Consider the following 60,948-nt stretch of genomic DNA (forward strand, 5'->3'; position numbering starts at 1 on the left):
TCTTTGTTGCATTTGGGCCCTTGGATAATTTAGCTGTTTGCTGCCTCTGAGGTGCTAGGAAATGGCCTAAATACATCACACCCAATGACACCGATTAATCACACACACAGAGCTAATGGATATTTCTTTTTTTCCTTAAGTATCAAGAGTGTTCCCTCCTCCCCAAAGATGAAAAGGTCAGTATGATCGTTTCAGACTCCAAACACACTTCAGCATTTCCTAGAGGGCTAAATATACCTGCTGTGGCCTTCAGGGACATTCAGAAATCTGACCACTGAAATGGAGACTGAATATATTTATTCAATAAAAGCAAATAAATAAAAAACAACAAGGTCCAAAGTGTTCTAAAAAAAAAAAATAAGTGGGTGCAGCACCCCAGTGGTTATTCACAGTGCCTGAAAAGAAAACAAAAGCAAACGATGCCGAATGTTTGTTTTGTTCTTACTTATAGCTACGCTTTAGCTTTAGCTTTAGCTAAAGCGTAGCTATAAGTAAGAACAATCACCTTAGCTGATTGGCAAAGGTTAAAATATCAATACTACTGTCTAAATATCAGGAGAGCAAATCAATATGCTTTCAGATGTGTGGCTACATGTTGGTGACCTTAGCTGTCTCAATCACATCACAGTAAACCCAGATGAAGTAAATGATACTGGTTTTCAAAAGTTGACAACAAGCCAGTACGCTTGAAAATGTAGAAAAAACAATAGCTGTCATTACTGAAAGTATCCATGACCCATGGCTAAGGGGCTGAAAAAGTAGACTGAATTCATAAAATGTTGTGGTATCAGGAAAAAGGAGCATATAAATAGACAAAGTGGTAATAACACAAGCATACTTTACTCATTACTCCCATTACTGCTATCTCTGAGACAACAGAAACAATATGAGGACTTGATTATGACACACCGCATCAGTCTGTCATGTTATCACCCACTTCCCTGAAAGCGCAACAAATCATTCTTTTTCCAAACTTTGGAATAATCTTCCACTTGATAGCCGCATGTCAGAATCCATTGAATCGTTTAAATCACACTTAAAAACTCACCTATTCAATCTAGCCTATGAAGCAAATTAGGTCGGACTTACCCCGGTCTGGATTTGTATTACATAACTGTAATTGTTACATTACTGTATCTTCTTTTCTTTGTCTATTGTTGTAAACCGCACTTGTGTGAAGCACTTTGATGTACTGTGGTCTTTTTTAAATGTGCTATAGAAATACATTTTGATTGATATTGATTTTGCCAAAATATTTGATTCAAACCATGTCATCGAGAGACTGTAAGACCAAACAAATAAGTGTTTGAATTAAAATCTTCCGCTCTGAAAGGAACGAGAATAGTTCCGGATTGTTACAAGCAAGCTCAAACTGTCAAACTGATACTTTAATGTGCCATGACTCCGAAGGTTTGAGGAATTCCTGTAAACTTAAGCAGCTCTCTACTTCTTTCCAACAGTGATATTATTTTTCTGTTAACATTTGTTTCAATATAATTTAAGATATTATTTATAGAGTGACTGTGCTGCTGCAAAGCTTATTGTTTGAGCAGAGAAACAACTTTCAGAATAAAATAAAAAACAAGACACAGAGATTCAAAAGATTAATGAGTTTAATGATTCATTTAGCACCTCCCCACCTTCCCCCCAATGATATCTCTCTGGGACTGGTTTTGCTGAAGGTCTCTTCCTGTTAAAAGGGAGTTCTTCCATCCCTCTGTCGCCCTGTGGTGCTCACAGGGGATCATCTGATCATCAGGGTCCTATGACATTATCTGCTCTTTAACTTGTAATATAAAGCACATTGAGGTAACTGTTGTGATTCTGAACTGATATACATAAAAATGAACTGATAAGATCATACTTTGGTCAGATTGCTCACCTGAATTTTATTTAAAATTTAGACTTGTGGCACAGGAAAAATAATCCTTTATGACCAGTGTAGCCTGCAGGTTAATCTTAATCTCAGTGAGCTACATACAACAGCATCATTAAGAAGCTCTCTGCTCTGGTTGACTCTGTTAGAAAGGGCTGGCCTGCAGAGAAAATATCCATGTCCTCCTGCTGAAGTGACCACAGCAGGAGGCTGCTCAGGAGGCAGAGAGCTCTGTGGCGATCGCAGATCTGTCGACAGCGATTATTTTAGCTTTCGTAGATAGCATGGCTTAAGTGGACCTTCAGTTAGAACTTACAAGCTGATCTAGGTCAGATCCACTATTCTGTTCTGAATGATTATTGGTTGTTCAGCTGCCATGACAACCAACAACCCCCCCACCCCTACCCCATCCAAACTAAGAGGCCTAGGAACAATGTTCCCGTTTTAGAGATGCAGACCAGCGCTCCTGCATCCGATCACAAGTTAATGGCTGTTTTACATGGTCACCGGCGCCCTCGTTTAAGGTGTTTCGGCCTCGCTGGGACACCTACTGCTCAGACTCCATCCTGAGCGGTCCACCTTAACAACACTGCCTGGCATTCAAACAAGCTTTGTTTACTGACAGGATTTGGCAGTCAGCCATTTTGTTTTAGCACATTTACATAAACACCAAATGGTGCCTGTTTCCTCTCTGTGTGTGTGTGTGTGTGTGTGTGTGTGTGTGTGTGTGTGTGTGTGTGTGTGTGTGTGTGTGTGTGTGTGTGTGTGTGTGTGTGTGTGTGTGTGCAGGGGCCCCGGATAATTCCCTCCCTCATCGCTGCAGATGAAAATCAGAGGCAGTTTGAGATTCATTAAACCACGGACGCCGTTTTCCTGCAAAAGCCGATGAACTTGACACAAATGCTCACGAGCTGCAAGTTCATCTCTCCGTACCTAATTTAGTTGATTACTAAATTATGCAATGACCCAGCCAAAGACATCGAGGGGGGAGGGATTTTTCGCTGCCAGTGATTTTTCTAGAATTACCCTGTTTTTTGGGGGGAGTTTCTTTTTCTTTTTTATTTAGAAATACTTCCTGCTTGCAGTCACCCCGGGCTAAACATGTGTGCCAGGCAGCACAGCAGAAAATAAATAGGGAAGTTTCTCCCTTCCCTGTCCTCCCCCCCAGTGGACTGTAATATAACCCTCATACATCAGGTGGATAGGGATACATACCATCAGTTTACTCGTTCAGCATTATTAATTTTACCACTTTACACACACATATGTGTAAAATGAATATGCTAAATATACATTTAATGTGTAACATTAAATAGGTTCAAACTGCTTTTAACTGGTGGGAGATGAACTATTTATTCTCACTAGTTCTCTATATTCTCCTGTTTTTTTCACTTTTCATTAATTTAGCATAAAAAAATAAGCAATAAACTCAGTATTCTTTTAATTTTTATTTACTCTTTTTATGACACATTTATCTAAGATTTTATATTTCAATCACATTTATTGACTTGTTGATAAAGATCTGTTTGTTTTAGTCTCCCATGAGACTGTTAATGTATTACTTAAAATCTTTAATAAGTGGCACTCTATTTTAGTTTTGTTGTGTTTCAGCTTTGATTCTTGTGGAGTAAAAGGTTCAATTAGTAAGAGATACTAGCATTTGTAGGAAAGGACATGGTGCACCTTACACACCTGAACTCAGTTCAGTTATTCAGTCCATCACTTTACTTGTTGTCACTTTGTTCAGCTGGTCATGCATCAGTAACATGATCACACGTAGAAACACTAAAAAGAAGACTAAAGAGAAACTTGATGCGGAATACACAGAACTAGTTAGTTCAAATATTTAAAAAAACAAGTTTTAAAAAGATGGAAAGAAACATGATTGAGAGGGAGATGACACTGGGTTTAGGTTTAAACCTTTTGGCTTTAGTACAACACTCAGAATCTGCACATGCTAAGGACAAAACATAAAAGTGACATCTGCCTTTGAAATCTGATCGCAGATGCTCGGGCTTCTGTAATTTTGGGTCCACAGAATATGCATTAGGATCCTTCCTCTATGTGAAGAGGAGAAATGAGATGAGTCATTAATGAAGGTCATTTAAAAGGATTTTTCAGATTGTTCCATGATATTATTATACTCAGTGTTTGAGGACAAGATACTGCCACCACTGCCCTTCTTATGTATATATTTTGATTGTACCTTTATTGTATGTTGGCGATAGCAGCTGCAAAAATGAAATTTACCTTCATTCTACAAAAGCAACATGATTCCAATAAAGTCCTAATAACATCTGTTTTATTGGAATAAAATAGTAATATGGCAATCCTTTGTGAGTTGTGGATGCACCTTTAGATGACTTCTTGCTGTTGTTTAAGCTCAGGGTAAAATTAAAAAAACTATGATGGATGTATTGTTGCTGGTAGCAATAAGTTTCTGACAGTAACCACAGAAGTTCGCAGGAGGAATACAAGACATCTAGAGAGCTTAGATTGTAGCCTTGATAAGAAAACCTTAAACTACTGGAAACCTTTGTAATTACTACAGATAAGTGGGTAGGAATTTCTCGCTTTAGTGTGCTGAACAGAATTTCATAAAAGGGTAAAGTGACATTAAGGTGACATAGGTGACTTTTACATTGCATCACTCTCTCCACCTTCCACTTGATAAGATAAGAAAAATACGATAAGAAAAGCTTACTTGATCTTTTTGGAGTATTTTGGTGACGACTCCATCTCTAACTCTATTTTTACTGGATCTTTATCAAAGAAAATAAGTGTTGTAACTGAAACTTATCTTTTTTTTAAAAAAAAAAAAGTCAAATTTGCCTTTCCCTTAAGCAGGGGTGGGGAACTCCAAGCCTCAACGGCTGGTATCCTGCAGGTTTTAGAGATCACCCTGAGTCAACACACCTGAATCAAATGACCAGTTCATTACCAGAAAACTTCAAGACATGTTGAGGAGGTCATTTAACCATTTAAATCTGCTGTGTTGGATCAAGGACACATCTTGAGGCCTGGAGTTCCCCACCCCTGCTCTAGAACATAGAATCAAGCAGGGTTAGGGTTATAACCTGATGTGTAAGATGTCCCTTAATTCCTATATTTGTTCAAGGTTTAACTATTTTGTGGAGAGCTGAGGAGGGTCAGGTCAGTTTGTTCTGCCTCTATCATGGGTCACAGAAACAGGCTATTTTAGCTGCTTGCTGGTCAAACAGAGACATACTGTGTTTTCTTATCAGGAGCACGTACCCTCTCCTAGTTCTGTTTTTAGCTACAGCCTAAGTTGTAACAGTGATGTTCCAGAATAACGGCATCTGTATTACATTATCTTGGAGGACAGAATAAGCATAAGGACAAACCTGATTGCAACTCCCATAATGCACTTCAGGTTTGTTAACTGTGAGTTGTTTTACAATATTTATGCTGCGTTTCTCGACTCATCGCTGTGGCCTCCATAAACTTTAGTACTTTTGTACATTTTTACCCACAGTCAGATGAGCTTTATCTCACAAGTTCATTCATATTTATTCATGGTTTTCTAACAAGCACCCTTTGACTTCTACTTCTTGCTGTCAGGTGTTAGATTTGATCATTTTTAGATCTTGTTTAATTCCACCTAAAAAACCAAAATACTGGTGTTACATAGATTTTTTTTTTTTTCTTTCAGTCCTGAGCAGGTTTTGTCTCTAGAGTTGTTTTGTGACACTTTTTAATACACCTTCTGGGTTGTTGAGTTTTACATGCTGTCATAACTCACCTTCTGCCCCTTGTTTCTATATTTTCTATATTTTTGTGTTTATGCACAGCTGTATCTTTGTGCATATTTGTGCGGGTTTTTCGTAACACAACAGGTAAATAATGTTCGTCTCTCTCTTTTTGGGGGGTATTTCACAGAAACATTAGCAGGAACATCTGTATAAAAAGGAGAGGAGGTTTCATTATGTATGAAGTGACTATACTATCCACTCATAAATCTTGGTATCCTTCCTTCCTTCTTTCCTTTCTAAGACTAGAGATCACTTCCTTTCTTCCCGTTTTCCTTTCTCACTCAGTTTCTGCTCTGATGAAGACTCCGGTCTCTTTAGGCTGTAATTAGGCAACTCTGCCTCTGTCTCTGTGCTCAGTCATGGGTGGCTCATTGTGCACATGGACTCCTTTGCAATGCTTAATTGGCTAAACATTGTTTAGCCCACTTAGTCACTTTTCTAGTTTAAAAAATATATATATTATAATCATCATCATCATTATTATTATTATTATTATTATTATTATTATTATTATTATTATTATTATTATTATTATTATATCCCCTCCCTTCACTTCCTCTCCTTTTCCTTTTTCTCTGTCATGCTGAGACTCTCTTTTATATACTTTTGCTTTCTGATATCTTTACACAATATTTTTATAATACCTTTTGACTATATCTTTGTTTCTTTGTTTATCTCTAGTCCCTTCTCTGCTCATGCTCCAGATCTAGCAGGACTTTAGCCTGTGGTCCTAATTGTCGGGACAATGGTGTTGAGATGGCCATATGGTACCATGCTACAGGCTTCAGGTCCTTAGGTATTTTACATACACTCATCTTGGGCATGAATGTAACAGTAATTTAGCCATTTTAATGATTTCTTTGAACTGTTCTTTTTCCAGGATGGAATGATTGTATTCATACATCTTTAATTCAAAGATCATCAGTTAAAACGAGTTGCTCAGATCTGTCCTCACTTTGCAAAAGTCTGGAAAAAGACCCAAACTGCCACCCTCAGATTAGAGTAAATTGGTGAGGATGTTCAGGAACAACACAGGAACCACCAAGGCTCACACCTGCTGTGAACAATAAACTGCTGAAACACTAGCATCACTGTCCAGAGTGAAGAGCGTTTTATATTGGCATGGACTCAGAGGATACCGACCACGAAAGAAACCCCTGCTCCAAAATAGACACCCTCAAACTTAACTAAAATTGGCAGCTACCCACATGGACAAGCCTTCTGGAGAAAAGTTTTATGGTCAGACGAGACAAAAATTGAGCTATTTGGCCACAATTACAAGAGGTATTTTGAAGAAATAAAGATGAGGTGTTCAAAACTAATAACACTGTATCTGCTGTCAAGAAAGGTGGTGGTAGCATCATGATCTGGGGCTGTTTTGCTATCAGTGGTATTGCAGCTACATGATTGACACAATAGGATGTTGCACAGGATAATGATCCCAAAACACATCAAAACTGGTTTGAAATAGCAGGCTAACATTTAGCTTCTGGAATGTCCTTTCCTGTTTCCATCCCTTTATTGCTGCACTCAGAAAATGTTACATCCCTCAGTCTAACCATCTTCTGATGGCTGCTTCCAGAACGATAATGCACATGGTTTCTTAAACTGGTTTATTGAACATGACAATGAATTCACAGTATTAAAATGGCCCCCAGAGTCACCTCATCTCAATCCAATGAGGTGGAACGAGAGGTTTGCACCATGGATGCAATCAAAATCTCTGAGGAATATTTCCAGCACCTTGTTGAATCTATTCCATGAAGAATGAAGGCAAAAAGAGTCCAGTCGTAGTAACAAGGTTTTCCTAATAAAGTAGTCAAATAATCAGTAAAAGCAGAAAATTATGTTTTAGGACAATATTACACTATATTTCATTTATTTCCACCATTCTATCAGAATTTTTAATTTAATTATAATGAAGGAGACTTTTTATAAATATATTGTATATTATTCTCAGCTGTACCATGACCAAAGTAACACGCTCACATGTTGATGTTAGCAGCTGGTGGCTGCAGTATACTTTTAGGGGGTTTTATGGCTGTTTTTTCTTGGGAGAAAAAAAGGAAAAGAAAGTTTTACAGGTTAAGTTTGTTCCACCCTGTGAACTCTGAACCAGGGAAACAACTTCCTAGGACTTGTTTCTAAAATAAAATCTGTGGATGTGTGTGTTACCTGTGCATACTGTATGCAGATAATCTGCTCCATATGTTAATGGTCAGCAGTTCAGCTCTGCTAATATCCACAGAAACGTACACATACACACCACTGCTTCACCTCCAGATCCATCAAGACGCACACATAAATACAAGCAAGCTGTCCCACATGACATCTGCCCATGTATGTGTGTGTGAGTGTGTCCACAGGTATGGCTAGTGGTTGACACTGTGTGTGTGTATGTGTGTGTCTGTTGTAGACACAAGTCCCACCGGGAACATAGGATCCAGCTGCTGATTTCAGAACAAATGGCATCTGTGACACACACACACACACAAGCACACCACTTCATCACTACCACCAAGAGTAAATACAAAACACTTGCATGGTAACTGGTGGTGCAACAGACATACACACACGTTGTGGTGTAACAGATGTAATGTGGGCTTGAGACACATGCTCGCTCTCCTCCAACTCAGGTGGTGGGAGAGCAGAGCATGTCACAGACAGGAAACTTGTCCTGGGAGTCTGAAAATGTCCAAAAGTCGTCCATCATTTCAGGAAGAAGCAAAAGCCTGCAATGAAATCTTACTCGAATAGAAGCATAACTCCACCAAAGGCTCCACAAAACCACAATATGAGACCACTGCAAATACAAGATAGGCACGAGTTTCATTCTCATTTTCAGTGAAGCCAGTGGTCTGTTTGCAGGACTATTTAACAGCATAATAAATTCGAGACAGAAATAATTTAGTGCAAGGAAAAAAAAAACAGCCAGCAAGTCTATGAACCTACATGAAGAGGATTTTACTGTGGATTTAAATTCTATAAAGCGATGCTGCATTTACGGTGAAATGATTTCATTCCTTTTAATATGAATTTTCCAGGTCTTCATATGTACGGGCTGATTTTCTTTGTTCTTTTCTTTCATTAACTTTCCAATTGGGGCAGAATAAACCTTTGCTTAGCTAGTTTCGGCTGTTCCCTTATTTCAAAAGGGGTCAGCACAGCAGCACATGTTTGATTTCACAGATTTCTTTCTGGCACAACTCCAAAGGGATTTGTGTCTCCTACCTGCATCGAACCAGGAATCTTCTGCTTGTTGGGCAAATGTGCGAGACTTTTAGCAATGAGAGACAAAATGACTGTTTCCTATTGTTTTTGTTGGCCACTGAGTTCAATTTATCTAAACTTAGAGGCGAGCGAGTGAAGTGACTCTAAATGAAACGGAAGAAAACTGTTTTCATGACTGCAAACTGTTTTCATGACTGCAAGGTCCACGTACACAACCCAATGTCCATTAAATAGTTAATTTACAAAGGGCACACATTCACCAAATACAAAGTCAGTTGATTTAAGACCCTGAGAGTTGCCCCCCTGCTGGCCACTAAAAACAATGAAGGTTTGAGGATCTACCACACTAGCTTCACTTTCCAGGCATGGAAGCTGCATCCATCTTATACTAACGTCTGTGCTGTGAGCTCCACTGGACCTGTTTTCTTTGTAGCTTCAAGGTTTACTGGTCTTTGTGGAGTTGAGCAAGTACATTCTATTACATATTAGATGTTCAATAATGGCTGTTTTTGCAACCACTAACTTTAATCCAAACTTATCACATCTACCCTTGAACAAACCTAACAGGAGCAGCTAGATACCCCAGTCTGCCTACTCCAGACTAAATTAGCAGTCAATTAGTTAGCTCCATTCATTATTATTGATTACAATGATTATCATTCAGTTTCATGTCAACATGTCAGCATTTCATATTCTTTTACTTATTGGATAACTTCACTTATCCTCATGCACATCTATATAAATGAAAACAAAAACTAACTAAAGAACTAAAAATAAGATTAAGAGTACTGCATATTTGCATTATTCACAGCTCTCTTATGTCTTTTTTCTCTTCACAGGGAGTGCACTGGTTGCAAATTATAAAATTTCGAGGTTGTGTGTGGTTAATGTTAGGAGTATAACATGTGAAAGTATGTTTCCCTCCTAAAAGGGAGTTTACAATAACCTGTTCATTTTGTATGAACGCATATTTGTATGTGCATCTAGTGGGGGATGGGGGGGTTGGAATGAGGGTGGGGGGTTAGTGTGAGAGTGGGGGGGTCACTGGATCAAAGTGGCAGGTGCAGGGATCGTGGCGACGCCCCCGGGCCAACCGGGGGGCTCGAACGCTCGCCGCGACGATTAATCACCCGGCAAAATGCTTCTGACGTGCCGAAGAGGGAAAGAGAGGAGCTTCATGTTTCTGCACACTTCAGTGAACATGTGTGTGTGTGAGTGAGAGAGAGAGAGAGGGAGAAGAAGGGGATTAGACACACACACTCACCACGGTGCCTGAGAAGATGGGAAGGAAGTGTTGGCTGTGTGTTTGTAGATGCAGTGAATACACAACGTATTTGTTTGTGAAGCTGGTTTTACTACAAGTCATCATGTCAAAGTGACAAAATCCAAATTGACACATTAGAGCATGCCCTGATCTGTAACCCTAAAGCCTGCCCACATTTACTTCAGCATGTGTGTTTAGTATTTCTTTGGTTTCATTGCTGTAGGTTTTTCTTCTCTGTTTTCTAACCATAATAACTGTAATGGTTTCAGTGGACGACATTAGAGTAAGGGACCGTTTTTACTTTCTATGTTTTGTGATTTTTCACTTCCTCTATCCTCGCTAATCCCACCTGTGACCTGGAAATCAATCTCAGTGCACCATGCTGAAGGTTATCTCAATTCCTAAAATACCTGGAGGAGAGATTTGGAATGCTGGAGGAAGTACAAGTGAGGATGCATGGGTGTATCATGTGCCAAAGATGCATTTTTGTTTTTTTCTGATGTATAAAAGAGGCATGACAGCTGTAATGTAGCTGCATAAAAGCATACAAAGAAGTGTTCCTTGTCCTTATAAGTTCTTGTAGTTATCATTTTTTATCATATGATTTTTAACTTTGTGTGTGAGATTAATGTAAAAGCAAAACTATGATATCTGTACATGTGAATTTCATTAAAAGTGGGCCTTAACATAGTCACCAGCCACTTTGTTAGGTATACCTATATGCTGCTGGACTGGACCCACTTTTACTTTGAAAACTGCCTGAATTCTTTGTGGTATTCAACAAAGTGCTGGAAACATTCCTCAGAGATTTTTCCCCATATTGACAGCTTCATGCAGTTGCTGCAGATTGGTCAGCTGAACATCCACGATGTGAATCTCCTGTTCCATCACATCCCAAAGTTCCTCTGTTAGACTGCCCTTACCTTCTGAATGAAACTGAATATATTTTTGGTTCAGAGATGTTCTTCTGTAAACCTTGGTTGTAACAACTGGTTACTTGAGTTCCTGTTTTTTTCCTATCAGCTTGAAGCAGTCTAGCTAGTTTCCTCTGACAATGCCTTGTTGATGTCGCTCACTGGATATTTCCTCTTTCTTTGCAGACGCCTCTATAAAACCTCGAGATGGTTGTAGCTTAAATTCCATAAGTTATTCAGCAGTTTCTTAAATACTCAGACATGCACATCTGCACATCTCTCACCAACTACCACGTTCAGTTTGACCTTTAGCAGCTTGTTTTGACAAAATGCCGAAATGCATTGAGTTACTGCCCTGTGATTGGCTGATTAGATGTTTGAGCAGGTGAATCGGTGTTGAATTAAATGGCCGGCGAGTTAACATAAGTAGTTACGAACTACTGTTGGGTTTATCTGATATCTATATGTGAGGTTATAAAATCCAGCAGCAGATTTAAACAAAGCAATGGACAGAACATGCAGCTGTGTCCCACGTCATACATAACTGATTTTTTTTTTTTGTCTCCTTAAATGTTTATTTGCAAAATACACATTTTTATGTGGCTAAAGGTTACAGGTGCACGGTGACAGCAAACAAGAGAAACATCATAGAAACAAAAAAATAAAATTAATACAAACATCTTCCTGGAAAATGTGACTAAGATTAATATTATATATGGTTAACCAGTTTAGGAAATAAAAGCACTTTTGTTATGTTTAAGCACAGATTGTGTTTTTAGTTCAGTGTTATTATAGCAAATCTAAAGTATTTCATGCTTCGAGACAATGTTAACAGCAGCATGCTCTAACTTTCTGGGTACATCTACTAGGTTTTCTTGTTTATGTTCATGTTTTCGATAAGGCCTTAAATTCTGAATTAACCTACATGCTGCTCTAAATTGTAAACATGTTAACTTAATGTCGAAGACAAAATCTGTTCTGCACTCACTCCCACAGGATGAGAGGAAACAAAAGACAGATGAAGACAAAACAGACGCTGCTAATGCAATATGTGTTGGTATTATTCTGCCAGCCTGGTATTTTCTGACATTTTTTCAATAAACAGAAATATTATTATTGATGAGAACCATAAATCTTACATATTATTTGCCCTTTATTAGATTACAGTAACACCCCCGCCACCGCACCACCTTTCTGTCACACTTCAAAAGCATCTAATGAAGCAGAAAAGCACAGCACAAAAAAAATACACACACAAAGGAAAAACAATAAATGATGTTCATATCTAAATACATCTAAACAGGCGGTTTTCAACAATATTTTTTGTAATGCAGGGGGCCAAAAGCAAAAATAATATTACACCGTTGATAGCAAAAGATCCCAATGTGTTACTTTTCTGAATCAATTTCCTTTTAAAAACTTTTTACTTCATAGTTTTCATTTGTTATCCTTCTTTCTATTAAAGATATATATATATATATATATATATATATATATATACACACACACACACACACATATAATTTTTTGATCCCCACACTGTTGTTACCCTCCCAGTTATCTGATCAAGTGAGACTATTAAAGTATATTCCATAAAAATAATTACATAGACTTCTAAATAATTATGTAATTAAATCCTGTCAGCCTGACCTTACAGCAAGATATGAAATGGTCATGGAAAAGTCTGTTTGTGTTTAAGGGCATGAAATGTCACTTTTTTTTTATAACACTCAGGACAACAGTGTAACCAACTTATTCAAAAAACAAACATGTTTCATGTCTGCAGCACATATTTTGTCCAGATCAAGTGGGGATGAGTCTCTTTGGCAAGACAAGAACCGACACTTTAAAAGAAGTGGAAAAGAACAGTTGCTTTTTTCTAAAGTAGGTTTAGGTTTTTAATGCCTAAACCAAACCAAATTATTTCATTTGTGAATGACGAACCACAAACAATCCCTTCACCACCAACCATCCAGCCTTCAAATGTGTTTTTTGGTCTTTAAAAGGGAAACTACAGGTTTTGTGAACATGAAAATGAATCAGTATGTGAAAAAACGGTGGGATATTCATGTTGCTTTTGCATCACCACAAACAGATTCTTGCTCTGTTCAGTACCTGTTTAGCTGACATATTCTGAGAGCAGTCATTGAAGTGGAGCAGCTGTGTGTCAGATTGGTTGTCAGTCGATTAAAACCTGTTGACTGGTGGTAACTCACAGCTACAAGATTAACAGATTTAATTTACACTACAGTTAATTTTAACCTTTTCTCCCACTATTATGTCCTTCAGTGCCATGTGGCAGCACCACACAGAGCAGCTAAAGGTTTTCAGTGTGTTATATGCAACCATGTGAAAAACTGAGTACACTCTTATATTTCCCATAAGAATTAAGAAGGTAAGTAGCAGCCACCATCAAGTGCGAGCACCTCTGCAGAAGCAGACGTCTGGCAGTTTGCTGGTCTGGAGTATTTGGGTGTATTATCATAGAGCCACAATCTGTAGGTCAGACTGTACAATGGTCAAAGAAATTGCAAAAAGTCCAAGAGCTACATGTCACACTTTATACCTCAGTTTTCATGTTAGATTTTAAAGTTTGTTACAGAATTAGAATTAGAAAAAAAAACTGAACAAGAATGAGATGTTTGAAAGGGCTAAGCCTCTTCTCTCTGAAAAGAACATGGCAGCACAGCTTAGGGTTGCAAAACTGCCATTGAGCAAACCACAAGATTTATGGAACAATGTCCCTTGGACAGATGAGTAGAGATGTTTGGTCATAAATCACAGCAGCATGTTTGGTAAAAACCAAACACAGGATATCAGTGCAAACACCTCACTGTCAAGCATCTGACTTTGTTTTGCAGCCACAGGTCACGGGTAAGTTGCAATTGCTCCATCAACCATGAAGTCCTCTGTATACCGGAGTATTCTAGAGTCAAATGTGAGGCTGCCTGTTCAGCAACTAAAGCTTGACCCAAACTGCGTCACAAAACATTACAATGATCCCAAGCACAGCAGCAAACCTACAACAGAGTGGCTGAAAAAGAATCAAGGTGCTGCAATGTTGTGGCAGGATCTTTATGATCTTTAAAAATGATCTTTAAAATGATTAAAATGATATTTAAAAAAAAAACTGTGAATAAACAAATCTGGAAACCTCAATGAACTGTAGCAAGTTTGTAAAAAAGGGAAAAAAAAGTCTTCGTAATGGTGGGACATCTTACTCTTTGCCACTGATAGAGGAATATGGTCGCAGATTTCTTTTCAGCGCTTTAGCCAGGCTGACAAAGAGTCACAGCTCTGTTGATCCTTGTATTCCTTTAGCTCTCCATAGTATTGACTTCAAGAAGTCACAAATAAAAAGAAATAAAACAATCATCACTAACCACAGACTCCTCACAGATGTATTATTTAACTGCTGATATTTATTTCGACTGCTATTCCTATTGTTGTCTCTGAGCAAACTTCATCCAAACCATCAACATGTCTATTAGAACATCTGTAGTATAGACTGATTCCTAACCTTTCACCTACCATACACTTCCTCACCCATAGTGGGTGAGGAAGTGTATCAAAAATTATTTAATCATAATCATCAAAAATTATTTACTTCACTTTATATTACTGCTACTTCAAAGAAAATTCAATGAGATAATGAAGCAAACAGTGAATGTGCTGTAAAACCTCTGCAAAACACTGGTGCAAGAAAGGTAAAAATCCTCTGTAGGACTGATGGGAAAGCAGTTCAAAAGATGGATAATAATTCGTAAGGGGAAAAGAAATACACAGAGATAGGTGGAGAGTGGGGACAGAGAGAGAGAAAGGAAAGAGTGAAAGGGATTGTCCTGAAGGGACGAGGGAAGTGTTTTATTATTTGTTGGGTTTTTTTATTGTTTGGGTCTCAGCTGGCAGATACAACATATTCTCTCTCTCTCTCTCTCTTTGTGTGTGTGTGTGTGTGTGTGTGTGTGTGTATGTGTGTACGGGTTCGTACTATCCTGGTGGGGACCAAAATCTGACTTTTACTATCCTGGTGGGGACTTTCTGCACCGTGGGGACCAAAATCCAGGTCCCCTCGGGGTTGAAAGCAATTTTCACACTCAAAATGTGGTTTTACTGTCAGGGTTACAATTAGGTTATGGTTAGGTTTAGGGTAAGGGTTAGGGTTAGGCATTCATTTTTAATGGTTAGGGTTAGGGTAAGGGGCTAGGGAAAGCATTATGTCAATGGGATGTCCCCACGAGGATAGCAAACCAGACATGTGTGTGTGTGTGTGTGTGTGTGTGTGTGTGTGTGTGTGTGTGTGTGTGTGTGTGTGTGTGTGTGTGTGTGTGTGTGTGTGTGTGTGTGTGTTGTTCCGATATTCCACATGTTATGGGGACTTAACTGTATTTGCATCACATTATGGGAACATTTCCTCCTTATGGGGACAAACAGTAGGATCTTCTAATGTAAATGGTTAAAGAGTAACATGGCATAGGCTTAGGGTTAGACCTTATGGTTAAGATTAGAGTAATTCTCCAGGAGATTCATGTAAGCCACTGTTGCATCCTCTAAAATGATAGAAACATGGCTTTGAGGAAAAACTGTTCATGCTACACACACACACACACACACACACACACACACACACACCTACAATGCTAAGTGAAACTGCCCTTTGAGGTTAAGATTTACATAATGATGGTGTATTGGTTTGATTTATCAGTTCAAATCCAAAACTCCCATTTCTTTATCATCCCCTGGGTGAAGCTGTTTACTGATCTGCTGTCCCTAATCGGATGAGCAAGGCACTAACGAAGCCTGGGTGAGAATTCGATTCCCAGCGGGGGCCCAAACATATTAAAAATGAGCAAAAACTGTGCCCGGCTAAACGGAACATCTATTAGATATGTTTAATAATAATAAAGTATGTGTATTTGAATATGACAGGAAGCGATTCAGAGTCAAACGAACAAGAACCCTCAGGGGATGAAATGTGCCGAGGGAGCTTAAGTGTTATGAGGAATTAGGTTAAACATAAAGGAGAAAGCGTTTAAATGAAAATATAGAAGCCTTTAGAGAGATTATCCGGCTATACATAATGCATTTGTTTCTATGCCTAATGCCTTTATATTGCAACTAAAATAAGATTATTAATGCATATTGCTATATTCTGCTATTAGTCTCTGTTTATTCCTATTAACAATATTGTCCATGTCCATCTCTCAGTATTCTTCTCCTTGCTGTTTGAGCTCTGAGGCCATGCAAATTGATTTTAGCAGCTCTTACAAAAAAGAAACAAAAACTCATTTCATAAAATAATTTGGTATTTTGGTCAAAGTGAAAAAGTTTGTACTAAAAGCTGAAACAAACAGCTGAAACTGGTGCCAGCAGAATATATGTGATTCCCCCCCCACACAACTTTTGTGAAGGAAATATAAATGTGGGATGCCTAATCCCTGTAGCTCTTTATACTGTGCAGAAGTGTAGTGCCATTGCCCCATGACAGTCCTCTGTGTTGTTTGTCTTCATTAAGGTACATGCAAAAGACACCAAGCTGCTACAAAGTAACACCCGTACACTTCTGCGCAACTGCAGAAGTGTAACTGTACACAATCTTTGGGTAAAAGATGAAGAATGCATCTTTCTGCAGCTTCTATGGGGAAAAAGAAAATGTAGAATAAGGACTGCAGGGTAGAGGGAACAAGACATTTCTAAAGATGAATGTTCACAGACAATGTTTCCTGGGCTAATTCTGTTTGGTCAGTCATGGTGTTTACATTTGGTTGAAAACTTAACCGTAAAAAGTCACCCTTGTTAGACTCTTACAAAAACATAAATTTAACCAAATTTCAGTCATATTTATATGTTTATCCTATTGAGGAAGTGGATGTCTAAAAGATACAAATGAGGTTAAATTTAGTGGAAAAGTTTAAGACATATAATTATTAAAACAATTTTAATCTGGCATTTGATTTACATTTATACTATACACTGGAAACGTACAAATATATGATATGTATAACATACAAATATAACCTCTGGCTCTCTTCCACAGCATGTATTTTGTCAGTCGTTCCTCCCTGAGCCTGGCTCTGGTAGAGGTTTCTTCCTGTTTGAAGGGAGTTTTTCCTTCCCACTGTTGCCAAGTGCTTACACATAGGTTGTTGTCTTATTGTTTTGGTGTTTACTTTCATTATTTTTAAGCTCTTTACCTTACATTATAAAGCATCTTGAGGTGACTACTGTGATTTGGCAGTAAATAAATAAAACTGTAATTGAAAGGATATTGAAATGAAATTCAAAATGTTGCCATATTGGGTACTGCAAAAACAGTATGTAAAAAAAAAAAAAAAAAAAAGTAATGATCTCCACATTTCATAAATTTGCATTTTATTTACACTAGAATAGATAACTGCAAAAATGTAGCATTTTATGAAAAATATTAGTTCATTTTGAATTTGATTGCAGCGGCATGTAAGATTGGCAGATGGCAATTATTTAAATTCAGTAATTTATGTATGCATTTGAATTTTCTATGCCTGAAAAACACATTTAGCCTCTGTTAAAAACCACAATCAAATCAAATTCACATCCACTCCAGGTATCACACCCTAAATCCAAAATCTTGTTTTTGTCGTCTACAACCAGCTTTGAGCGTGAATAGATCCAAAAATAAGTGGATATATACCAATAGCACAACGGTAACAATTTGATATATGACAGTGTCATTTTAGGTATACTTTCAGCGACACAGGGACATTTCACCATGTGGCATAGGTTGCTGGTCAAAACAAGTTCTGCATTTTGTTGCCAAGCTCATCTTCTATTATGATTCTCTTGTGTCAGCATCATTTTCTTATATATATCCTCTTTACTTTAAAAGTTAAGAGAGCTCAAAAATGCAAAAAAAAAAAACCCAACCCAAGAAACAAAGTGCAGAATTTCTGCATATCCTTACTTAAAGGACCGGTAACTCAGAAACGATTGATGGCATGAAAGCAAAATTTTCTTAATTAAATAAACTTTAAATAAATTTTATTTAAAGCAGTAAAGCAGCACAGTTTGATTAAATAGGATTTGGACATTGCAAATTTCACTCCTGACCAAAAGATTTATCTATCAACAGCACAATTTCTTAGCAATATTTGTTTTTTTTAATGCTGATCAATTAAATATTTCTAAACTTTAATTTAACATTGCTTCACGCTCTCATTTGTTCATCAATTTATTCATTGCCTCCCTCGCTCTCAATCATGCATGCATCAATTCATGTTATATACATTTTTCAATATGCATGTTGAGTGCATTCAATCTGGATTACTTCAGTCAAACATACATTTTAATTTAACACGTTTGATCAGCGGTTTAATTCATTCATCTGTTTGTAGGTTCGTAGGTTGGTAGGTTGTAGGTTGATTTAAATTTTTCAGCTGTGATCTGTGCAGGTATCATGAATATCAAACTCCCCTCAAAGTGACTAACGCTCTTCTGAAGCACACACATCCAGTGTGCATGCTGTGACTTGAAGTCACTTGATCACTCTCTTCACTAACTCGATTTACAAATAAGTACATTAATACATTTTTTGAAGTTTGTTTTAATTACTCAAAGGTATAATATTTTTTTATCTATGTTTTATAATGTATATTTCATCCATATTATATTTTGCACACAAAGACAAGTGTGTGTTGTCTGTGGAGTTGATCTTCTGATGCTTTGGGTGAATGACTCATTTAAACAGCCAGTCTATGAAATGATTAATCAATGCATCTATCTGCTTTTTCGTAACAAAGATTAAAAACAAACTTTCATGTTTATCCTTTGTTCGCATTTAAAAATGTGTGGGGTTTTTTGTAGCAACCGTGTTCTCCATTAGCCAGAGCCAGCCTTTCCTGTTTCCCTGCCATTCTCCCTCAGTGTGTTTCTATAGTAACCTTGGCTAAAATCCAAACAGCCGGTAGGGCCCTCTGAAGGGCACTACGCAGGCAAGATGAAAGATTTCCACCAGGCGACTGCAGCTTCTAGGCAACAGATAAATGTGATTCTTAAAGGAGGACATGGCTCCGCTGAGCAGAGAAGTGACAGTGAATATCAGGGTGAGAGTGCCCCATCCAACATCTTTATATAGCTAATAATAATCTGGTTACATGTTAGTCAAATTCACTGATACACCATACAGACTATCTGATCAATGTTTCACAGAAGATACGACCAAACACACTGGCTAGAAGCAACATATGTAAACACAGTGAGTTTATTTGCTTTGTTGTCATAGGTGGCTCCAATGGCTGGTAATGATCATAGACTTTATGCAAAAGGTATATCTAACCAACATGTGAAGCTTCCAGTTCAGCATTTGGTAGTACTCATCTTGGGTTTTTTTTTTTTAGGTTTATTGGTGGGTGGAGATCAAAAATATCAGCTAATGATAGCTAACACGGTTAGCAAGGTACATCTATAGTCTCTGTGGGTACGTGCTGATTAGTGCTAAGTAGCAGACTAACAAATTAAAGAATTTTACTCATCTTGGGAAGGCTGCAGTCCATGCAACACTGTCAGACAAATGCTTGAAAAGGCACCAAAACCATAAACGCTGCTGGGAGTTCCAGTTTTTTAAATTAGCAGAGGTGAGGCCTAGCAGACAGCTAGCAGGCCTATTGGCAACCACTTGCCACTCAAGGGGCCAGGCCAATAAAAATACTAACTGAGTTAAAAAAAAATATTACCCTCCCCACGTTAGTCATTAAGAGAGACAAAAACTGCTTTTTGTACCAGGCTATAAAATGATTTATATTTACTATAAAGGTCTATGGAGAGTTGCTTTCAGAGTCAGCTTCAGAGGAACTACAGTTTTTTGGAACTTCCTCTTTTTGGCTTGTTTTATCAGCCCCTGAGGTTGCCACCATTTTTTCCCACTCAGCTAGGGGGAAAAGCATCTGCTGGCTGTTAAAGGAACTGCAGAGTAGCAAATATTTAAAGAGGCATCCAAAAGATCTTAAAGATGACTAATATTCTGCTTATTGATATACGACTATAGTACAGTGCTATATGATGAGCACAATATAGTGTTAGATTTTATATAAAGGGTTTTTTCAGCCGTGCAACCTAAAGTTACAGTCGTATCATAAACAAAGAAAAATATTGCAAAACATTTTATAACTTTTTAAAATTTGTAAGCTAACAGTAGCCTGGATTATTGCAGCTGAGTGATGTATAGCATTAGAGGACTAAATGTGAGTCTTTTTGGACCCTTGTACTTGTTTTGGATTTGGATTTTTTAAAAGATAAGACAATTAATTTTGAGGTATAGCTATTTGAAGGATCTACAAAATTATGTGAGAGAATATGAAATAGTATGCAATGCAATTTATCAGCTACACAAATATTTCTTCTGTCATTCAATACCTTATCATGGCTGATGGGTTTGTGTGTCCCAGGGATCCCAGGGGCTATGTTGTCATGGGGTTTCTTGCACCCTGGTAGGGTGTTCCATGGCAAATTAGTCCTGGGTGAGGAACCAGACAAAGAGCGATTTAGAAAGCCGTGTGAGTGACAGACCTAGTGAACAGTTCACCCTGCCCAGGATAGGGTCACCGGGGCCCGGGCCTGAGTGTGCCTGAGGGTGAGTGCCTTGTGGCCAGGCCTTAGTCCATGGGGCCCTGCCGGGAACAACCTGAAAAAGGGACATGGGCCCACCACCTGCAGGAGGCGGGTTGGGGAACAGGTCCTGACTTTAGAGTTGGATCAGGTGGCAGAGTAGCATGCTGGACAGACCTGAGGCACCTAAACGTATACGACGAGACAACGTAAAGTGACAGAGGCCCCGGTCCACGAGATCTTCAACTCCCACCTCTGGCAGAGCTTCAACAGCATTCGGAGGGAGACACGGTCACCTATGGTCACGAGCTTCCTTCGAAGAGTGGTAAAATATCGAAGAGTGTCTTTTAAATATGCTCAGAAAAAAAGAGAAGCATACAAGAACCTTAAGATGAAACGGGATCTTTTTTGTTTTCATTCCCACGCTCATGTCACCGTTTCTTCGATTCCCAGACACAGTTTGGCTGTTGAGGCAGCAACCAACGAAGGAGTTTAAAGCTCTGAGCATCAGTGTTTCTGTTTGTTCCCTGAAAGATTCATAAGCGCCACATCCACATGAATCATTCACTAAGGAAATGATTGCCGTAAACATGAAGTGCCATCCCTGCCACTGTGCGCTGAAAAATTCATGCTTTTTAAGTCATAAATTATGACACGCTGCTCTCTCCTCTTGCCGGTGGGGTGGAGGGTGAGGTGGGTGGCTGTGACTTCCTCCTCGTCAACCATCCTCTTCCTGACTGAAATTCTCAGTCTCTCACCGTCTCACAGAAAAGCCAAAATTAAAAGGAGGGAGTGTTGAATGAGATATCCACACTTGAGGATACCACATGGAAAAATCCTCCATACTAGTATTATGTAGTATGAGCATGTAGTAGTGTAAGCATTTTGTGGAATTTTAGTTTTAACTATAATTTCTACTGATAATAACAAAGAAGAGACTTAGAAAGCTTCTGTTATTTTTTATGTTTCCTTTTTAACATGGGTGGCTTTTTGAAAATGCAGTTTACATAAGATTTTGGCTTATTTATATCCTGTTTGCTCATTTCTTTTTCAGTACTTTTCACTGATGTTACCATATTTCTGGGTCTCAGGTATTACCTGGATGCAATGTCAAGATAGAGGTGAATAGATGGCAAAACAAAGAAAAGTTGTAACAAATGCTTGCTGTAACCCACAAGCATGAACCTTTAATAAAAAATATTTGTTAACAAACAGAATGAGTATGGAAGTTGAAGAAAATTCTGAAAATGTGCCTAAGTAACGATATTATATTTAATGCTTTATGATAATTACAGATGGCACTCTTTAATTTCTAGTATGACAACTTCACTGTTAAAATGCCTAAGCCCACACATCCGGAAGCATGTTATTTGGCTGATTGTCAGTAACAGTAACGTGATATTGATGCAGCTGGCTGCAGGTTTAATGCAGATGAGTGTCGTGTAAAAGTTAGGACCCAAATACAGGAGACTAGAAGCAGAGTGCTTTTAATGCTGTAGTAAGTCCTTAAATAAATCAGAGAGTGACATTGTAAATCCACAAGATGTGAAGGGCAAGGAAAAATGCCGGGCTACACCTGAGGAACAAATGTGGGAATCATAATTGATGCTGTGACGAAGACTGAGGGTAAAGCTGAGCATACACTGTATGATTTTTGGCTCATTTTGAGACGATTTTTCAGTCATGCGACCATTTTGGGGTTCACCCTGAGTTTCGCCTTAATCGTGTGTTATGCATTGTTTAGTATACATGGGGTAATGAGAAGCAATTAACACCTCACGACCAGCTCCTGATCAGCAATCGTATAGTCACAAGAAAATCAAACCTGTTTGAAGTCCTGCTCGCCCCTCGTGAGGGTATCGCACTGTTGAAGCAGTGCCACGAGCCGATTTAACGCAACTTCTCACACTGCGCACGTGCAAACACAGAAATGGAAGTAAAAAAGACGGAGTAGCACGGCAGTGCAGTGTGTGATCTGGACGCAAGCGATGGAGGCCCAACTTGTATAACTTTGGCAAGCTCATCCGAGCCTTTTCGATGTGGCCTCACAAAATTATCATGACTGCAACAACCGTGAAAATAGTTGGATTTACATTGCTGCTCAATGTTTTGTTTTTCATTAGCAATTTAGCAAAGTTGATGGTGGTGGTGTGCGTGTCTGTGTGAGTGAAAAACAGAGAGGGAAAGAGAGATAGAGTGAGAGACAGACTTTGTGTTATAAGCTTCATGTTATGGATGCACAGTGTGAGAACTCAGGTCGCCTCAGAGCATCGGGCCGTATAGTGTGAGACCCGTGATTGTGTGATTGTGACCTACGAACTTCTAACCCCTGCGGTTCAGTCGTGCAGTTTGAGCAGGAGCTGAATAACGCGACTGAAGAAATCGCACAGTGTTTGCCCAGCTTAAGACTGGACTATTTCTACAAAAGGGCGGAGTGAGGAGTGACCAAAGGGAGATACACAGAGCACTAGACGACAAACACAGGAAGCTCATTTTGTACATCTGGATTTAATGTTTTCAGTGGGAGAAACATTTTTCATTCTTCAGTCTCACCCGGCTGCTGGCTTCTCCGGCCTTATCAACTTTTTTCCCCTTATTATAAACATTTCTTCTCAAACTAAGTAAGATGGTAGATATGTCAGGGAAGATTGCGGGTAAACAACAAGACAGTATCAGAATGCTTTCAGTTCTGAGTGATGGGAGAAAAGCACCGTTTCTATCAGGATGGAGGTGGGGTGGTATCACCTTTGTGCACTTCTTGTGCCCAAAGATCTTTTATACCTTCCAGTAATAAGGAGGAGACATAGTGTGTGTCGCTGGTACAAAGTAGTGATTTGATTCTGGATGAAGTTTGTGCTGGTGTCCCTGTCATGTGGTTGTAGTTATTTGACAGTTGCCACAGTTGGTTTCTCACAGTTGTTTTCTTTACAGCTCTGTAAGATCATGTCCAAGTTTTGTGCTGCAGTGTCTGTTTGAAAACCACCTAGTGTTAGATGTGTTCATTTTTCCAGGCCAACCTCGGAAACGATACTTGCTTCCTAAGCAGGCAATGAGTCATGAAATATTTTACAAGCCCCTGGTTTAGGTACTTAAAAAAATATTTGATTAGCTGTTTCATTTTGATCACCACAAAGAGCACCTTTTTTATCAGCGCATACAGAGAACCTGGCTCCTTTATGAACTTCTGGCTACTCCAGCCATGTGTCTTTCTATGCTAATATTTGATTGTTATTTCACTGGATCGCAGCTAGTTTATGTGACGGTTACAGGCTTTGCATAAAATAACGGATGCGTGATGAGGAGGTGGGCATTTTATCAGTGTCCAATATAACCATGTAGCCCTTGGCCCATCAATTCACTGCAGAAAGTCGTATAAACTGGTGTGCTGGATCGTAAACAGATTGTGAAAGCAGTGAAAACAGTCACACTAACAATCAGTGCAATGCTTTGTAAAAAATTTGACAAAACTAGAAATGATAATTTCTTTATTATTTTTAAACAAATATTGTCAAACACTGGACATCGTAGACCAAATATTCGATCTAATAAAAAATATAGTGTTGTTAGACTAGTTTCACCACACAAGCCCACAAGGGGCTTCTGGACATTCTAGTCAAAATATCTCTATAAGAGGGGCAAATGACTGCAGCGAATCTGCACTGCTATCAAACTCGATTCCAATGCAACGTGTTTCATCAGTTTTCTACGAAGTGGTGCATATCAGAAAATTATTCATCCCAAGCTAGAAGTTGAAAACATTTAGGTGGATTTTTGTAAAACATCATTGTAATATTTTTCTTGTAACCTTTAACTATGTTTCTGGGTTTTAATAGTTTGGGGGGCTCATATGCAAGACTCTGGCAAACAAATAAGCAAAATCGAAACAGTGTCGAAGTCAAAAGACCAACATAAGGAGCAAAACTAAAGTAGGAGGGAAAAAATAAACACTTTAAACAAAGCCAAATATCTATCAGTGGATAGATGGAAATCTAGATAGAAATCAGGTGAGCATAAGTGTTTCCAGTCAGACATAAAGGAAGTAAAACCCAAAACAAGATACAAGATGTAAAACAACTTTTGAAATAAAACAGGAAGCAACTAAAATTCACATCTTAAACCCAGAGACAAGAAGACACACTCAGTATAACACAGGCGCAGAGGAAACACTGGGGAGAAAAAAAAAACAAAATCAGAACCACAACCAAAAATCAATATAACGAAACCCTAGAATTAAATTTTAATTCACTAAAGAAACATTTGTTGCACATTAAGAAAGCATACCAGGGACTTCAGCCACATCACATGTCAGGTACTTGGCACACTACACCCCCTACAGGTTTGGAAATGTCATGTCACTGACCAATCTTAGTAGCCCAAATAGGTCTAGGGAGGAGGTCAGGAAATAATTCACTCTTCATATTCCCCATGCTTTCATGTAGTATTTCATGTAGCCAAGTATTGTATGTCAGTACCTGTTTTCTTCTGTCTTCTGTTGTTTGTTTGTAATGTTTGTACTGCTTGTGGTCTGTCTGTGCTCCTCTGGTTTTTAACCTTGCTCTTCTGAAGGTCTCTGCCTGTTAAAAGGAAGTTGCTCCCCCCCACCACCACTGGAGTTCTCTCTCAAATATTGTACGGTCTTTATTTTACAAAAAATAAATTGGATCACTATTTCTCACTTTTTGTTACATGCATTAGCCTTTCTCAGAGTGAAGTTTGCTACACGTTATATATTTCACTATATTCCACTTGGTGATCATTTGCCTCCAATTTTATATATACATATATATATATATATATATATATATATATATATATATATATATATATATATATATAAAATAACCATAAATCTAATAAGCATATAGAAAAAAAACATTGCACAAAAACTCATGTAGTATACTGTATGATACAAGAAAATAACTTTTAATGAGCTTCCAGTGATATTCGATAAAGATCCAATATCCTGACAGCTGCCCTAGCCTAATATTTCACTACTTGGGTCAGATAGAGGTTAAGACAGGACATGTTTGGGAGCAGAGGGGCAGAGCGTCACACAACCTCCAAAAGCATTCAGGGAATGAAATATGTGGCTTGACTTCAGATTAAAATTTCCTCTCTAATGAGCAACACATGATGCCGTGATAAATTAAAACAATGTAAAAGATTTGATAAGTACCTTGTTTTTTGAGTTCAGTGCTTTGCCTCACTATCATGATATAACTTGCTATGTGTAAATATAGTGGTTTAGCAGTTTTTTATTATCTTGTTATACTGAATGCAGTATCTAATTACAGTAGATGTGTAATTGGGGTATGACTGAGTTTGTTTAGCGTTTGTACATTTGATGTATTGTTGTTGTTTTTTTACATAGTATTAGTTTCCCACAAAATAAACTGCAAAACATTGTAAATAAGGCGAGAGCGAGCAAAACAAGGTAAGGGTTCTAATTAATGCCTGACAGAAATACATACCTTTATGTAAAGTTTTAAACATATGCCAGCCTTATTTTCTTTATTTCAGTTTTAGTATATTAAAAGTGCCATAAGCTTAATTGCAGATTAAACCTGCAGCGTGCATGTGACTGATTAGATTTAGTTGATATTGAGACAATCATGTTAGATCTCCTCCTCCAAATAGTTGCTCAGTCACACTTATCAGTGTTCAGGAGAGTGATCACTGGAAATTTAGCATCTTAAAATTGAGGATCATCATGCACCTTGTTATCGGTGCGGGCCCTTGGTTTCAGTTCATTATTTTAAAATGTGTGTGCGTGTGTTCCTCCCTCTCTTTTTTCCGCTCTCACTGCCAGATCCTGATTTTTTTTTTCTTTTCCTGGGGAGTGTGTGGTCCTATCTGTGTGAGCATGTTCCCGTCTTTGTGTGTGTTCCTCTCTCTCTCTCTCTCTCTCTCTCTCTCCCTCTGTATATTCGGCCCTCACCTCGAGGCGAGTCGATCCTCTTACAGTAATACCATTGCCTAATCTCAGAGGCGTATCAGAGGGAGCTCAGAGCGCTCGGCACTAATAGGTTCACACAAATGGGATCTAGTCAAAAACCTCCCAATCCTCCTGCCACTGTAAATATGGAGAGCATTATCTGCGTCCGCCTGGAGGCCTCTGATGTGGAACTGATGCAGATTTGACAGAGAGACTGAGAGATAGCGGCCAAAAAAAGATGATTTAACATGCTGTTGACGTAGTTACAGCGGTAATTTGATTGGTTGTAGAGATGAATCGAATCATTTTCAACTTTTAAATGGATTGTTTTAGACGTAAATGATACAGCTGAGTGGCTGCTTTTTTTCTCTCAACTTATTTGATACCTTTGAAGGCCAAAGCAAAGCCTTAATGTTGCTGTTGCTCTTTTTAAAAACTTTATTTAAAGTTTGGTTGAACAGATTGTTTCTTTGAAAATATATACCAGGCATACTGCTGTAATAGTGCTTTTAATGCACTTTATAGTCTGCATTTATCACATTGTGGTAATAAAAGAAAATGCACATAATGCAGCATTACAGTCACGATTAACCTCATTCCACAGTGTGTCTACAGCAAAACATTTTCTGTATTCCTTGCTGTAAAATCAGTTACACATTTTGTTATGTATTTCACTTATTTTCCCCTTGAATAAATGTAGATTTCAGGCCAGTCAGTTGACTGTATTGATGATACAAGCATAGCATATCTGCTATCAAAAATTTGTCAGTCTACTTCCCCTACAATTTTTAGTTTTTGTTTTGTTTTGTTTTTTTAGTGACTGGCGCCTTCCTGAGGTGAGCTGTATTTATGACCCTGGAAATATTCAGTATGCATATTTTTTTGACATTACAAGCTTTAATTTTAATGTAATTATTTTAATTTTAATGTAAGTTTTCTAATCACGACATGCTAAAGTTTTACAGTCAATCATGTCTAACAGTGTACTGCAGGCGAAAACATCAGGCAGACACTTAAGACCCAAAGGAACAGAGAAAATTGCAGTTTTGCATAAAAATTGCTGAAAATTAAAAAAAATTAAGTTAGAACATTTTGGAATATGTGTCATAGATAAAAGATGAAGGAGACAATATATTGATATATAAAATATATGATGAACAGAAACAGAGCCATTAAAAAAGTTGTGTTTTTTTTGTTGTTGTTGTTGTTGTTTTGTTTTTTTTTACCATGGACTGGAATGAAAAGGAGGCAAGAATCCTGTAACAACAACAATGGTAATAATATTAACAGGTAGATAAATAAATTAGTAAAGTCAACTCTAGTTTGAAAGACATTAGAAGAATAAGTAAATGAAGAAAACAATCAGAAAACGTCTATGCAGCAGTACAGCATTGAAGTTTTCTAAGTCTTATAAATAGTTTGTGTCCACAGAAAACATCAGTTTTTATGTTTGTCACTGTTTGTCACTGATTAAAACACAATAAAAAACAAAATATTTATATTTTTGAAGGTCTTCTAATAAAGAAGTGATTGTGACTGGAAAATGTTGTGAAAGAATATTTTAATGACGTTATTGTGATAGTTAAACATATACCAAACGTGTCAAAGCTTGTGCAAAGTTAAACTACTAGTAAAAAATCTTTAAACCTCTCAATCACAAAAAGATGCAGTAATATATGTGAAAATATTAATAATGCTGGCTGTTCTCACTGGTGGCGCTGATTCTTCACTGAAGTGAGAATTATAATGAAAGCAAAGCTGAGAGAGACAAATGCAGTCATGCAGTGACATCAAGAGGGTGCAAACAGTACTGCTTTATTTAAACGCAGGCTGCTGCCTGCTTTCAGTGGTTACACTCAGGTCAAGACACAAACATGCATTTATAAACCTTAAACACTGCTTTGTCAAAAGAAATATATGTACAAATCAATGAAATATGAACAAAATAATGTAAGATACCAAAAACACATATCTCACTTATAACTGCAGATATCGGTGACAGTGTCTTCCATGATGGCTATGACAAAGACATGTTTTACCTTTATTTCTTCCAATAGTTAGAATTAGTTAGAATGGTATTTAAAATGAAAACTCAGTCATACATGTGATTGGTGATGGTGATGTACCCTACTGTGGCAGCCTTGCAGCTCTGAATGGACCGATGGATGAAATTCACATATTTAGGGAGTTTGTTATTCCTGTGTTTACATTTCAGTTTGACCAGAAATTTTCAGACCTCTTTTTATTTTAGGGCACCATCATATTTGAAACTTAAATAAAGGAAATGCATATATAAAAGGGATTAGAAGTGTCATTTCAATTGAGTCCAACCAAGATGTATACAAATGCCCTTTCCCATTCTTGACAGTAAACTTTAATCTGTGTAAAATTTTTAATTTCAGACGGAGAGCTGTGGAGCACAGGGGCTAGCACTAGAAAATCACATGTTTCTATGTTATCATATTTTACAGTTTACATCCAATTTATAAACTTCAAAATGACATAAGTGAGTGTGTTTAACAAAAAACTTAATTAGTCCAAAATAAGAAACTAATCTTTACAATCTCATCTAATGACTCCTGTCTACTTGAGCTCAACTACAGATCCATGACCAACAAAAAATCCTGCGTAGAGCGGCTGAGTGAATGTGGCCTGGACTCTGTGGAGGAGAGTCATGTCGTCAGAAACACTGTAGAAGGACAGAGTACCTGCACTGTGGTCCAGATACACTCCAATAGTGGAGGACTGACATGTGGAGATGTGAGTTCTGATGTTGTCATGTCTAAATTCAAATTTATTTTGTATACAATATAGCGCCCAAGATGTGTCATCATTCCCAAATCCACATACTGGTAGTCTGTTTGTATTTGTGACTGCTACTGCAACAGTCCTAGACCACGTCACCTCCCAGTAACACCGGCCAGTCAAACGCTCTTTACTTAGGACACAAAAATGAGACATTTTTCTCATTTCTGGAGATTCTAATTCTAATACCATTTTCAGTGTCCTAAACAAATTTTTAGTATTACTTTCTGTAATACTTGCTTTTTTCTTGCTATCAGATATTAAAATCCTGCTTTTTGTGTTTGGAACCAGTGTGATATGTTGTGAATATTTTAAGAATTCCTCTCTAGTTGTGTGTTCTCTTTGTGACGGTGACTGATCACACTCACTCACTGTTGCTGATAGCTTGGTCCATTGTCTTTTGAGTATGTTCTGTATCTTTTCCCGGATTTCTGACAGAGAAGCTGTCACATAATCAAAGTTACACAGAGGGTGAATACTGATGCTGGGTGGCTCCTCACTGAAAGTCAAGCTTGACTGTGAGGGATACCTTTGTAGAAAGGTGATGTAATCCTGCATGTGACAGAGTTGTTCCAACTCAGATTTCTTCTGTTGCAGATCAACAGTCTCCTGCCTCAACTTCTCTTGAAGCTCTGTAAGTCGACTCACCTCCTTTTTTTGCTTATATCTGATCTGCTGCTTTATATCAGAGCTTCTTTTTTCTATGAGGCGGATAAGCTCTGTGAAGATCATCTCACTGTCCCTCACAGCTTTATCTGCAGATTGACTGATGGCCTTCATTTTCTGCTGAAGAACCCGCATGTGTTTAACTTGGTCCTTAATTTTCTGCTGGATTTTCTCCTGACACACCTCGAGCTCTCTCTGCTTCTCACTTATTTCTTTTGCAGCTGAAACTGTGTCGTGGCCTTTATGTTCATCCATGGAGCACAGATAACAGATACACTGCTGATCAGTGCGACAGAAGATCTTCATAGCTTCATTGTGATGAGAGCAGATATTGTCCTGAAGCTTCTGGGATGTGTCCACCAGCTTGTGTTTCCTAAAAGCGGGGGATTCATAATGAGGCTGGAGGTGCTGCTCACAGTAAGAGACCAGACACTGCAGACAGGACTTGACAGCTTTCAGCTTTCTCTCAGTGCAGACATCACAGCTCACATCTTCAGGTCCAGCATAGCAGTGATTAGCAGGAGCAGTTTGTCCAGTCTTCTCCAGCTCCTCCACTAATTCTGCCAACATGGTGTTTTTCCCCAGAGCAGGCCTCGGTGCAAAGGTCTGTCTGCACTGAGGACAGCTGTGGATGTTCTTCCGATCCTCTTCATCCCAGTGGATTTGAATACAGTTCATACAGTAGTTGTGTCCACAGGGAATAGTCACCGGATCCTTGAGGAGATCCAAACAGATCGAACAGCAGAGTTTGTCCTGGTTCATTTGGATTCCTCGCTGCGCCATTTCAACTCTGAGAATGTGATTGTGAAATAGTTTCACTTTTATCTTACCAGAAAAACATGGCTGACTTGCAGTTATTTCATTTCAGCTGCTAACATGCACTGACTGGTGTGTCAGAGCACAGCATGTTGGTTACACTCATCTGTAAACTTGCAGATCTGTGAACAGGGCAGGAACAGAAAACACCTGAAATGAAGGGGAGTGACTTTTCTATATAACAGGAAGGAGGGGGGAGGGGCTAATTCCTTCCTCATCAAACAAAGATCAAAGTTTGTCAAGAGTGTGTGTTTGAGAGTAAGAGCACAATAAGCTTAGCAACTTAGCTTATCTGTGACTGAACTGCACCAATTTAATTGTATCATGAGTTAAAGATGATTAAAGATTAGGCAAGGCAAGGCAAGTTTATTTATATAGCACAATTCAACAACAAGGTGATTCAAAGTGCTTTACAGAGACATTAAAAACAAAAACAAATAAAAAGCATGATTTAAAATTGATTAAGACAAGCAAACAAACAAACAAACAAACAAACAAAACAGTATTTAAAATCAAAAATCAAAACAGTAGATAAAATCAGAACAGTAGATAAAATCAGAACAGTAGATAAAGTCAGTAGTTAAAATGTAAGTTTTGAAATTTAAGCTTAAAAGTGTGGATTTGGTGCTTTATTCAAAAGCAGCTGAGAATAGGTGAGTCTTCAACCTGGATTTAAATAAACTGAGTGTTTCAGCTGATCTGAGGCTTTCTGGGAGTTTGTTCCAGATATATGGAGCATAAAAGCTGAATGTAGCTTCTCCGTGTCTGGTTCTGACTCTGGGAACTGATAAAAAGCCGGATCCAGATGACCTGAGGGATCTGGAAGGTTCATACTGGGTCAGGAGGTCACTGATGTATTTTGGTCCTAAACCATTCAGAGCTTTATAGACCAGCATCAGAACTTTAAAGTCTATCCTCTGATGGACAGGCAGCCAGTGTAAAGACCTCAGAGCTGGACTGATGTGGTCCACTTTTTTGGTCTTAGTGAGGACTCGAGCAGCAGAGTTCTGAATGAGCTGTAGTTGTCTGACTGATTTTTTAGGTAGACCTGTAAAGATGCTGTTACAGTAATTAGTCTTGTGATTGAACAGATGCCACTTCCAAACTTACAGAACTAGCAGTTACTGTGTGGGTGAGGTACACTTGTACCTCACAGTTCATTATTTTCACTTAAAATCTGCTATCTGCGATTTTGTTCACCAACACAATTCATTCATTCATTTATGCATCCATTCATTTTCAAAATATTAACATTTTACTTCATCTTTTAAATGTTATATCTTCTTCCAAGTTGCCTTTAAAAGTATTATATTAGATGTATTTTTGATTTATTTATAGATGACTGGTTTTGAACTCAAGCTCTGTTTCTATTCACAGCAAAGAAGATGTCAAGACTGTTGTCTCTTTCTCTGATTTTAGTGATCTCCTGAATTCTTGAATTTTTTAATTTAACATTAATCTCAGGACCATTATAAGGCTTTTAACATTTCCTTCAAAGGTCAGATAAAAGGTCATATATCATGCTGAGTCAGGTGCATCATAACACTCATAACTCATACAGTAAATCCAAACTCTAGTAAACAATGAGATTTGAGGCATTCATTAAATTAAATTTACTGATGGACTCTACAGCCTCTACCTGAATGAGACAACCTTCCATACGTGTAAGTCAGTCTTCACTATCTAAAGTCTGAAAGCAAACACTGAGCTAGAACTAGATGGCTCTGCAGTCCCATTGTCAACCACGTCCTTTATTTCAGCATTAAGATTCTTTCTTTTCTCTGGACGAACCTGATAAAACTTCTAATTGTCGAGGAATCCTCCACGTCTGTGTCATGTTGGATGTTTATTCATTTAATGTACATATTTAATGCCTTTAACTACTTAAATCAGCTTCAAAGTTAATCAGGCCTTACCGATGCACATTTGCTCTCCTGCTGCTTTTAATTTACAGCTTTTACCCTTTCGAAATACTTTAATGAACATCAACAGGAACACAAACAGAAAAAAGATTATATGCATTCAAATAGTACAAATTTTATTTATGTTAAAGAAAACCAAATCCCTAGTCAGGTTTCCCACAGCAACAACAACTGTGCACTGTATACTATTTACATCAGCAGTATTTTCACAAACAAATAACTTTAAAACCTAAAGTTACATTAAATTGAGCAAACCTAATTTACTCAATCTTAATGTAGTAGTAAAGGTGTACCCCATGTTTTTGCAAAATGAGAACCCAATGTGGAAGAAAAGGCTGAAAAGAACACTCAGATGATGTGCATTACTAAGAAGATAAAAAGGCCCAAAAGGAAAAATAAGTTACAGACTAACAAGGAAAAACACAAGTGTGTGCACAGCAGAGCAAACAAATCAATCAATAAGAGCCAGGCAGACGATAATAATAGAGGGAAATTGTCCAGAGTAGACAAATCAGAAATCCACAGGCAAGGTTTATGAAATATGAAATAATTAGAACGGAGAAAAGAAACACAGATCAGCAAAGCAAAGGCAGAAACAGAAACACTGGAGAGAAGGGTAAGTTTAAATATTAGTTTACAAATGAGGAAACAAAACCCTGATTCACAGATATTAAGTAAACCCCAACACCCTAACAGATACAGTACCAATCATTGGTTTGGTCCAGTTTAATTATATTAATAATACATAAAACAAACTTCTGCAAATTTGTTCTAAACAAGTAAATTTCCTAACAGAACATCAGTGGTGGTAAAGAGATAGTTTAAAGTGGAAATTTCTAATCATCTTGATCACTCATTGGGTGTCTATAAAGGTTCATTTGTGGTTTAATTTTCCTCTTACTGGACTGTTGATTTATCCCAAATGTAGCATATTTGGTAGTAGGGATACTTTTCTGCACAGCATGGCATAAAAAGCTCCACGTGTTGTTCGTTAGTAATGGGGTCATTTTTTATACTCCTGGTATAAAACATGGAAAATAACTAAAAAAAATTAAATAGCCTTCTCCACTATGACTGTATTCAACCTTTGACTGGTTCTGCAGCTATATATGTGGACAATAGCTGTAATAAACTATGTCAACACTAAGACTTTTAAAATAACATTTGAATGGCAACCAGCTGCTGACAGTATTATGGTGTAAAGCTTTTATTCTATCCTGGCAAAATCGACAATAAGAAACGACTGATTACAGTAGGTGCATCGTAAAATAACACTACACAGAGCGACACAGTTACTCTTTCTCCTGCCCATCTATTTGAGTTCACACAATTTCAGAGAATTACCACAACCATAAACACTGAGTCCAGCATAGAGCGGCTGACTGAATGTGGTCTGGACTCTGTGGAGGAGAGTCATGGTTTTAGAGATCCAGTAGAAAGACAGAACACCTGCACTGTGATCCAGGTACACTCCAATTCTAGCAGACCGAGGACCCGAGATGGTGTTGCTCATGCTGTTGTGAATAAATTCAACAGAATTTTCTAAAGCCCAAGACCTGTCATTGCATCCAAATTCACTTTCATCTCCTGTTCTGCTAATGTCCTTGTATGTGACTGCAACTGTAGCACTAGCTGGTCCCATCTCCACCTCCCAGTAGCAACGTCCAGTCAGGCTCTCTCTGCTCAGAACCTGCTGTCTTTGAGTGAATCTGTCTGGATGATCAGGATACAGCTGTTTTTTTATCGTCAATCTAGCTATTCTGTTGCCTTCAGATAATATCAGCTGTGGGTGTGCAGTGTTTAGATCCAGTGTGATTTGACGTGAATACTGCAAGAAGTCAGCTCTGGTCTTGGGTTCTGGCTCCGGTAGGAGTAAAAAATCAGCACTGGTCACTTTAAGTGAGATCTTGGTCCACTCAAGTTTAATAGTATTCTCGAGTTTCTTTCTGACCTCTGATACAGCTGCTGTTACTTCATCAAAGTAACACGGTGAGCGAATATTGATACTGGGCGAGTTTGTGGATTCACTTAGAGACGACAGAAGAGGGTAACTGTGTAGGAAGTGGATGTGATCTTCTGTGCCTGACAGCTGTTCCAGCTCTGTCCCTTTCCTCTTCAGTTCAGCGAGCTCCTGCTGCAGCTTCTCCTGAAGCTCCCCGACTCTGTTCAACTCATTTTTCTGCTTAGATCTGATCTGCTGCTTCAAATTGGAGCTTCTTTTTTTGATGAGTGAAACAAGATCATTGAAGACCTTCTCATTGTCTCTCACAGCTTTATCAGCAGACTGATTGATTTCCTCCACCTCCTGCTGAAGCACCTTCACGTCTTTCTCCTTTTCTTTAATTCTCTGCTGGATGTTTTGCTGACTCACCTCGAGCTCTCTCTGTTTCTCTTTCCTTTCTGTTGAAGCTGGGACTGTGTCATGGCCTTTATGTTCATCCTTGGAGCACAGACAGCAGATACACTGCTGATCAGTGCGGCAGAAGATCTTTATAACTTCACTGTGATGAGAGCAGACATGGTCATCAAGCTTCTGGGAGGGGTCCACCAGCTTGTGTTTTTCAAAGGCAGGGGATTCATAGTGAGGCTGGAGGTGCTGCTCACAGTAAGAGACCAGACACTGCAGACAGGACTTGACAGCTTTCAGCTTTGTGTCAGTGCAGAAATCACAGCTCACGTCTTCAAGTTCAGAAGACGCGCTGACTGAAGTCTTCTTCAGGTCCTCCACTGACTCTCCCAACATGGTGTTTTTCCCCAGAGCAGATCTCGGTGCAAAGGTCTGTCTCCACTGAGGACAGCTGTGGGTTTCCTTCTGATCTTCTTTATCTCAGTGGATTTGAATACAGTTCATACAGTAGTTGTGTCCACAGGGAATAGTCACCGGATCCTTGAGGAGATCCAAACAGATCGAACAGCAGAGTTTGTCCTGGTTTCACTGAATTCCTCCCTGCGCCATTTCACCGGTCAGAGACTATGATTATGAAATAGTTTCACTTTTGTCATACAAAGAAACAAAACTGACTCTCATTCCTTCTGTTCACATGCACTGAATGGGGTTTACGTGCACACCATGCTGGTTACACTCATCTGTAAACTTGTAGATCTAAGTATAGGAACAGGAAACATGTGGACCGAGTGGGAGTGTTTGTTTGGAAAGCAGGAAGCTTATTTCCCTGTGTTACAAAGATCAGTGTCCGTCTGAACTGAAACATCTGATCTGAGTGAAAGTATGAGTGTGTGAAAGAAACAGATTAAAGGCTCATGGACCATAACTTATTGCTTATTCAAGATTAACCTTCAATCTTGTTATTATTCGCACTTAAAAGCAATCATGCATGAATCTCTTCTTTTTTCTCAAATCGGTTCATGTATTTTATCCAAAAATCTTTGTACAATATTCCAAAATAACAAAGCTAAAGGATTTTTAAATAAGCTCTATGTTAAAATGTTTTAAAGGAGGAATAAAAAGTGACTTTCTCGTTTACTTGTGTTAAATTTTAAAGACAAATATATGAATACAAATGTAAATAACCACCAAAAGATTTCATGAAGGTGAAACTGAGGACATTTCCCTCCTTAAATAATATCCTTTTCAAAAAATGATTGCATTGAATAAACGCATGTAACCATAGAGGTAATGAGTAATGGTAAGTATGTATGTGTATGTATGAAATGCCCAGCATGGATGCTTGTAAAGGTATGTGCAATATGTTGTAAAAAGAGGCATGTAACAAAAACATGTTGGCAAACAGCCTTCCAGAGAGAGGCTGTCACTCCCACCTTTCAGGTGCAGCTAGATACTTTAACAATCTAACCCAAAACACAAAGGTGACAATAGCAGTGCTACAAGGCCATCACACTCCCGCCAATAAAAATATGGCTTAGCTAGCCATCTACAAAGCTCGTTTAAACTTTTGAACTTCCTTCATCTTAGCCCCATTTCTTCCTAAAGAAGCATATGGAAGCAGAAAGAAGTTAACATTTTACCAACAAATTGAAAAGAATAGTACCGAGACACAGCCCTCGATAGTGCATCAGCCAAAACATTGCGTGCACCTTTATATGTTGAACATCGAGATCATATGACTGAAGAAAGAGGCACCATCTCATCAGACGTTGGTTGGGATTCTGAAGAGAATGAGGGAATGTGAGGGGAGTGTGACCTGTGTAAACTACAACCTGCACCTACAGCTTGATGCATGCTCAATCATCCCAGTAAGAAAATCCCAAAAAGTTGATTCTGTTCATCTGGACGTAGTTTTGTCAGTGGCAGAAGTGCACCTACATACACTTCAAAATGTTGTAAGGTCCATATTAAAGACGATGCTCAGACTGGACAGATCTGCCCTTGCAAAAGAGAGAGAATACAATAACCTCAGTTTTATCTGAATTTAGCAGCAAGAATATACAGGTCATCAAGATCTTTGTGACATTCCTGCAGTTGGACTAAGCTGGGGATCCTTGTTTAGCAGTGTAAATGTATATTATCCCTTCAAATGATAGTGCCTAAGGAAAGCATGTATAAAGAACCTGTTCTAGCACTAAATCCTGTGGAACTGCATATTTAACAGTGTGTCAAGAAGACTCCATTTCCAGGAACAAATAGGAGTCAAACCACCTTATACTGACAGCATGGTCTAATCGCTGAGGTCTAGCAGGACGAGCACAGAGAGTACTGTGATGAGCTCCGAAACTCTTCAAATAAGCCATTCATTTGAAGATGATCTGTTAGCTGTTTGACAACTACTCTTTCAAGAATTTTTGAGATGAGAGGAAGGTTGGAGATGTATCGATAATTAGCTAAGAGCTGTGTCAACTGCTGGCTTCTCAAGTCATGGTTTAATTACTGCCTTTTAAAGGTCTGTGGTACATTGCCCATTAACAGAGAGATTATTGCTTCTTAAACATGACCAATTAGTGGTAGGATTTCTTTGAGCACTTTTGAAGGAATGGGTTCTAACAGACGTGTTGACTGTTTGGGGGAAGTAATGATTGAAGTTCACTCAGAAAGCTCAGAGAGACACTAAATAAATAGCAGTGGTATTGAAGGTTACTGTATGTAATGATAGATTTGTGAGCTTATTGTTTTATTTGTGAATAAATTCATTAAGTCATTACTAGTTAAGGTTAAAGGAATGCTCAACTCAGAGCTCGGACTAAAAATATTGCTTATACATTATCTCTCTTATAAGAAAGCACTTCTACCAGGAAGACACCTTCATTAGAACAAAGTTGAAGTACTGGCAGGAATCTGTTTTTAACCAGCTTAGGAGGGTGAGAGACTGCAGAAAAGAGGAGCATAGAGAAAACAAGAGGTAGGTAATACTCAAATTAAAATAAAGACACATTTCAGATTGCTAAATGTGCCCTTGGCTTTTATTAACAACCACATGATAAAACACCATCATACATCAAAGACCATACTGCTGCTGGTACTTAACAGCAGTCCTGATCGACTGTTCCATTCATTCAGGAATAAAAAGACATCATCTGTAGACAGTAACACTAGCATGAAAAGGATACAGTAACAGTCAGAACAGGAACTATCATCAGTCTTGGCTCCTCAATATTCTAAACCTGATTAGAGGACTGGAAAAAAAAGACATTTTCTTTGGGTTGATTGTAAACAAAATGAAACAAACATACACATACACACACATACGCACTCACACTCAGAATTCTCCTGTTTGAACCTAAAGAACATGTAAGTTAACTTGGAATAATTTGTAAAAACAGAAAGGAACGTACAAACTAGTAAGAGTTAATCAAATGAAGATAAACCGACAAACCCTTGCTCTATTTCTGAAGTAAGCTCTGAAGATTGTTGGAGGAGGAAAGTTTTTTTTTTTTTTTTTTAAATGTAAGGCACCGAACAAAACAAGGATCCAACTTGGAAAGAGGTATTTAAAAGATTTCAAGCATGAAGTACCTTAATTTAGTGATTACTCTAAGTATACCTGGTTTGATGCTGCAGAGGAGAAAAGATCACCATTCACATCTTACTGTTAAATTAAGACACACTTTATAACATCTGACCACCCTGCATTGCCTAGCATAGTAACGTCCCACTATTATGTAGAATAAAATATTAAAAAGATGATATCTTGACTTGTTTAACTTTAGCCCACTAGCTTAATGTGAAGGAAAATCTTTGGAGATCAACGGACGGAAATCAAACTAACCGATGCTTTAGCCTGATTTCATGTAGTACAGATTAATTACCTGAAATATTATTCTTATACTTTTAACGAAAACACTAATATGTCAAGTGTGCTGTAGACACAAGGCTAAAACTCAAAATCAAAATTATTATATTAGTGTTACAGTACAGAAAGACTTAGCAGGGATAAACTGACTAAAAATAAGACTCTTTTAAAATCCTGAGTTAAATAACATTATCAGTCACACAGATGCTGCGTGACCTCAGACCTCATAACGACGGTCGTTTTCGGTGAGCTTTTTTCGCTTTAGTATTTCAGCAAAGTTTGTGCATAGAGGTGCATCTGGAGGCGGGGAGTCTAGGTCACAGACAGGAGCGAAAAACAATTTAGCAGAGTTTCATTTAAGAAACTTCAGGAGAGCTCATTTTCTTTTATTCCCTTCTGGCATGCTCAGAATACCTTATAGGGAAAAATGTTCTTAAACTGCAATAGAATAACTAAGTGCTCCTTGCACTCCCAAATATTTACAGCTCCCCCTGCTGCAGTTTTGCTCCGTCTCAGACTCAGACCCGCCCCTTCAGATATTTTCGGCCTCTCTCCGGGGAATCTCCCTGATACTCTCTTGAGGTCCACCACGTGCCTGTGGGCGCCGTCGAAAGCTCCGCCCAGATGCAATAAGGTCAGCGTAGCCTTGGGCGTGGGAGAAGGCGTATGCAGATCGCCGGGAACGCCGGCCTCGCTGGAAGGGCGCTGGCTTTTTCTTATCGTCGTCTTCCTTCAGCTCCATCTCGTATTTCTTTCTGTTCCTCTGGACCTAAAGGACGATTGGAAATAAGCCGGTAATATATGAAGCAGAAGGGTACATGGAAATACAGTAGAAAGTTATAACGGAAAGAAGAAATCAATTTTACTTCAAAAGATGGTCAGAATACAGCCCATAGCCTTAAAAGCAACTTGTAATTACAATTACAAAAGAGCACTTACATATTCTGCAATACAGCCTGCACCCTAATGATGCTGTGTAATTGTAATGTAAGAATGGAGGGTTAGGATAATCTATACTACAGCCCTGCCATCAATGTTAGGAAATAAAGTTGTGGCCAGAATTAGTAAGTGATAATCATACATTTAAAGCAATGCATGAAAGAAACAAAACAAAAAACCTAAAGCTATGTTGTTTTAAGTTTATTAATATATTTATGTATGTCAAGCATCTTATTGCCCATCACCCAGGACTCCCCCACCTTCCCTGAGAGGGTTCAGGCTGATAGGTCAGAAAATGACCAGCAGGCTTGTCGCTGCACTGGCAGAGGTCTCACCTTGTCTCCTACAGAGGGCCAGATGGTTTTAGAGAGAAACTGGATGCAGATGACAGGCAGAAGGCTGATGCCCACAGTAAGGATGATGGTTAACCATAGGTACGGCTGACGTAAAGCATTTGGTGCTACCCCTACAAACACAACATAAATACACACACATGTTAACAGAGAAATGAAGAATGAGGGGTTTATGTGGGGACCTTCAATACTTGGACATAATTCTCATTGGGTAAAATTATTAGTAGAAGGCTATTGCATTCATGCTAATGAAAATAAAAAGCCTTTTGTCAAAGCCTGACTTACTGACAACTTGTAGAGGATTTAGCAGTTAAAGAGACAGATGCTTTTCTTGACAAACAGCTGTAAGGAGTGTCTACACTCAAAGCTACAAATGAATGATGAAGTTGCCTTAATGCGATTATTGTTTAATATATCAACAAGTAATTTGTCAGTGATATTCCAGCTTCAGCTGGCCAGAGATCCTCTAGGAGCAATTTAATCTGAAGCAGGCTTTAAATTGGAGGCCAACCAACACAGGAATTTTAGAATACTTCGTCAACCCTTATTGGCTTTTTGAATAACAGTCAGACAAACCGCTTAAATGAGTGAAGCTGTGGTCAACTAACCTGTGAAGGTGAAAACTGAGGGGAAGATGACATGGATCCCAGCACTGTGGATGTCAAACATAATCCCAAAGTAGATGGCTATGCTGCCCAGAACTGCAAAGCAGTTGACAAAAGTCCAGTAGGAGGTATCCAAGGAGATCTGACAAGACAGGAAGGAGAAAGGGCAGACAGGATATTTTACATAAAAAGCCATTACAAATATCAATATAGCTCCATATTTTGACAGCATCAATACTTCAAATAAGTCACAAAATCCAAAATTATAATTCCTAAAAGTCAAAACTGAAAATATATGCACTGCACATGCTCAGAAATTTGTAACCAACCTGCAGATTCACGATAAAAATCAAGGACGAGGCAGCAACGACAGCGAAGGACTGATAGTCTGAGGGGGCTTCTCCGTCTTGCCCCATGGTTTGCAGGAAGGCTCCATAAGGTATGAAGAAGATGATGAGTGAGACGAAGATGCCGTGGAACAAGCTGATGAAAAAGTTTTTGTAGTTAAACAACGTCCCCTGCTGACCGGGAATGTAGAGTTTGGGGAATTTTAAACTCAGTCTGTCGTTGACATCCTACAACAGAGAAAGAAAGAGAAGGAGGTGGTTGACTACAGGGCAACGGGGTTTTTTAGTTTGTTATTGGAGCACAGAGGAATCAAGCAGATTTTCATATTGGGGAAAATTTTAAGATTGCCAAAAATTAAGAAAAAAAAATCTACTGATGAATGACTCAACTAAACTTTAACTCTGTCTTTGTGCCATGAAAGTATGAGAAAATTATGAAGAAAAAAAGCTATTCATAGTTAGAGTTTTTACATTCATGCAGAATACAATAGCCCTCTTTTCTTTGGTCTACAACAAATTCAGCTTTTACCTGGTCAAGAAGTCCAACAAGTAGAACAGGCAAGCTGCTGTAAGCCAGATTGTAGAGTGTGATAAACCAGTCTTCAAAGGTGATCTGCGGGAAGGAAAAACAATCATTTATCATCTCTGTTGCTGTTCAGTATTATCTATCACTGAGTGTATACTTTAGAAGTAAAGCACCACAAATCTGCACTTCTCACTGCACAACCTAATCCAAAGCAATCGTGCTATTTAGTGGGCTGAGGAATTGAAGATCTAGGAGCGACATCTGCACTATCATAATCTTGTTCTTGCCTCTTGTGCGACTGGAGCATTCAGATGTATGCACCGTTAAAAGTATTCTTTTAGGTGTTGCTCAGTAAAAACCTTTGAAGGTTAACATTACGACCCCTTAGGCAAAGTGACCAAGGTGCAAATTTAGACATTAAACTGAGAAGTTCTGATGTTGACTAATGGAAATGAGGTTGTGTGTGAAAGGCGTTTTCTGTGGATGTCTTCCAGCATTAGAACATTTACTCTTTGCCATGTTTGAACATGGATTAAAAATTCAACATAAATGAGCTTCAGTGTTTTGTGTGGGAGCTACTCACTACATTTGCAATTTTCACAGGGTTAAAGTACATGTCATAACAGGCAAACTCCATGAAAAGTTAGTCTAATGATGGCTATGATACTACAAACATTCACTTCTTTTCAGACTAAAATCAACGGGATGACTTTCACAGTGCTGCTGACCTGTGAGGAGTATCCGTTGAAAAAGGAGTACCAGAAGTGGACCAGAGTGAAGGCAAAGTTCTTGAAGAAGAAGAAACGCAGGAACTTGCACATTCGGATGTAAGACCAACGCCCGTGCACCAGCAGGAGGCGCTGCAGGTAACGGAACTGAGCAAAGGCGTAGTCGCTGGACATGACGGCCTGCATCCCCTCCTGACCGCTGATACCGACACCGATGTCTGCAGCTGGAGGGAGAGCGGACGGGGAGAAATATTGGAGCAGATTCGTAGAATCTTACACACTTGGTGTGAGCACAGTTAGCTTGTGTCCTTACTTTTGATCATATTGACGTCGTTGGCTCCGTCTCCGATGGACAGTGTCACAGCCTTCTTGTACTTCTTCACCAAACTCACCACATTAGCCTTTTGTTTCGGTGTTACACGGCAGCAGATGACCGCCTCGCATTCACAAGCCATATCCACAAAGTCAATCTACCGGTAAAGAGAAACATTTCACTGGATTTAATATCATGAAGACAAAAATTCTTCTTACTCACAATAATCAAAGTTATTTGTTAAACCTGTCTCATCTCTTTCTCCCAATCATCCATCGGCTGTCCGTCCTGAGGGTTGCTTGGAGGTTGACGTCTCTTTAGACGCAGACGACGCAGACGACGGCGTTTCTTCTTCTTTTCATACAAAATTTCATTCTGAAAAGAATAAAGAGAGTAGAATAGTTATGTAAACCATGCAGGGAAACTGTATTAAAGGCAATATATTAAATTTATCTTTAGACTATAACATTGGCTAGGCTTTTTAGTACTACCAATTCATCTTTTATAGTAGCTTTAATTTAGTTTTGGTTTTTGAAGAAAGCCCACCAGCCATCCTCCAGTGATGATGAGAGCATTTTTGTTTGATCCGGGAAAGAAAGGTTCGGCCGTTTTCTTTTGGCCTCGACGGTAAGCTTGAGGGTCATCCCTTCTGCTGGCCTGACGTCTGGTTAGCTTCTCACTGTAGACACACAATACAGGTGATAACAGTGCTCAATTGCAACACAGCTGGGACCATAAATAGTATAAAAGATGGTTGGAACACTTTAAATATGAATGGAAACAGAATGCAATGGTTTCATTTCACTGGTTTCTGATGTGTTGATGGCGATGTGTCCCATCATCAAGTTCCATGTTAAAAAGAAAATTTTACATCTGTGAAATTAATCTAATCCAAAATAAAAAAAAGAGGCCCCTCTTCTGTGGAACCAGCTCCCAGTTTGGATTCAGGAGACAGACACTATCGCTACTTTTAAGATTAGGCTTAAAACTTTACTTTTCACTAAAGCACATAGTTAGGGCTGGACCAGGTGACCCTGAATCCTCCCTTAGTTATGCTGCAATAGGTGTAGACTGCTGGGGGATTCCCATGATGCATTGAGTATTTCCTTTTCAGTCACCTTTCTCACTCAACATGTGTTAATAGACCTCTCTGCACTGAATCATATCTGTTATTAATCTCTGTCTCTCTTCCACAGCATGTCTTCTATCCTGTTTTCCTTCTCTCACCCAAACTGGTCGCAACAGATGGCCGCCCCTCCCTGAGCCTGGTTCTGCCGGAGGTTTCTTCCTGTTAAAAGGGAGTTTTTCCTCCCCACTGTCGCGAAAGTGCTTGCTCATAGGAGGTCATGTGATTGTCTGGTTTTTCTCTATTATTGTAGGGTCTATCTTACAATATAAAGCACCTTGAGGCTACCGATGTTGTGATTTGGCGCTGTATAAATAAAACTGAATTTAATTGAGTCTGCAGGGACAGTCTGCCTTGGGATGTCGTTTGCAATGTTCTTGTCAACCTACTTGACATCATCTCCATAGTGGATCTCCATGTCGTCTGTCAGAAGTGAACAGGAATATCCGATGTTCTCTGCCGTTTCTGGGGATAAATTATGAAGAGAAAAAACACGAGTTCTTTAACTTCTGTCATGAGTTCAGATTCAATTCATCCAAATTGTTACTTTAACCAGCTCAGGTATGTCGCTGTTATTCATGTGATACAGGTGTTTTATTTCTTTTGCACTTTGGGGTGATGGTACCTTTCTTATCTCCAGTCAGGACCCAGATCTTGATGTCTGCTTTAGCCAGCTTGGCAATGGTTTCTGGAACTCCATCCTGTAGTTTATCCTCAATAGCCGTTGCTCCAATTAGCTAAATGCAAGAGAACTCATTACTAGCTGTAACGGGAACTTCTTGTTTTAAAATCTGATAGATTTTTAGCAGAAGAGATTTTTTAATGAAAACATTAAAATGAATTTTACATGTATGTAGAAACTAAAGCGTAGTCATTTCCCACTCACCATCAGGTTGTTCTCGATCTGCTCATACACAGCGTCCAGGGCAGCTTCGCGGTCATTCATGGTCACCTGGGCCTCTTTGTGTCTCCTGGACCAGGCTTCGAACTCTTCAGCGCTGATGTCTTTGTAACACAAGCACAGTGTCCGCAAGGTCTCGTTGGCAAAGAACTGCAAACATGAAAATGTTGACTTTGTTTACTCCTGAGAGAAAAAGAAAGCATCTGGCATGCTGCAAATGAGATTAAACAATAGAAGCTCACATCAAGAGCAGTCTGGGTGGTTTCCTTATGTTTGGAGCTGGGGGAGAGACGCTCGTAAATGACAGTGTCTGCTCCTTTACAGTAGAGACGAATACGGCCATCGGGAAACTTCACTAAAAAGACAATACATAGAAAGATCAGCGGTAATTAGACAGAACCAAGTCTCAGTGACCTAATAAGTCAAAAGTAGCAGGTCCAATCTGTCCAGTCTAAATGGCTTTGATAATATTGCTCTTATTTGTTTTAGTTATTTCTATAAAAAGACCGTAGTCATAGTGACGTTTGGAAACCTTTTTTGAAGTTTGTAATTTTTGTCAGTTTGCAAAAAACAAAAACAAACAAACCCTGCTTTATTTTCTATTTCACTTTAAATTAAAAATAAGAATTTAGAGAAATAAAATCATACTGCATTTAATGAGACTTGAAACTATTGACTGAGACCATAAAGTCATCAGGAACCAGTTTGTTGAAATCAAAATGAGATACAAATAGGGTCATTTCCTTTAGATTTCTAAATGACCGCACTTCTTTTTGCATCCAGAGGTGCTGCCCCCTGCTGACAACTAGAAAGAAGGCAGGTGTAAGATCACAGGTTTCACTTTTCAGGCCCTGAAGCAATATGCCCATTTATATACAATCTATATTCCTTCCACTATAAAAAGATGGCATGTGGTGCAGTAGTGACAGTTTTAGCAAGATTTGGATCCACATCCAGGTCATGCAGCATCCACACATATTGAAATTACAGAATATGTTTAGGATTAACTATGTATGCATTTATATTAAAGATTGTCCAAAACAAGTAAAACTGTTCAAATACTTTTGAGTTCTGAGCCATTTGTGTATTTTGAATAGAAACATGATAAAATCCTCCCATGATTTAGTGAAGATTTGATTTATTTAGTTTTTACATGGCATTTCATCCGTTTTCATTCATTGCAAATCCTTCAGTAACTCGGTACTTTGTTTTGTTTCTGATTCAAAGTTTGATGTTCTTTTTTTCCCCCCTTGCAGCTTCATGTGTATGCAGATAACTGTACATCTAAAGCAGTATTTAAGCACATTATGTCAGGCTGTGTGCTCGTACAGATGATAGACATGCGCTTGCGGTCAGAGTTGAAGTCGAGAAGCGCCAACATTTCGTAGGTCATCTCCTGATCCATCTCTCTGATGGTCATGGTGTCCTGCGTACGAGACAGAAACACGTAACCAAAGTTCCTGGCAGCTGTGACCAGGGCGCCCTCATCAGGAGACGCTGCCTGGTATACGAGATCACCTGAGAGGACAGTACAAAAGCAGAAGTCAGTACCAGCAGTCTTCTTTTTAAATAGGACCTATATTATGTGACTGTAGGATTACCGTCTTTGTGCTCCACCATGACGGTGTGGCAGAGGGAGAGCAGTTTGAAGAACTCCATGGCATCTTTATCCTTCTTGGATCGGACATGGGCAACCAGGGAATGATCCATGAACTGGAACTTCTTATCAGCGTAGCGGTTCCAGCTCCAGTCCACCGGCTGACATGAAATGGAAAAAGGTTTTATGACTTAATTTATCATTTCTTTACTTGTATTTTAGAATAAAAAGGACCACTTTCCATTTTCCTGGGTTTATAGGGTTTTTTGGGGACTATTTTTACAGATCACTGAAGATCAAACTGACATTTCATTTGTTTCTACTCATGCAAATTCTTTCAAGTCATTATTTAGACCATTATTTAGATTTTACCTTTCCTCGTTCCAGTGACACACCCTCAGCAGTAGTTGGATCACCTGTGGGAAAAAAACAAAAACAACCCCCCACAAAACAAACTTTTAATGCCAAAATTACAAATCCACAGTACAGCAACTGTCAAAAAACAAAAACAAAAAACACACTCAAAGACAGCAATGAGAGGTTTTAAATAGAGTTGACACAGGACCCAACAATTTACTTAAAATATTTTCCTAGATTCATTTTCTGCTTTAATTTGCATTTGATTCTATCTTTTAACTCCCTCAAAGCTGTGCCACAGGCCACCGATCAGGAAACTGCTGTTTTTCTTTTGTTACCATTAATCAAAAACATGTATTTGGCACAAACTTCATTGCTGGTACGGTAGTTATATGCCATTATTACCTGTGTAGCTTAAAGTTTGGGTAACTTTAAGCTAAAAACCAACACCGGAACACCACAGGTGGCTTCTTTTTTTTTTTTTTTTTTGTGTTGGGGGGGGTTTTTTGTGTGTAAAACTCCCATTCCTGAATCTTATTTTTTCCTTGTGTGAAACAAAAACTCCTCAGTACCATAACTGCGTCCAGCGATGGTGCACTTCTTGAACTGCATGATATTCTGCGTCAGAGTTCCTGTTTTGTCGGAGAAGACGTACTGGATCTGACCCAGTTGCTCATTCAGGGTGGTGGTCCGAGCCTGCAGACAGTTAAAGAAGGAGTTTATGCAGCAGAGCTGTAGTGATCAACTGAGGGTGGAAAATCTGCCATTTTCACAAAATAATCTCCATTTAAAAAGGTCTGGTTTTCCACAAAACAGAATATATTCTCCATTTATGTCATATGATTTTGGTTTGGTACAAAAAAACCACTCCCACAAATACTCTTCGCCTCTTTAAAGGTCTTTATATTCATGAATACCGGAAATGGCCATTTAATTGAGGGGCAACACTCACAGGCCTTCAACAACATACAGCATAAAAGTGGGGGGAAAAAAATCAGTTAAAAAAAGATAATTCAAAAACAAACATGCATGTGTTAATGTACCTTAGCTGGGGTGTCTTTTTCTGCAAAATACATCTGCAGGTCCCAGTTGATGAACTTACTCTGGCCCAAGCGAATCACCTCCACGCTGTAGACAAAGCACAAAAACCTTTATTTGGTGTACTGTTGAACACACACAAATCTGAAAGTGAGCACAAAACACATTAATGTAATCGTTTTCACTCAATTTTGTCTGGCTTTACGTACCTGACATAGAGTGAAATGGGCACCATGGTGTTGAGAACGATGATGTATCCCCAGAAGCTAAGGAAGCCTCTGTAGCCGGGGGTCTGATCTTTGCCATCGAACAGATACCAGGCCTTAGTGCCGATAGCCTCATACCAGTATGTGTGACCAATAGCCAAACCCGCAGACACCAGGATGAGCAGTGCAAAGATCTATGGTGAGGAGTAACAGAGACACACCAAGTAGCTGTTGAGAAGACCTCATATACTACTTGTATGGCTTGACGTACTTATTGCAAATGTATTGTTTAAGTGTCAGTGCAAGACATCGGGGAAAAAAAGACCTCAAAACATATTCAGAAAAAGCAAACATCATCAATAGCATATTTGCATTACTTAAACAGAGACATTCAGGAAGCTTGGGCCCACACATTCAGCCATACAGGCCAAAATTTACCTCAGTCTGTGGCGAGGAGGTGCATCAGATAATAGATATGAAAATATACACTGTGTGTTAAAATGGTGATTGAAGCTTACTGTGTAAACCATGTAGTTCATCAGTTCATCAATTTTGGTCCTCTTGAACCTCGTCTTGCCACCATTTTTCATGATTTTGGTATCACCTCCTACAACAAGAAGTCAGTAAAATAAGTTCACCATTTTAACCATTACAATCAAATTAACCAAACTTTTGAAATACCAATGTTTTTAAGAAGAGGAACTGCCAAACAACAACACAAGAATGTACAATTTGGTATTGAGTTAGAAACAAAAACAATAACACACACATTTATATTTTACATTTATATTTAATTATTTATATACTTTTTAAACAAACAACAACAAACACACACCTGCAAAGATGACCAGCCCATGACACCAGTCAGTGTTTCTTATCTTGCAACCTCGGAGCAGCATGTTATCCAGTTCCAAAGGGTAGCGCTCACTGTCCCACAGCATCATCCCCGTAAACTTGTCGAGACGGTTGTTTGGCTCCTCGCACTCGATCAGGGCTACAGGACAGAAAAGGTGTTGGTTCATAGAAATAAAATAAGAAATAGCTTGTTTCTGTAAGCATGATTCAAACTGACTGTGTTGTGGTGATCCAGTTCTTACCATTAAAGTCAGCGAGCTGATGATCCTCCTGAAGTCTTTCATCAGTCACTCGAAGTCCCATCCTAAACTTGAGGTTGGTTTCGCTGCAACGGGAAAACAATATATACACAAAGACCTGAGAACTGATTCCAACCCGGTTTGGGAGAAGGATTAAAAACAAAGAAAAATCCCCAAATCATTTCTTTGTGTTTGCAAAAAAAACAAAACAAAACACACAAAGAAATGATTATGATCTTGTTTGTACCACTTTCTATTTTATTTCATTTCTATTCACACTCACTGTAAACACGTTCTATTGGAGGATCTAACTGCACCACATATACAAGTATCTGTTTGATTTAAAGGTGTTCCCTCTTAAAAGCAGAACACGTTCACACACCAGAGCATAAGCAAAGACTGTTTGGTTCTTAGAAAAGGCTTTTCAAATTTGCTCTTCTCTTATCAGTTAGTAATTTGTTGACTGAACACTTGGGAAAAAGACTGATTAAATAAAAATTCCTCAAACACAGTACTCTACTCCAACAGTCCAATGCATCGTTTGTACAGTTTAACCTAATATATGGTGATAACACAGTACATGGTGTTTTCCCCCTCTTTCTTACCCGTCGAGTTCAGCTGTTTCAACATAACACAGGCTGTTTGGGTTGGAGCTGGATAACAGCAGGAGGTCAGCCTACAGAGTGAAAACAAAAATATATAAAATATTTGAAAATATAAACATTTGAGTTTTCAAATTCATAAAGCACTCAGAGGATTCAAGGCACACATCTGTGATTTCTTAAGACTTTCACTTTTGCTCAAAACTAAATGATCAATCAGCTAATATTTTAAGTTCTGGATTATGCGATGCTGTATCATTTTATTCAGCTCATTTCTTTTTACCTAGCAGATGTGGATACATTTTAATCCAAATACATTTGATGAGTGGAGTGCCTCCAGGATCAATCAGGAGTCCCTTTTAAGTAAAGTATAAAGAAAATGACTATACACTGAAGAACATATTTTTGTAAACTTTTATGTAGACGACACATTAGTTTATGTAACAGTGAACCTCATAATGGCCTCAGCATGTCCCTCTAAAGTCAGTTTCCCATCTTTGAGTTTTCTTCTGTACCTTTTCTCTACAGTTAAATCTAAATACATAAGCTTACTTCTTTCAACCACAGATAGTATAAAAATGGATGCAGCTGTTTGATGTTACCCATTAGTTTGTGAAATCTCAAGTTAAAACTGAGCACTGAATTAAAAGTGACTGAAACCACACACACACATCCTGGATAATGCTTTCTGATTCTAACGAAGACTATTATTTTAAAGATTACATCAATTTAGTGAGGTTATTGGTCTTCACTTAATAATATTTACTCTTAATGTCCCATAGTGCTAAAAAAGTTGAAATTCAGTTCATATCATAATAGGGACTTTTGAAGAAAATAAATTAAGTGTGTGCTCGTTATGTGAGCTTGTAGCTTGTAGCAAAAAAATACTTTGGGTGAATTATCATACCGGAATAAAGTCATTTTTCTTGAGACGAACCACATCTCCAACCTGGATTTCCCTCCACTTGGCCTCTTGAAACCTGAAGCAAAGAGAAAAGCAAAAAAATGGGAAATGGGCTTTGTTTTGTTTTTTTAAATTGATTAAAAAAACCTTTTTTTAATAAGCAGCTTTGTTCCAACCTGCCATTTAGTAGAACCTCACACTTCCTGTTGTTGATCTCGTTGTCCATCCTGTGGCGTGCCTGAAGGAAAAAGACATAAGAACATGAAGAATAAAACAATCAAAAACTATGCAGAGTAGCTGTAGGAGCAGCCAGTCAACTTGAACAGTTTCCTCGTTCTTCTACAAAGGAAACTGAAAATATATCGCTAGTTCATTTTTTTGAACTGATAAAAATGTTGCTGCTTGTTGTTTTGCCAAGATGAACAATGAGGGTATGCAAGTTTGCACCTGAGGGCCAAGTCGAGAAGACAATGACAGAAGAATTAACCTCGCATGTCTTCCAAAGATCAAATCTTACCAGATCGTCCACCAGATCTTTGATAGCAGTGATTCCAAGCACGATGACCAGGGGAATCAGAGTAGTATACCAGGGCAGAGTAGAAATCTCTGGAATAATCTAAACAAACAAGACATTTGGTGGCACTCACTGATCCCCATTCTTTGCAAAACTGTCAGTCACAAAACAGATAATGCATAGAAGTAATATTTATACCTGTAGGATGAGCAGAGCCAGAAAGTAGATATTGGCAACTCTCTTAAACTGCTCATACAGATTCAGGGGCAGAAAGGTCAAGACATTGTACTTGTATGTCTTAATGGCATTTCCCTGCAGAGAAAAAAAAAAAAGTCATTTTACACACAAGAGCTTATTTTGGCAGCTTATTTAAAAACAACTTGATTTCAAAATTCTACTACAAAAGTAAATTCAGACTAGGCCTGAAGACTACATGTTTATGATAAAGCAAGAGTTATAAAATTCTCGATTCTGGTTAGAAAGACAAAGATGCTCTGCAGAAAGTAGGGTTGAGAAATTGGGAGATGTATATATATTTTTGGGGAGCTTGCAGCATGTTAAATGTGAGTAATAATTCCCAGACCTTTTTTAATAATGAGTAAATTAAGTTGCTATTATCTTAAATCTTCCACTCACTTTATTATGCAACCAAAATAATATTTGTGACACATCAACCTTATGTTTTTATATTCAGCACATACCAGTAAACTTATCATGCTGTCAGTACTGAGCTGATGCTGTGTTTCATTTACAGATAACCATCTAAACTCTGCTTATTACACCTGGTTTCCAATGAGCAAGACACTGAAGCTCTGCCACTGTAGGAGAGCTCAGAGTTTAATTTCACAGAGGGCAGACTCTCTTCTTACTGGTGCTAAATGATAAGCGCTGGCTCAGGGCAGATTCCCCCAGCTGGTGTCAAATGGGGTGATGGACATTGTTCTATCTGAGGCTATGCTTCCATACTGTATCTGTGTTGTTATGTTGAACCTTCACATAAATATCAAAGCAAACAGAAGCAGTTGGCCAAAGGTTCTAGTCTGGAACAGCGGATTGCTTTTCAGACTAAGACCTGCAGGTGAAGCTGTTTTCTTTTTTGTTTTTGTTTTAATAAAAATTCATTTTCTGTTGCGAAATGTCATGGGAGAAAATGGGAAAGGTTTCCAAACTTTGTCTTATTCAAGCTAGAGATCTCAGTCATCATCAATATGAAAAAAAAAGCATTTCCTCAGGAATATGTCCGGTTCTTTGAAAAACTACATACTATTAACCACTTTTACAGCAATTAACAGTAAGAAATGCACTGAAAGGCACTGACGTTTTGGCATCTTGCTAGTCTGAAGCATTCAGGTTTTTATTCACGCCATAGCACAATCTTCCCAGGAGTGGATGTGAAGCAAATTCCCCCTAAGGTTAGACTATGCAATGCTCAGAGACAATGCAAAAATAAAACACGAGCTACACTGCAGACTCTACGGGTATGGGTAGTATGTTAAATATCAAAGTTCATGACAGTACAATTAGAAGACTGAACAAGAGTGGGGTTTTTGGAATTTTTAGAGTTGCCTTTCTCTGAAAAGAACATGGCAGCATCTGAAAGAAAACAACAACAAAACAAACAAACAAACCCACAAGACTTCTGGAACAATGTCTTTTGGACAGAGGAGCCTAAAGTAGAGATGTTTGGAAATAATTTCTGCCTATATGCTGTGTTTGGAGAAATTAAACACAGCATGTAGGCAGAAACGCTTCATACCAACTGTCAAGCACAGCGGTGGAGGCGTAATGATTTGGGTTTGTCTCGCAGCCACAGGACCTGGGCACCTTGCTATTTTGAGTTGACCATAAACTCCTCTTCATACAGAAGTATTCTAGAGCTACATAAGAACCGATCCATTTAAGATTTTACCATGCCCACACACATCAATGAACTCTACAAGCTACTAAATCATGGTGCGTACTTTTGTTTTTGGGTTTTGCTTTTTTTGTTTGTGTTTTTTAATTTACAGGACTGCACCTGTTTTTGTTAAGACGTCAAGCTTTTGGCATCTGTTTACTACATGCATTAAATGTGAACTTTTTCAGAATATACTTGTACTTCTTTAGATTAACACACAAAAAATACGGCGTCATCTACAGGTTATTATGCAGTGGTATTGATGTAATTTATTTATAATGTAATTTATGACACTTTAGCATCACCGGGCAACGCTATGTGGCTTCAATTATATAGTAGAGAAAGCAGGTATATCCATTTTGGGCAGCTAATATCAAAACAATCTAGACATCCACAGAACTACAGAAGAGATATGAGTATTTTTAAACATCTCCTGGCATCAGGATCTACCGTATCTGACTGTGTTTGCTGGTGAAAGAAAGGCCGCCCCAGCGGGGTGATCAGCTTTCAACCTTGACAAAGGCTGGTGACACGAAGCATAAAAATCTCTTCCGTGTTAACCGGCTGTTAGAAGGATAAACCACACAGCCAGCAACAACGACTTTAAATGGTTTTCCACGTGAAGGAAGACAAATTTAACAAATGAACTGTGTGATGAACAAAAGCTGTACATAAATCAAAGAACAAGATTTTCTCATTTTACTCCAGTGTAGCACGCCCAACTCTCATCGAGTTACATCCACCTCATCCCATTATTCATCTACAGTTCCATTCATAACTGAACAGCATACAACATAAAAACGTCATATTTTATAAAACACCCTCTCAGTGGAATCCCTGATGTAAAATACACACCTGCCCTGGTGTTTGTTTAGGGTGTGCCATGTTCAGCTCTATGCTGAGGGTTTGGTTTACACCACAACCAACAGTGAATCTGCAGATAGGTAAATTAAATGGCATGCTGATGTAATGTCTAAACTTACAGAGTATTTGCTCTTCTTTATACACAGAAAGACTTTTTTCTTAAACTCTGGCAGCTGGTGATAGGGTCGGTCATTGGCTTTCACTTTCCAGGTGACGTCTGCGAAACAAGAAGAAAAAAGAAAAAGAAAAAAAAGACAATGTTTTAAAAATATACCTAATGTTATTGAAGTAAACTATAGAATAAATAACATGTCTGTTACTTAAATATCTCTAGCTTGTCAGCGTGTTTTGGGGTTTAAAAGCCACAGAGACGCGGTGTTTAGAAAAAGTGCGTCTCAGCTGTTCAGATACTCCTGACACATACGGGATCACTACAGGTTTTCACTTAGGCAGCGGTTGTCCTTCTCTCCTGGATCGGCTGGAGCTTTCTTTAGGCGCCTTCCCAGCTTTGACAAAAGTCCCGCTGTGATAACCACATTTACTCAGGGCCTTCTTGATGTGCTGTTGTTCTGCTTCCCTGGCTGCTGTGTCAGTGGGGACGGTGTTCGCTCTGTGTTGTAGCGTCCTAATGACACCCAGTTTGTGCTCCAGTGGATGATGAGAGTCAAACCTTAAATACTGATCCGTGTGTGTAGGTTTACAGTAAACATCAGCTTATCAGTGGTCATGACAATTTGCATATTAATAATCAAGGAACTGACCTCCCAGCCCATTGTTCATTCAGTGGTGCTAGTTTCCGTCATTGTGCAAATGTACTGTTTATAAGGTTGGGGAAACCTGCAGTCAGCTGAGACTGAAGAAGTCACTTGGATGATTGACGAAACGTTTCTCCCACTGAAAACGCTACGTCCAGATGTACAGAATCAACCTTTTCGGAAGAAACTAGAAAGTCCCGAAAAGTGGATCACAGTATGATGTGATGTTAGGACATTTAACCACACAGCAACCAGTATTATTTGCCTTATAGTGACATTAGTTATACACATGTTAATAACACTTAAAAATCCACTGAGAATTTAAGGAGGCTCAAACATATTTGTCATTCACCTCAAATTAATCTCATGTCCATTAAAATCTGATCAACACTTTGGGAGGAATAGAAATTGTTATGAAACAGGAAAACTGCGTGTAAAATGACACATAAAATGACACAAAATCATTGCACGTCTTGAATAACTCACCAGTGGGTCTGGTCTCCACTTGGGGTTGCGGTGCTCTTTCTGGTGCCTCTTCTTCCCCTTCAGAGCTTTCTTCTTCCAATTCGTCATCTGTCTCATCGTCACTGTATGGCATGACCTCATCATCAGGCCCCAGGGAACTCCGGGTGTCGACACGTCGTCGACTCATCTTGGCGGGTCAGTTATCTCTGAGAAAGGAAAAAATATGAAGAGATCAGTAGGTTCAATAATAATTTTATAGATTGTTTCACAGTGGAGTCTTCAGACCGTTTCTGAGAAGTTCTGCAACTTTTTAAAAACAATCAACCCAACAGCTACGTTGTGCAACGACTGCAATGATGCACCAGGTGCCTTTTTTCAGACCTGCTTACAAAAATAAATAAATGAATAAATAAATACATGGAGTCAGCAGATCAGTTTAATCCAGACAATACTAATATATGAATGATCTGTAGTGTGATTTCCTGAATAAAGGTTTATACTAAGGATGCATCAGACACTAGATACGACTTAGATGATAATACTAATGCTAAAAGCTAACCTGCTCAGCATGTGGGGCCTCTTACATATGTTAGTATTAAGATAACCTCAACTGTCTTAAAGAAAATGTAAACTCACAATCTCCAAAATCTTAAACTGACAAAGTTTTCCTTAGGACTAGTTCCACATAAGCCCTCAGATTCAGCATATTTTATTTGTACAGTAATTGGACAATTTGTTCTTGCCTCAGTTTTCAGACCCACATGTTGCACCCATCATTTATATACAGCCCATGTAATCATGAGTTGCATTTTTCTTTTTAATTCCAAGTCTGTTTCATAAATGAGGAAGATGATGCAAGCACTACAATACATCATACAAAGTAGTACAGTTGAAATCAATAGGGCCTTCAGATTTCCATAATGTACACAGTAAACTGTAAATAAACGCATCGACTATAATGAAAACAATCTAAATAAATTTAAAACATAAATATTTTAATAAATAAAAAAAATACTTGGTCAGGTTGACAAGGATTAATGATTCCACAGGCCTCAGTTTCTCAGATGAAGAAGGTAAAGTAAGAACATTGCAGGGGGGAAAAAGAAGAAAAAAAAAGAGCTGTGACAGCAGTCACAAGTCTAACAAGTTTACAGATGCCACACACTGACTTAGTACTTAAGAATATGAAAAGAGCAGGAATGCAGCTGAATCAGGAAATGCAGATCTGGCTCCAGCTAAAAGTTTTCACAGCAGGAAAACTGACCGCCCACGTGTAGTGTCATTATAGCCATTAATACTCAGTAATCAGTCAGAAGAAGGGAGCTGTACTTCTGTTTTTCTCCCTACTTTGACTGACAAATGCCATGAGCAAAATGACGCAGTGTGATGACGTGGGATGGATGTCAAAGTGACCGTGTCCATCTGAGGAATGCAATCACGCCCTCCTTGTCATCACCACCTCTCATTAAGGATGAGCTTTTTATAGCCTATTTGCTCTTTATATATATAAAAAGAAAAAAAAAAAAAAAAAAAAAAAAGCGTTACACATTAAGGTGAAAGGTGAATCTTGTGCACCATTTCAAGTTCAAGGACGGCACATTTGTCAAACAAAACCAAGTAATCCTTTAATGCAGTTTCTCCACTGATTTCACAGAGTTGGTACGACTGGAACAGCAGGACAAACCTCCAACAGCAGTTTTCAGAGTTTAAAACAAAGTCTTGAATGTTTGAAAAGTTTATCTGAAGGTGAGGTGTGGTTCTGTGACATTTAATAAAACAAACCTTGTTGGTCTTACCGCTGCGCTGAATGGTATGACAGAGATAATATCCTATGTGCTACTGTGCAGTTCAGTTACTCAGTGGAACACAGATTATTTATCGACTGCTAACAATAGTTCCTCACAAAAGAAACGTTTCTGTCTTCTTGTTTCCGTCGTGTTCCCTAAAAACTACCGTGTCCACCTGTTTTTGGAAATTACAGAGGTCTTAAAGCACATCTTCAGAAATGAACCAGGCCGAGTGCAATTTACAGGATGGAAATATACAGGATTTGGTTTTCTCTGTTGATATTGTGTTTTAATTGTTGTACAGTGCTTCGTGACTTTTATGTCTGAAAAGAGTTGCATAAATAAACTTTACTTTCTAACAAAAGATTTTTACAGTTTACTTAAACCTGGCATAGTTTTCATTTTTTTCCTAATGTGGCTATTTGTTTTTCTAACTTTGCACTCTCCACCACAAAGAAGAGAATCGGGGAAACATCCAGTCTCACAAAACAGCATGAGGCACAAGATCTGCTTCAAAATATAGTTTGCCCTGATGAGGTAGCAACCTGAAATCCTCGCCGATAGTTAAAATGTGCAATTTTAGACCAGAAACATATTTACAGCCTGGTACAAAATGTTGTTGATCTCTGTAGCGACTTAGTGACAGCTGTACACTGGTGACTTAAAACAAAACAAAAAACAAACAAAAAAACAACAACAACAAAACAACAACAACAAAAAAAAACCTCATCCATTTATTATTATGTTAAAGTTTAAAGTTATGTATTTTAAGGGGAATAGCTGCCACCTGTCTTCATGCTACACCAGTCTCTGACCTCAACTGTGTTTCGTGTCTTTTGGAACATTTTTAATGGAGTTATATGACAATAATAACTTTATTTGTGTAATTAATCCCCTTTACCTTTGGTTGGCTGAAATTCTAATATTGGATGGTATGTTAATTAGCACTTATTAGCAAGTAACTAATCAACCAAGAAATGTTTTTAATTCAGTGGATATATGTCTAACACCTTGTTTCAGTATATATGCGGCAATAGAGGCAATTAGCATGACGCCATAGTTCATTTTAAATAAACTAGAGGGTTATAACTATAACATACATGACTGTTTTTTAAAAAAATAAATAATTTTTTGGTCTTACCTCAGCTTTGATAAACAATGTAATGAATTGGCCATTTTATGGGAAATCTCCCTCTGACATCTGACTAACAGTTCCTGATTAAAAGGCACCAAGCTCAGATTGGCACGTTCAATCAGCTTAATGTTTAATGTTGTTAAAGAGTCTTTTAGCACAGCTGATAAGGTTGATTAATTCGGTTTCCAAAAACCAAACAAAAGCACTGAACAATGTCAGGAGACACAGAAATGTACCAAACAGAGCTTAGCAGGCCAGTCGAGGCAATTATAGTGCAGTCAGCATTCTGTTCATCGTCTTCATATTAATGAACACTTTTTCCACTTTGAATTTAAACATCTGTCTATCTGTATGCAAGCGCTCTTCCCAAAAAGAGGTTTACGTCAAATTAAAACTACACAATGAATAAATCAGTGGCAGCTAAATTTCAAGCAACTCATTCGGATTCAAAGCTTTGGTCACACTTGGAGCTTTTGCTAATATCGTTTTTTTTGCAAAACAGGTGTACTTAATGACACGTCAACACGTCTGCCATGTAACAGGCCCATCTGAAAGCTGACATTGCCGGCTTAGACCAGCTTTTCTTGTGTTTCTATTATGAATGTGAGCCACACAAAGAAATTCCTTTCCACTTGTTGGGCAAGAAAATCTAGTTTTAAAGCTTTCTTAAGTCATAAAGGAAAAATATTTTAGCCATTGAGAGAGTGTTCAGTCTACACATCCATGGTTTTAAAGGCTTCTAAACCAGACGACATGTTACATCTCAGTGCATTCATCACCACAATCAGTGTTCATGTAACAGCGTTTTTGCAGGAAATGTTCACTTGCTTGTAACTGATTGCCCAATTCCATGTTCTGCCAGCTTACATTTAGTATTTATTACCAGCTCGGTGTCAACATTTAATTAAATATTAATCATGCTTTCCTTGCCAGAGCCTCTGTAAAGGCTATTTATTTATTAATTGGTAAGCACAGAAGTCTTCTCACACACAGCTCGGCACGCTTTGTGCATACATGTTTAAGCCACGCCCTCCTCACAGCCTGTAGTGTGTTCCCATGTGTCGTGTTCGTCAACAATATTTCACAACTTTAATTAACAGTTGCAGCAAAATTTCCACCAATGACTTGTTGGCACACATGAATTTCATGTCTGACCCACAAAAAACAGGCATGAACATGTTTAACACACAAGAACACACAATATACTGTACATGTAAGATGATTAGTAGCTAACATGCCACAGCCTACCGTTGTGGACCCACATGTTGAATCTCTCGCAGCAATTTTAGCAAAATATATATACTTATGAGGGTGCATGTTATGTATTCACTGCTGCTGAAGAAAGCCATTTTGGTTAAAAGGTTTTATGTCCCATCAAAGATAAAGCAGAGCCATAGAAAGGGAAAGAAAAAATGGGGCGGTAACAGTATGCCCGCAAACTCTTGCTGTGATTATACTGATAATAATGCACTCAACAAAAACAAACAAAACCAAAAAAAAAAAAAAAAAAAAAGAAGCAGGAAACTGCTCAAACAGACTGAACAAACAAGGCAATATTCAGATCACTCCTAAAAGTTTTCATCCAGCTAGAGATTTCCATAAGAAGTTCATTTCTATTCAAGCTCTCCATTTACAGTGGGTGTTTTGGCTGAATGGGCCTTGTTTGAGCATACAAGTCCAAACACGAAAACATGGGAACACAGAGATTTGATGACGGGAAGGGCGGGAGAGGAAGAGGGGGATCCAGAGTGTAGAGTAAAAACTTGCTGCTCTGACCTCACTTGGCATTTCCACCGTCTCTCAGCAAAAACGCCACCTTTAAAAGTCAAATTATTCTAAACAACAGTCCGTCTAACCAGAAAAACTTTCATCACCCAGTCAAACAACACCACGCCAAAGGAACACACAATGCCAAATAATGCTCTGCGTCACTCCTGCATTCACGGGCATATATCCTTTAAGACACCCGTCATCACTGCAGGTATGCATGCCATCAAAACAACTTCTTCCAAGCGAGTTGGCTTCATATATACACACAAGTCTAAAAGTTCTGTTAAGTTACAGTTTTGCAGCTGCTTTCATAAAAAGGCAATTACTGGGAAATTTGTCAGGATATCCAGACCAAGACTTCCTGATGTATCCACGAGAAGAACAAAGACAGTTGATGGTTACAAGAATGCACTCTAGTAAATGCAGCCGTCTCCAAAAACTCTGTGTATGGTTGTAAGAAATAAACAGGGTCTTTATTTCAGTGTGACCAGCTGTAAAGACACACTAAAGAGCAACACACTATGTCTGCCTAAGCAATCCACTTAACATAAAAACAGCTCTAAGCAAGGCTAAAGCTCCACTCCCTTGGTCCAAAGTCAGATGCATCAGTGTCAACATGCCCACAACATTAACTCACTCTTCATGTTTAAAGTGAAAAATCCACAGTGTTGTTTCAGAAAAAGCAAAAAAAAAAAAAAAAAAAAAAAGACAACCAAAGAAGGCTCAATGATCCGTGGACTAATATTCAGTCAATTGACAAGGGGAGAACATGATATAGAATTCATGCAAACAAATGCAAAATAGATGTGTCTAAGAAAATATATCTGGTACGGGAACTATACTTTTGCTGAAAAGAAATCTCTGCAGCGGATAGTAAGGACAGCAGAGAGGATCACTGGAGGCCCTCTCCCACCCATCTCCCAACTCTACAACAAACACATCATCCGACGTGCGAACAGTGTAGTGAAGGACACTTTCCACCCCTCACATGCACTGTTCTCCCTCCTTTCATCTGGCAGACGGTTTCGCAACATCAAAACCATAATGACCAGACACTGCAAGAGCTTCCCCCCCCCCCAAGCAGTCAGAGCCCTCAACTCACTACCACCAAACGACTGATATACACAAACACTTTTAC

General features: G+C 38.5%; 3 protein-coding genes across 3 annotated transcripts; all 3 read right to left on the reverse strand.

The window, feature by feature from the left end:
• Positions 1–29,155: 29,155 nt before the first annotated feature.
• On the reverse strand, positions 29,156–30,826 carry LOC134619190 (E3 ubiquitin/ISG15 ligase TRIM25-like). Its single transcript, XM_065469657.1, has 2 exons — positions 29,750–30,826; positions 29,156–29,317 (listed from the first exon to the last, which is right to left on the reverse strand). The coding sequence occupies exons 1-2, from the start codon at positions 30,824–30,826 to the stop codon at positions 29,156–29,158; spliced, it is 1,239 nt and encodes a 412-aa protein (XP_065325729.1).
• Positions 30,827–34,093: 3,267 nt separating this feature from the next.
• Positions 34,094–35,524, reverse strand: LOC134619489 (tripartite motif-containing protein 16-like). The gene has a single exon (XM_065469658.1). The coding sequence runs from the start codon at positions 35,522–35,524 to the stop codon at positions 34,094–34,096; it is 1,431 nt and encodes a 476-aa protein (XP_065325730.1).
• A 2,631-nt stretch (positions 35,525–38,155) lies between these two features.
• On the reverse strand, positions 38,156–55,305 carry atp8b1 (ATPase phospholipid transporting 8B1). Its single transcript, XM_063464963.1, has 29 exons — positions 55,140–55,305; positions 54,018–54,115; positions 51,336–51,449; positions 51,141–51,239; positions 50,800–50,861; positions 50,627–50,699; positions 49,723–49,793; positions 49,121–49,203; positions 48,859–49,017; positions 48,542–48,630; positions 48,027–48,217; positions 47,823–47,907; positions 47,342–47,475; positions 46,634–46,670; positions 46,427–46,583; positions 46,155–46,343; positions 45,068–45,180; positions 44,811–44,975; positions 44,550–44,661; positions 44,314–44,389; positions 43,345–43,477; positions 43,045–43,173; positions 42,799–42,955; positions 42,486–42,709; positions 41,761–41,844; positions 41,214–41,459; positions 40,888–41,026; positions 40,262–40,392; positions 38,156–39,756 (listed from the first exon to the last, which is right to left on the reverse strand). The coding sequence occupies exons 1-29, from the start codon at positions 55,303–55,305 to the stop codon at positions 39,520–39,522; spliced, it is 3,753 nt and encodes a 1,250-aa protein (XP_063321033.1). The 3' UTR covers positions 38,156–39,519.
• Between the last annotated feature and the right edge of the window lie 5,643 nt (positions 55,306–60,948).

Source organism: Pelmatolapia mariae, linkage group LG20 (assembly GCF_036321145.2).
Source record: "Pelmatolapia mariae isolate MD_Pm_ZW linkage group LG20, Pm_UMD_F_2, whole genome shotgun sequence".
Taxonomy (NCBI): Eukaryota; Metazoa; Chordata; class Actinopteri; order Cichliformes; family Cichlidae; genus Pelmatolapia; species Pelmatolapia mariae.

Coding starts and splice junctions, on each gene's coding strand:
- LOC134619190 (XM_065469657.1), bottom strand. CDS start 30,826: ATGGCGCAGCGAGGAATCCAAATGAACCAGGACAAACTCTGCTGTTCG. Junction 29,318..29,749: donor GGACCAAGCTATCAGCAACA/GTGAGTGAGTGT, acceptor TCCACATGTCAG/TCCTCCACTATTGGAGTGTA.
- LOC134619489 (XM_065469658.1), bottom strand. CDS start 35,524: ATGTTGGGAGAGTCAGTGGAGGACCTGAAGAAGACTTCAGTCAGCGCG.
- atp8b1 (XM_063464963.1), bottom strand. CDS start 55,305: ATGAGTCGACGACGTGTCGACACCCGGAGTTCCCTGGGGCCTGATGAT. Junction 49,794..50,626: donor AGAAAAATGACTTTATTCCG/GTATGATAATTC, acceptor TTCACTCTGTAG/GCTGACCTCCTGCTGTTATC. Junction 46,584..46,633: donor CTTTTTATTCTAAAATACAA/GTAAAGAAATGA, acceptor ATTTCATGTCAG/CCGGTGGACTGGAGCTGGAA.